We start from the raw sequence: 72089 nt of genomic DNA on the forward strand, positions 1-72089 counted from the left end.
TGTCTAGTCGTAAGCACGTGGGTGCAAATGTCATTGGCTTGAGCGTTGTGTTTCAGCCTTGGGGTTGTTTTCGTTACATGTTGTTTGGGGTACTCGGAGACGTACTCCGTAGTTATCATAGTTTTGCCTTTTGTTTTGTTGGGGCTGGATTTCGGGGATAAAATCCCATTAAGGTGGGAAGGTTGTAATGACCCGGTCATTTTCTTCCCTTTCCCTTTTTTCTCAAATTTTGCGGATAAATTTTTTCCGTTGTCTTTTCTTTTCTGTGGATGATTTTTCGCACTTAGTGTCATCTCGAGTGCTCAGAATTGATTTCTGAGACTCTTTCATGTGAATTGACAACTTCCTTTGAGGACCGAGTCATTTTCGCATTTTTCGTTTTTGGACACTATGCGTTATTTCGTCTTTTCCCTATTCTGTCATTTTCCCTATTTCGTCTTATCTCCATTTGTCAGTTTTTGGCACAACCTCACTTCTTGTGCTCGGAGTTGGTTTTTGACTTCACGTATCCTTATCGTGAGTGTTTGCCACGAAATACGTATCTTTACTTTTGCAAGAAAGTACTCTGGTTGCTCCTAGTGCCCACAGGGGCATGGATGCATAAATCTTTGGAATTAATTTCTTTTCTTGGGGTGTTTTTCGTAAATATCTTTTGAAGATATTTTATTTCAAGGGTATCTAAGAAAATATTTTTTTGGAAGATATTTTCATTCTGGGGCAGTCCGTAGTTAACCCGTTTTGTAGGGGCCATTGTGCAATTTACAAAAGTTATTACAAAATGTCTCGTCTGGAGCCTGGATCCTCGTACGGGATTCATTTTCACTTTTTGTTGACTCGTAAATTCATAGAATTCCGTTATGGTCGTTTTTCTCCAGTTTCAGAGTTTCTGGACCCGGTTGCCGCCGAACTTGTTTGGGGCATAACTTTCTGCTCGGAACTCGGTTTTTGATGTCGTTTCTTCCGTTATTTATATTTTCTTATTGTGAATCTTTTTAGCTCATGGAGTTTTGCCGTTTGAGCGCGTTTGCTCAAATTTTACTTTTCCGGACCCGGCGGGGCCCGTTCGGGGCACTTTTTGGATTTTTCTATAAAAGAGAAGTGAGATATTTCATTTTTGGCCATCTCCTTCCTTGATGCACGAACAGCAGCTCCCATAGCTTCCAAAAAGGGGCTGCCACCCTTCTTCTTCCATTTAAACCCTCTTCCCTTTGTTAAAAAGTTGAAGTGCCTTTGCGTTTTGTGTTCGTGTTGATTACGCGCTTCTTTTACCCTTATTAGAACCCATTTCCGACCAAATTTTGAGTTTGGTTTTGAGTTCAAGTAGTGATTTTCATGGGGCTTCTTTGGGATTCTTGTTCACGGCGTTGTCCCCGACAAAAGCCCGAAGTATTGTTGGATTCGGAGCCGTTTCATTTTGATGGCTTTTGAGATTTTCATCTCAAATTAAGGTAGGGGGTGTCTTAGGATTATATTTATGTTGTATTGATTGTTATATGAGCATATACAATTTGTGAGCATGTTTTGTTTAAGATTTAGAAATTAATTTAATTAATTGCTATATTTGAGATTTAATTCATATGGCTTTGTGTATAACATGGAATTAAATTGTGACATGCTAGGAAATTAAGTTTTAGTATGTTGATTAACATATATTAAATTTGGGGCATTTTGATAAGAATTACAAAAATTATTTAATATTTATCTTTTGTGAAAGTTTAATTCACATGGTGATTGCAAGCATGAAATCATGTTGTAATGTGACATTTGGATAGGCCTTGGCATGTTCTTTGACATAGATTAAATTGAGGGCATTTGAAATTATTTAAAAATCTAGAGGAAATAAATTAATTAGCTTGATTAATTTTGTTTTAAGTGTTTTAATCACTTAACTTGTCATTTGATGTTATATATGTGATGACCATGACATGTCCTTCAATATATATTAAATTGAGGTTAATTGGGATTAACTTGGAATTTAGAGAATTTAACTATTTATGTTTAATTAAATTCTACTTTATTACTCCATGGATTTAATTGCATTTTGGAAGTTGTTTCTATATTTAAATCATGGATTTGAATTCGGTGTATGTTCACTTGATTACTTTTGAGCATTGGATAACATAGTTGTTATTTTTATATTCATGAGAATATGTTTTCCTTGTTGGATATATTGTTGCTATGTGTAAGGAATTGCGCATCTTGTATTTGACATCTTTTATGCCATAGTAGTTGTAGACTTTGAACATGTATTGTATATGTTTCCAAAATTAGATTGTGCTTGGTAAATAGTTGATATCTTGTATATACATATTGATATATATACGTTGTTGCACAATTTGTTGATTTTGGAAACTTGGGGATGTCGTTGTTTGACTACGGCTAGGACTTGGTTCTAGTACGGGGGATTGTCCCTCTATATAGTCTAGTGCGCACATAGGGAGGTTACCCATGGGCTAGTAACCCTAAAGTAACTATGTTGTCGGTTTGATCCGGCGTGACGTCCGAGTATCCACTTTGTTTGATTTCGTATTTCATTTCAAGTTGATAGCTAGATGATATCGTAACTTGTTGTTCTTTGTTTGATTTCCCATTTTAAGTTGCAAGATGTTAACTTTGAGAAATCATGCTTTAAGCATTGTACTAGAAGTTCCAATGTTAGTTAAATTGCATCGATATCATAATTTGTGTTTTGATGTTCAAATGTAGTTTAGGAATGATCCTATAGATTCAGTTTGAACATAGACGTTAGGTGGTATGACCCACTCTTGTTGTTTTCGTATCTTGGATTTCAATTTGAAGACTTTGAGAATCTATATCTTGTTGTTTTGTATAACATGTTTCCATGTTGTTTGAATTGCATGAACAATGTGACTATGCTAGAAATGTTTTAAGGTAGCTTAGGATGCTTCCTGAGTCTCATTTTGACATAGACGTTAGGTGGCATGAACCCCTTTGATATGTTTCACCTTAAGGTGATAAAATTGTAAAATGCTAGGTCGATGCATGCTCATCTCGTACGAGTAGCTTTATGTTACTCACCCCTACGATACTGGAGCATATTTCAGGTACAAGACTCAAGACTTGAAGATTTCATTGCCTTGGATCGTTTGGTAGGTTTATGTATCAAACTTGTATTCTTTGATTCTACGTAAGTAAAGTGTACATAAGTACACTCCTTTTAATGAATTTTACATGTATGACATGAGGCCAAGGGCCATTAACTTGAAAGGTTACACGTATGTTTCCTCTAAAACTCAAGTATTGCCATTGTAGCTTATTTGTGAGAAATGGAGGCTTTGTATGCTAAAACTTGTTAATGGAATGTAAAGAGGCTTTAGGCCATGTTGGTACATCTATTTTATCATATTGCATGCACTTGCATACTTACTTTGGCAAATAACACTATCCTTGATGAAACAAAAACTCTAAGTAGCATTTTTAGGGAGTTTTACCCTATTATATTCCAGGGGCATTTTGGGTATTTCACAATGCTTTTTTTTCATTTTTCCACATGAGTGACGTAGAAAACTCAATTTTGAGGAGGGTTTCTTCTTTTTTGTTTTTCCAGAAAATGCCATCTTGGCCCTCAAAAATCCATATTTGTCTGAAAAATCCTTGCTGCCAGGTTTTGTAGATTTTTAGTGCAAATGTACTTGGTACTATTCATCGACTTTTTTCCAGGGGTCTTGTGGGTGTATTTTAAGATTACATTTTCAATTTAGGCAATTTAAAAACCTCCCGAAGCCCTATTTTCTTTCTTTGGGCAGCAGCTCAGAGAAATTTTTACCCCTTTGACCAGATTTTCTTAAGGGCATTCTGGGCATTTTACAATGCATTTTTTTTGTTTCCATCCGCGATCGGGGTAGAAACTTGATTTTAGGGGGGGTTTCTTCTTTGAGTCTTTCCAGAAAAGTCCGTTTAGATGCCCGTTTTTACTCTCAGTTGCAGCAGTAGTGGGTTGATGGCACTGTAGCTGTCAAGGCCTTCGTCGGGCAGCCGCGACGTCGATTTTGTTTTTTACCTTTCTCCCTCTTCCAGACTCCAAATCAAGTGAATTTTTTTTTTGAAATTGATTAATTTTTCATTGGCTATCCAACGGTGTGCTCGGTTGCACCCATATATTTATGGATAATTACCAGTTTACTCCTTTTTGCTTTATTGCTCATTTTTCTTTGTTTTGTCGTTCTTTCTTCCTCCGGAATCTGAATAATGAAATTCTTGAGTCCATCATGATTAGTTTTTCATTGTCTTCCTAGTGGTGTGCTCGATAGCACTTGAATCCACTTTTTTGCAAAATGACCATTTTGCCCCTAGGTTCCTTTTTGTCAATTTTTTAAACGACACTTCCGCATTTGTTTTCCTTTGGGTTTGGGTTCCATGACCTCATTGAGGGTCACATTGGTGTCTTAGAGACGCATTGTATCTCTAGAGACCGTTGTTTCACCTTTCGCTTTCGCATTTCGGATCCGTTATCGGGTCTTCTGTTGGTCATCACTGACGCACCGGGTTTACAAAACTTGGGCCGTCACAGCCTTCTCCAGTTTTTTTTAGAGAAGGCTCTGTGGTTTTGTGGATTACAGTAGCTTTAATTATGCCTTGTTTGGTTAACTAGGTTATTTTTCCACTATGGTTGGGTTATTGTGATGGTTTTAAATATTAATTCAAGGAGTATTAAAGCCCTAGGATGCATTAATTTATTTATATGCTAATGTTTTAAACCGTAGGAAAATCTAAAGCGAGTCGCAGGCTGTTTACGAATTTAATGGACCAGAAGGATTTAATTGTGGAAACTGCGTCTAGAAATTAAAAAGGGTTGGAATGTGGATTCTAAATAATATTATCATGCTATGTTAGAGCCACACATAATAAATTAAGGTCTTAGTACCCATGGATTTAACCGTAGGAAAGTTCAACGGTGTAGGCTGTTAACGAAAGGAATGGGTTTAATTGCCCAGTTTAATTTCAGCAGTTTAATAGAGTATATATATCTTTATAAATTTTATTATGGTAGCATGCTAAGATCATTTATATATCATGTTTGATCTATGCATACCTTGGATATTAATTGATGAAATACAAATTCTGTTCTGCGATATATAGATTTAAGCTTGGATAGTAATTGCTGTGATATTAAGCACTATTCTACAATTACTTGGGTTATAGTTTAGACTTAAATTTCTGAACTAATATTTAGGTTCTGTTAATTTAATTGGATGTTGGCCTAGAATTAATTGAAGAAATAACTATATATATTTTCTGTCAATTGCATAGATGGATGGTGGATTTTAACTTGGTGAACTATTAAACCTTGTCTCGTTAGTTACGTGGATGGATTATGGATTGGTAGTTGATGAACTGTTTAAATTCTGTATATCGACTATTTGGATTACGTGGATATGATTTGATGAACTGCTTAAAATGTTGCATCATTCAAGGATCATTTGCATTATATATACCGGTATGGGACGGTGACATATCAGGGATGGATTAGATGAAAAAGCTAAGTCCTACCCCTTCATATATATGGAATGGATTAACTAAAACAGTTAAATCCTACATGGATGCATGTCCTGTCAACTAAAACAGTTGAACGACATAATGGATATTTGATTTATCTTTCTACACTAGGAAGGAATTTATATATATACTTATGGTACCATGATACGAGCTTGAGTCTCCTGATCACAGTTAGGGTGCGTATATCGCAAAGGTTGGGTAACTAGATATAGCTGATGTTCCCTGGTAGGTGTAGGTATTTGGCCGCTGGAAAGCGTGTTTTTATGTCACTTTCTACCTAGGCTGAACTATGTTATAGGTTAGTGAGCATCCTATACTGTGTACGGATTGCCGAGCTATCTAGGATGTATTTGCCTATCCGGTTTATGTACGGATTGTAGTAGGATGGAACTTGCATGTGGGCCTGACCCACCTTTATTTTTTAGGTATTCGTGAGTACCAGGCTTAGGGCTTGATTGTGGTGATGCAGATATAGTCACTCACTCTTCCGACTACATAGGATTTTCTTTCTTATTTTGGTTTTGGATTTTAATTCTGTAAATGTTTTACCAGTTCGAATTATTAGGGGTCCACTAGATGGATTCCCGAGTTGTACAGATTTGAAGTATTTAAATGACATTAATTTATTATTTAAAGTTTGAGGATTCTTATTTTAGATCTCTTTCAGCGTATTATTAATGTATTCTTAATTTAGTTTTTTTTTATTCCTGCTTGTTTACATATTGACAGTTGGTATCCCTCGGATCTGTGCTCGGACTTGATCACCCGTGGCTCTAGAATACGAGGGGTATCACATGTTTGGCATTACTTTTGGTTCCTATTTTGAACTTATAACTGCAATTCCTTTTGCTATTTGCATAACTTCTCAGTTTTTAATGAAATAAAATTGTAGTTGTTTATTTTTATCTCTATCTGGATTTATTTGATGCTTGTTGTGCATAGATGTGTTTTGATAGGTTTTTAGAATCAAGTTTGTGGGCATGCTTTTGGAATTCACATGGTGGCATATTTTTACACCGCCACTGAATTTCCTTCTCCACTTAGTAGTATTGTTCTTGTTACCCTCTCTATTTTTTATTAATCATTCTTTGTCTTCTCACATTGAGGACAACGTGACATTCAATTTTGGGGGTATATTTTTGGTATGCATTTTTGCTTTTTATATGCATTTTTGTTTGCATGTGCTATTTGTTCATATAAAGTAATAAAATTATTTTTTGGAAAACAATGATTCTGTAATATGGAACTTGTTAGAGATTGAAGTATATGTTTAATACTTTGTGTATAGAGGCAAATGATTATTTTGAAAATAAAGAAAAATCTAAAATGATCATGTTGATTCAAACTGGTTTGTATAAATGCTTCAATTAGATTTTCGTCGGATTTCATACTCTTCCATACTTCACACTTCACAGATGCACCTCGAAAACTTAATTGTGATTTATGTAACCTGATTTACCTTGACCATGACTCAGTTGATTTGAATTGATGACCCTAATGAATGGATATCTTTGGCATTGATTTAAAAAAAAAAAAAATGAATAATGATAATGACTAGTTTAAGTTCGTAACCTTGTTAACTCAAGTTATTAAGCCCTTGGAGTATCCTTACACTTAGCGCCCTAAAGCCCGGTTTGGGAGTTGCTGGCCTAACACTTGCTATATGGGTTAGTTAGAAAGCTTAAGGGACTTAGGCATTGCACGGTCATTTACGAAATAAAAATAAATAAATATAGTTCGTTGGAGTTCATAGCCTTGCCAACTCGATTTATTAAGCCCTTGGAGTTTCTTTACACTAAGCACCATAAAGCCATCCGGTTTGGGAGTTGCTGGCCTAATATTTGCTACATGGGTTAGTTAGAAAGCTTAAGGGACTTCGGCATTGCACGACCATAATATGTATGTGTATTTTGAATAAATCATGCCTTAGCGACCTCATTTAAAAAGGGAAATTCAATGATTTGAAGACTTGTGTTTTGAAATTGGAAGAAGAAGGTAAAAGCCGCATATTGGGAATCCAGTTCACTTTCATTGAAGTTAGAGTTGATTTCTATTAAAGAGATGACAATTGAAGTATTTATATGGACTATAATGTTGATGTATGAGAATTGAAATATGTTTAACTATTGTGTTATATTAAGGCTTCATATACACAAGGTAGTCTATAAAATGATTCTGTCTCCAATATTCTGTTTGTTCCAAGTTGCAAATGAGTTGTGTGTATATTTTCTTGCACCATAGTTGATGTATGTTGATAGCATTACAAATGTTGTCATTTTTGTTAAGATTTTCATTTTTTGGTTTTGCTATGGGACTAGCAAAATGTAAGTTTGGGGGTGTGATAAACGCCGAATATTGCATATTCAAGTGCCCTTATTTGCATTAGTTAAGTCCATCAGTTGATCATATTGTATATATTAGCTTCATTTGCATGTTTTTGTTTACTTTCAGGTTGGTTCCCCAAAGATAGTTAAAAGTGAGGCTTTGTTGAGTTCTTGAAAAATCAAAGCATGCCGTTGCCGGGAACCTTCATTTTGCCCAAGCCAGTGACCCATTGAACTCATGGTTATCCCTGCAACAAGCACTAAGGAGGATGATCGCGTCATCGGGCCGAACAAAGATCAAATCATGAAGCAAAGTGGTGCAAGGTTGTAGCATTGCGGGCGCCCGCCAAATAAGGCAGAAAGATTGCAAAAATGCGGTGCCCTGCCATGATCTGTGGGCCCCCGCTGTGTGCCGCTACCAAGTAGGCATGACACCATGCAGGCGCCCACCCTGCGCTGTGGGAGCCCGCCATTTTGCAGACAGCAGGCCACCAACTGTTTTGTTTCACCCAGTGCTGTCCCGTTGACCCAATGTGTAATGGTTGTGATTTATATAAATACATATATATATATATATATATATATATATATATATATATATTTACATTTAAAGGAAAAGATTTTTAGTGGCGTGGGACCCACCACTATACCTTATCAATTAAAATGACCACAAGGTCATTAACTGACCTAAACCTCTTTCTTCTCAGTTCGTCATTCTCTCTCAGCCTTGTATCAGTTTATTTTATTTTATTTTTTTCCCTCTATTTAAGCCTAGAATCAAGCTTTATCTTTGAGAATTTGATTATGCCACTTAAAGCAAAGTTGATGAGCATGTTGAGACCTTTGTTTTGATCGGAGCAATTCTAGTTTGGAACACTTTTGAAAATGTGAGCTTGGTTATTTAAGTTAATTGCTACACTTGTTATGATGACATGATTGTTAAATTGAGAAATTGATGTAGAGTATTAAATTATTTTTGAAAGCATGCAAGCATGATGTATATGAAATGGATTTACGCTTTATATGTTTGGTATGCAAAATAATAATAATAATAATAATAATAATAATAATAAATGTTGAAGGGAAGCATGAATTACCTATTTTAGAGATTTAATTTGCAAAGCATGTGTGAAATTCTATCGTTGAATTCATGATTAGGAGCATGAAGCATTCATGCATCCATTGGGAAAGGAAAAATGGGAAAAATGTTTTAAAAGCAAATAAAATGATTTTGGGAAAATATTTTTGAAAAGTGTTGCGAAATCCCGGGCGCCTAGGAGGCGCCTAGTGGTCCGTGGTGTTAGTGTGTTCTAAAGGGGGTTAGAGAGAGACTCTAGTGTGGTTAAGCTACCTAGACGATGCCATGGAGGTGCCATGTAGTCGGGGAAGACTAGTTAACCCCTCCCTCGTGACGCTTTAGAGGTGCCTTGGGTCGGATTACACTAACAGTTTGGAAGTTGAAACAGAAATGTTTCGGAAATGGGGAGCGACATGAGTATGGCATTGCACTTCATTGGCATACATGGTGTATTTGTGACTTGGATGACATTTGTGTTTATATCGGATGTTGAGGTTATAGTTTACATCCCCGGTATAGTATGTTCCTGTTCTCTTATTTTCTATTCTATACGTGGATTCACGGGGTCATAAGAGATGTGTCTTAGACACTTCCCACTGAACTTATGGTCACCCCTTTATTATTAACAATTTTCAGGACACGGAAGGGAAGTGGCGGACGACGCTCCTCCACAGGGTTCGATGGGTTAGTAGATCGATTTGATATACTTTGTAGCTATGATTTCATTTTATTACTATTATTTATTTATTTATTATTATTATTATTATTATTATTATTTTATAAAACCTAGGATGACACCAATATTATGTAATGATATAGGAAAGGACGGTTGTGCCCTTGGTTGACCTCGGGTTCGGATAAGGACTCAGTTAGCGATTCGAACCCTCGGGTTCGGGTCGTTACAAATTTAGTATCAGAGCGATGGTTCGAAAACCATTAGGACGACGAGTAGAGGCCTACCTAGGGTTATGTGGAAGATGGATTGAATTGTTTATATGCTTATGTGTTAAAGTGTTTGTTATTTGAGAAGCCTACTTATTTGATTAAGTGCTTGTGTGTTTACAGTTTTAAAAGGCATGCTTATTTGCTAAGTATTCATATGTTTATGTGTTTAATTGCTAAAATGTGTGTTATATGGCCATGACGATGAAATGTATAAATAGTTGAAAATATATTAATTATGATATAATGACAAGTGTGCTTTAGGTGGTAACGACAAATGGTAGGCACAGTATGTGCAATTTTATTTTAAATGTTAATGTGACAAGTAGTAAGCACGGTAGGTGCAAGCATGTCTTGTATGTATTGTGACGGTTATTTAGGCATGGTTAAACAAGTATAAAATAATAATAATAATAATAAATAAATAAATAAACAAAAGACGGGGTGTTTAAAATTTTTTGTATGATGGGACACAATTATATCTTGGTATGGGGTACGGTTATTATGTATGTGTGTTCACATGTGTACATTCGGTTGGATATGGGATGGTTGCTAGTACGGTAGAGTACTTGTTGCGACATTGATGGTTGTGTAAGTTTTGACCTGAGTAGGCAAGGAGCTCGGTTGCTTAAGGGTTGTTGGGTGTCGATTTTTATCGAACTAATGACGTAGGTCTTTAGCTCATGGATCGAGCTATTTGGTGCATGGTTGCTTCATTTTTCTTCTTATTTTTGGGGTGTAGTACTTGGGGCATAGCACAGTACGATGTCTGAGGTGAGACGTACAAGTTTCAAGTGTCAGTGTAGGGGTTTTTGTGACTGTGGAGATCAGGTGTGCACTGTGAGGGAGAGGTATGACCTTAGGGGGTTAGTATTTGTGACTTGGGTCATGGTTTGGTACTGAGGTTCTCTTCGAGTCGGTTTGTGGTGAGTGTGATAGAGGTTACTTGAGTCATGAGTGTAGTCTATGGATTGTAAATGTGTATTTCGAGTATTTTGGAACGGCTTAAGGAAGTGTGTTGGTTTTGACTGTCGTGGGAACTTGTTAGATTTTGTAGGTCTATGGTAATTTAGGACCGGTTGCCGGATGTAGATCATTTCATGGTCTTGTAGGAGTCTGTTTTAGAGACTAGTTTGTCGAGGAGTGATTCTTATTTCGAAGAGTTATAGGAGTGTGTTTTGGGTAATCGACTCTCGGTGAGTCAGTTGCATGGCTCGGTTGATGAACGGGGTTCTAGGTTGGCACGGCTGTCTAGAGAGTCTTGAGGTGGTGTATAGTGGTTAGTTTTAGCTGTGTAGTGTAGGATTACACAATAAGGCAGGTAGTATGGGGTCATTAGAGTGTTTGGTTATTTGCAGATGAAGTGATAGATGGTGAGTATTGTGTTATCAAATGAATTGTGTTTTAGAATTTGAAAGCTGTGGATTAGGGTTGTATTTCAGATTGCGTCTAGAGTATTAGGAGATAGTGCTTGTTATTTGAGGATTCGAAGAGACAGACAAATGATTGGAGTGATCGGGGCGAGGCTGATCTTGTAGGTTAATTGGTAGCCCCATTTGATTTTTATCGGGGCCAAGGATGTTTTAAGGAACAGGAATGAGGAAAAGTAACGATGTTGAACTTAGGGTGTGTAATTTTCTTATTTGGATGCGTAGATCGCTCAGAAAGAGTGGTTTGATGTTGTCGGTTAAACGTTAATGATTGATGGCATTATTGATGGTATTGAGGTGACAATTGGGTGTTGAGCATTTTGAGATTTGTGCTCATTTTGTTTTGAAGGTTTGTCGGTATGGCATTGCCATATGGAGGTTCTTTTCTAATGGTAACAAGTGATCGTTATGGGAAGTATTGAAAGTAATGTTTATTTTCTTGTTACGATGGTGTTGTCTTAAGGATGTTTGAGGAAGAACAACTTGGTAGTGGCTTGATTGTCTGGTGAGATGAGAGGTACGAGTTATCCTTCGCAAAAAATGGTAATAGAGGTGTTATAGTGAGATGTTTAATGTTGATGAGCAGGACGGTTTAAGGTATGACCAGAATGTGGTTTAGGGATTATGAATTGTTTGTTGTATGTTGTCAAGTAGGTGATGGGGTTGTGCACCAGTTGAGGCGATTGTGGTTAGCTTAGTCTTTAGAGTTATTAATGACGATGTTGCCATATAGACACCTTTTTCGTGTGGTGAGTAGTGGGTCGTTGTGACTAAGGTCACGGGTCTTGTATGCACGGTGTTCGAGGTAGTGTCGTCTTAAAAGGTGAAAGTGGAATGGGTGGTAAAGTGTCATTTTACGGCTTAGAGGTTATCATTTGGGAGTGACGGTTTCCAGATGGAACGGGACGCAGTGTCCAAAGGGCTATGTTTGTTTCTAGTGTTTGTGTGTCGTGAGCATTGGTACTCTTGTCTGGTTGGTTTTGGTTAGTAGGGTTATTGCGGTGTATCGTATATGAGGTTTCCGTGTTGATAGTGTATGATGAACCGTTAGTGGCAAGGTCACCTAGAATTGAGTTCGTAGTTCCGTACGGGTATCTATTTGGTTCTTCTCTTTGTGTGTAAGGAGTTTAGTTCATCTTAGGTGAGATTGGGTGTCCATGGTTAGACAATTGGTGTGTAGCGTGTGACAAGGCGTTAGGTGCATTTAGGTGCAAGACGTCAGTCTCTTGTGAAAGTGGGGTTTGTTACCCTTTCCATTTTTTTCGTTTGTTCTAGTCCTAGCAAGGACGTCATTGTCGTGACCCTTGTTCTCCATTTAAGGAGTTGTGTGCATCCGTGGGTGGATCGACCTATGTGTGGTTTGTTTTATTATTTGATTTCATCGATAAAGGTTTGGTTGGTTTAGTCGACTCACTCCCACGAAAGGAGATAAAGTCATTGGTTCTTAGTGGTGCTTGTTTTGAGAGTGGTTTGACGGCACGAGTTACCGAATAGGGGTGGTGTTTTCGGTGTCAGGTTCTATCGATGATGGCTAAGGGTGTGTTGTGAACTGTAAGTTCGAGGAGGTAATGTGATGTGAGTCATATACTCGGATGTTTTTATAGGCGTTTGATTCGAGCAGTGTCTTGAGGATAATTGTTGGCGTTGTCTTAGAATTACATGATTAGAGAAGGTGAATGTGTGATTCTATTGAGGAAGAATAGGAATGATTGGCTTTGGTTTTGAGGTTTCTGGTATAAGACGGTCGTATTGTGTGTTTTGAAGAGGTATGAATTGAACCGAATGATGACATGGAGTTGTTTACTTGGTATGGGTGTTTAAAGAAAATTAAAGATCTTATATACTGGTTGATGATTGTGACATTTGGTGCCGTATTGTTTTTAGCTTATGACGGGTTGTATGATTGAGGCATAATTGGGACTTTTAGAGTAGGTATGCGACTGTATAGCTATTAAGGATTACGTAACACGATAGATTGATAGTGAATGAATCTCATTGTTGTTTTGTGGACTGTGTGAGATTGTATTTGAGATTTAGACCTGAAGACAGGAACGACGTCTGTGCTAAGATCGGATTGAGGATGAGAATAGCCTGGCCAACCATTTCTCCTGAATTAGTCCCTCTTTAGCATGATATTGGGTAAAAGTTTACTGATTGTTCAATTTATCAGGAACAGTGAGAGTACAGTATTGCGCGATGTGTCGGTGTGACAGGGTGGATCAAATGGTTAGTCTCAGGTGACGAGGTGTGCCAGGTAGGACTAAGTGTCCGATAATGGGACCAGGTGACATGGTACAATCATTGATTATTGAGGATCTTGTTTTGAGGATTTGTGTCCAGGTTACAGGATAGTACATTTTATTATTCTGGTGACTCATGATTATGTAGTCGTTGGGAAATCTATTATTTTGTCTTCTTGAAGTTGTCTAGTGTAATGATTGTCGAATAGTGCGGTTGGTGGTTGCTTGTACTGATATGTGGTGGTGTAGCTTTGTGTTAAGTGGCAAGTGTTGGTTTGATAGAGATGTGTAGATCTGAGTTGAGCTTAATTGTGAGATGGACGGGGTTCCTCGCTTGGAGTCTTATGTGTTCTTTAGAGGATGAGTTGGGCTTAGACGTTGTCATGGTTGGTGGTCGGGCGACCATTCTTCTTTCGTACTTTGGAGCCTTTTATGGCAGTGTTGAGTGGACCGATGTCCATTTTGAGTTGAGTATTGTGTAGAGCGTATCAGTTGGTTTTGTGTTGCAAAGTTGTGAGAAATGAGTACCCTCATAGGGTGATGAGCATTGGGTTTCAGTGGCAGTGGTTTTTGATTGCCTGGTGACGTCTGGTGTCAAAGGCAATAATGTTGGTGAGTTCATGGTCCTGTGGTTTGGTGAGGTGTTTCTTAGGAAGGTTTATGGCTATGGGCCACCTTCTTTAAGGAGGGTAGATTTCGAGGACGAAATCTTTTAAGAAGGGTAGATTGTAATGGTTGTGATTTATATATATATATATATATATATATATATATATTTACATTTAAAGGAAAAGATTTTTAGTGGTGTGGGACCCACCACTATACCTTATCAATTAAAATGACCACAAGGTCATTAAATGACCTCAACCTCTTTCTTCTCAGTTCGTCATTCTCTTTCAGCCTTGTATCAGTTTATTATTATTATTATTTTTTACCAATTAATGGCACCACATCTTTCTCCTTCTTTATCTCAAAATTCAGCAAATGCGGTGTATGCATCATGCACTAGCCCATTCCGTCTTTCAAAAGATTGCCCCATACCGGAGCAACTTTCTAGTTACAATCAAGAGCAGGCAAATGCCTTGTTTTCCAAGCTTGGAAATAATCCTTACTCCAATACCTACAATCCGGGATGGAGAGATCATCCGAATTTTTCCTGGAGGTAACCAGCCCCACATAATTTGATATTTCAAAATTAAAGGCAGGAAAATCAGCCTTCTTCTCAATTTCAAAATTGGCAATTTCAGGCCTCTTCAAGCTACCATCCTCCCTATAATTGAAATGTTTCTACTCAACCTCCTGTGTTTCCAACTAATGAGATTCTTGCTGCAAATAAGTAAATGATGGAATCCTTTAACAAGCAAATGTTAGAATCCAATAAGCAACTCTTGACATCATTGCAGCCTACTCTCCAAATGGTTCATTCATATACTCAGTCAATAACTAAACTTGAGAATCAAGTGAGACAAGTAGCTACTTCAATGAACTAACTTCTTCAAAAGGATACGAAAAAATTTCTCGCTCAACCATTTGTGAATCCTAGAGGGATCCATGTGATTGACGAAGTCCCTCCCACGAGTGGACCTACTCATGAACATATTCAAGCAATCACCATACTTCAGGGTGGTTGAATTGTGGACAATAAGGTTGATGGAGGAAAAGATGAAAAAGTTCTTCCTCCCAAAAATCTAAATCTCATATCATCTAATCCAAATTTCACTCTTGAAAATCTAAAGTCCAACACTGAAAATTCCAAGCTTGTGACCCCAAATGTGGAGACCTCTTATAAGCCTAAGGCTCCTTTTCCTCAATATCTCCAAGAGTCGACACATTTTGGGAACAAAGGCTGTAAAATTCAGGACATGTGGGAGGTCTTTAAGCAAGTAAAGATCAACCTACCTCTTTTGGATGCTATCAAGCAAATTCATCTCTATGCCAAATTTCTCAAGGATTTGTGTACTAAAAAATGCACTTCTAAAAGTCATTTACCGAAGAAGGTAAGACTAACTGAACAAGTGAGTGCGATAATTCAGCACAACACTCCTCCAAAGTATAAGGATCTGGGTGCCCCGACAATCTCGTGTGTCATTGGTGACAATGAGATAGAAAGGGCCCTCCTTGACTTAGGAGCGAGTGTGAACTTGATTCCTTATTCAATTTACTTACAACTTGGGTTGGGAGACCTTAAACCAACTAACATGGTCTTGTAACTTGTCGACAGATCGGTCAAGCACCAACAAGGCATTTTTGAAGATGTGATTATCAAAGTGGACAAATTCTACTTCCCGATAGGCTTTGTGGTTCTTGACATGGAACCGGTCCATGATCCAAAGAAACATATTCCCATAATCCTCGATAGGCCTTTCTTAGCTACGGCTAATGTTTCAATAAATTGCCGAACTAGGGTGATGGATATCGCCTTTGGAAATATGCAAGTCAAACTCCACATCTTCCATGTAACTTAACATCCTCCTAATGAGGATGATTGTTTTCTCATTGATATATTAGATGAAGTGGTCGAAGAATCTCTCCCTTTCATTCTAAGCAAGGATCCTCTTAAGACTTGCATATCTCATTTTGACTTCAGAAACTTTGATATCAACCAATCCATCCAAAAAGTAAATTCTATGCGCGAAGTTGGTGCTATTATGGACTTTCCCTCTTGAAAAGTGCCAAGAGAACCACTTTCTCAACTTTCCAACACTCCTCCGGTACCTTCATTGAAATCTCCACCACAACTTGAGTTAAAGCCACTCCCGGTCCACCTCAAGTATGTATTTCTTGGTGCAAATAACACTCTTCCGGTTATTATTGCATTGGTCCTTTTAAAGGACCAAGAAGACAGCCTTTTAGTGGTGCTACAAGAGCACAAAGAAGCTATTTGCTGGGAGTGGCTGATTTAAGAGAATCGACCCCTCTATTTGTATGCACCGCATTCATATAGAAGACGACGCCAAACCTTCTAGAGAGGTGCAGCACCGGTTGAATCCAAACATAAATGAGGTGGACATGAAAGAAGTGATCAAGCTCCTAGATGCGGGAATCATCTACCCCATCTCGGATAGCGAGTGGGTAAGCCCCACTCAAGTTATTCCCAAGAAATTCGGCCTCACCGTTGTTGAAAATTTAGCAGGAGAAATCGTACCACAACGCACCACCACCGGGTGGCGTGTGTGCATTAATTACCGAAAACTCAACTCTACCACTAGGAAGGATCATTTTCTACTCCCATTTATTAATCAAATCCTAGAGAGGCTAGCCAGCCAAAGCTACTACTGTTTTCTTGATGGTTATTAGGACTATAACCAAGTGGCAATTTATCCTCAAGATCAAGAGAAGACCACATTCACATGTCCCTTTGGAATTTTTGCCTATAGACGCATGCCCTTCGGGCTATGCAATACACCGGTAACTTTCCAAAGGTGCATGATGTCCATATTTTCTGATATGGTCGAAAAAAATTTAGAAGTATTCATGGATGATTTTTCTGTCTTTGGATCTTCCTTTGACTCATGTCTCCATAATCTATCCCTTGAACTTCAAAGATGTAAGGAGATAAATATGATTCTAAGTTGGGAAGGAGTCACTTCATGGTCCAAGAAGGCATTATCTTGGGGCACGTTATTTCTAAAAGGGGAATTGAGGTTGACAAAACAAAAGTTGAGTTGATCTCTAACCTTCATCCTCTAAATTCTATTTGACAAATCCATTCCTTTCTTGGTCATGCTGGCTTCTATCGCCGCTTCATCAAAGACTTTAGAAAAATATCCCGACCCTTGTGTAATCTTCTTGCCAAGGATATTCACTTCAATTTTGATGAAGCATGTTTTGAAGCTTTCAAGAAGTGTCGTACTTTTCTCTCTTTAGCCCTAATCATGAAACCGCATAATTGGTTTCTTCTATTTGAAATCATATATGATGCATCCGATTATGCATTAGGTGCAGTTTTAGGCCAGCGTGTGGACAAGCTACCATATGCTACCTACTGTGCTAGTAAAACTCTTTCTGATGCTCAATCGAATTAGACCACTACTGAAAAAGAGTTGCTAGCTGTGGTGTATGCCTTGGACAAATTTCACTCTTACCTTCTCGGGTCCAAGGTCATTATTTTTTCGGACCATGCCGCTTTAAGGCATTTGCTAGCAAAGAAAGAAATCAAACCCCGGCTAATTCAATGGATACTCTTACTCCAAGAGTTTGATATTGAAATTCAGGATAAAAAAGGGACCGATAATGTTGTAGCTGACCATCTCTCTCGTCTACTCATTGAGAAATCTTCTGAGTTTTCTACAGTTCATGATTCCTTCCCGGATGAGCAACAGTTTTAGATTTCTCATACAAATCTTCCTTGGTTTACGGATATTGTCAACTATCTTACGATAGAAAAAATTTTGTCCAAATGGTCCAAACAAGAGAAAGACCGGTTCTTTTCCCAAGTCAAAATTTTCTTTTGGGAAGATCCAGAATTATTCAAGTATTGCCCGGACCAAATCATCTGGCAATGCATTCCTGAAACTAAATTCCAATGTGTCCTAAATTTCTGCCACACTTTTGCATGTGGAGGACACTTCAGTGCCAAGAATACTTTTGACAAAGTCCTTCAAAGCGGATTTTATTGGCCCTCTCTGTTTCTGGATGCTTACAATTTTTACAAGTCTTGTGAGCACTGCTAAAAACTCGGAGCCATGTCTAGAAGAGACATGATGCCCCTGACCCCCATCTTAATCATAGAAATTTTTGATGTGTAGGGAATTGATTTCATGGGACCGTTTCCATCTTCTTATGGCTATGAGTATGTTCTCGTAGCGGTGGATTACGTGTCTAAATCGGTTGAGGCAAAGGCTACCAAAACCAATGATCATAAAGTTATGTTCAAGTTCGTTCAATCGAACATCTTTAGCCGATTTGGTACGCTTAGAGCCCTCATTAGTGACGGAGGTTCTCATTTTTGTAACCGTTATCTCTAATCCGTCCTTCTCAAGTACTCCGTCACTCACAAGGTTGCCACACCTTACCACCCTCAAACTAATGGTCGAATGAAAGTATCTAATCGTGAGATCAAGCATATTCTAGAAAAAACGGTTCGATCGGACCGCAAAGATTGCTCATTAAGACTAAACGTTGCGCTTTGGGCCTACCAGACAGATTATAAGATGCCCATTGACATTTCACCATATCAACTTATCTTTGGTAAAGCTTGTCATCTCCCGGTTGAGTTAGAGTACCGTGTTTTTTGGGCCATAAAAAGGTTCAACTTTGATCTAAAGCAAGCCGTCTCTACTCGTAAATTGCAACTCAATAAGCTTGAGGAAATTCAAAATGATGTGTATGAAAGTGCCAAAATCTACAAGGCAAAGACTAAAGCATTCCATGACAAACACATTATCAATAAGTCTTTTGCCCCCAGACAGAAAGTTTGGCTTTTCAACTCTCGGTTGCGACTTTTTCCCAGTAAACTCCGTTCACGGTGGGATGGTCCATATGTTATTTCATCTGTCTTTCCTCATGGTGCCATTGAACTTCATGATCCCACAGATGGATCTTTCTTTAAGGTTAATGGCCAAAGTCTCAAACCTTATGTCGATGGCATAGTCTCGACTTGAAAAGTGGAGAAAGTCCTATTGACGGACCCAATTTACGAGGACTAATGCAAAATCATGTTCGTCTAGCTATCGACGTAAAATTTAGTATTCATGGGAAGAACTGTGTTTTTAAGTCTGTAATCTTTTATTCCTTGTCTTATCAAACCTTGTGCGTTTAGTTTGATTTCGGTTTACGTTCCCGAGCTATAATGGTGTCCCATTTCTTCAATATTTTCTTTCCAAGGCAGGGACGAACGCTCGTCCCTTCATCAGATAAGTGCTCGTAATTACATAATTCCTCACTGCCTCATTTTTGAGCACTCATCCAGCCCTATGAGCGCTCATTCGTCTAGCCACTGCATCCTTACAGCCCAACCCTATGTCATACGAGCGCTCGTCCAGCTCAACGAGTGCTCGTAATTAGCAATTTGCTCACTACCTCGTTTTCGAGTGCTCGTCCAGACCAACGAGCGCTGGTAATTAGAAAAATCTCATTGCCTCATTTTTGAGCGCTCGTCCCACCAAACGAACGCTTGTCCCATGTCATACAAGCACTCGTCTAGACCCACGAGCGCTCGTCCTATTCGGCTCCCCCTTTTTAAACCGTTTCCTCTCCCTCTCTTTTCACTTACCCATTATTCCTTTCATTTCCACATTCACCGCCCCATGCATGCACCACCCTATTACTCCATCATCTCTTCCTCTTCCTTATTCATGCATCCCATTCCTTTAAATACCTCCATTCCCCCCTACATTCTTAGCATTTGCAAGTTTGCCTAGACTTCTTCTTGCTCCTTTCTTCCGGGTAAGCTCTCTCTTTTTATTTCATTCTTTCCAATTTTCTTTATCTTCATCTTGAGGAGTATGGGAAATTAATTAATGGAGGTTGTTGATATGTTATTGAGGTTTGTGCATTGCTAGGGTCCTTTCTTGGACTAAAGTTTTGGGTTTTCTCCATTATTAGTGACCTTTGTCCTCTTCTTTTTTCTTTGTGCACACCAGGTGTTCACTGAAATTCCTCATCCAATTCTCCATCTCCAAATGGCTCGTGGGGAATCATCTAGGCATCTTAGAGCATCTAAGGCTGCCCCTGCTATGGTTCGAGAGGTCCCGAAGGCTGCTTGGCTTGCCAAAAAGCTTAATTATGAGCACCACTTCCCTCTCACGGATGTCTTTGCTGACCACCCAATGTCCTATTAGGCAGTCACCGAACTGAAAAATTGGCGTCTACAAAGCATATGCAAACTGGTTGCGAAAGTTGCTTACCCGCGAGTGGTAAGGCTGTCTTATCAAAACCTCCATTGCCCGGACGAGCCGGCCAACACTCTTGTCACTTCCATTAAGGGATAGCAACGGGGGCGGGTTTGGGCGGGTGTACCCTCCCCCGCCCCGTAACCGTTTAAAAACCTTGCCCCCGTCCTCGCTCAAGATCGCCAAAAAGGGGGACTTTCCACCCCATCCCCGTAACCGTTTAACATTTTTACCTCCGCGGGTACCCGCCCCGCCCCATTTAAGACCATAATTTATTTATTGTTGAAATAGATTTGCTCCTTTTTTTTTTTCCCTCTTATCTTCAGTTTTTCACCATTGCAACTTTCCTTCTAATTAAATTCATTTGTTACTTTAATATTGTTATATAGGGTACTTAATATATATACTGGGAAATATATATACTAATGAAATAAGGGTATTTAAGTAATTTGTCTATCTAAACGGGGCGGGGTGACCTCCCCCTGCCCCTGCACCAAACCCACATGGGTTTTTATTACATCAAACCATCCCCGCCTAAATAAGCTAAACAGTCCCCCAAAACCGTCAAAAACAGGGTGGGGCCGGGCGGATAACCACGGGGGCAGGTCAAATTGCCATCCCTACTTCCAACTATGGCACTATCTATTCATTCAACCTCGACGACATGGTGGCTATTTCGGGCTGTCCTCTTCAGTGCCCTGATGATATTTTGGATGTTAGGGGTCATCCGGTATTTGAGGAAGTTGATGATTTAACCATAGAGCAAATTGTTGCAGCAATTTGCAATGTGGCTGATCCTCATAAGCCTCGTAGTTTCACTCTCAAGTCCACTCTGCCCGAGTGTGTTTGGTTCCTTGATTCGGTTTTTTAGCATAATGTGTGCCCTTTAGTACATAGCACCGAGCATCGCGGTTTGATGCTAGATGTTTTGTTTGCTCTGGACCAAGGCTTTTGGATTTCTATTCCAAATTTAATTTGGAACCAATTCATGAAGTTTTGGGAAGAATGCATTAACTTGAAGCATCAAAAGGCCCAAACTTGGGCTTTGCCATTGTAATTCTTCATTACCAAGCTTCTTAAGCACAAAGGTTTTGTCATTCCAGCCAATGAAGAGAAGGGCAAAAAGATCCAGGCATTTTCCATACAGAGATGGAACAATGTTCTTGGCCACCTTAGGCCAAATCAGCCAGCTGTTGTGCCTCCACCACGGGCACCATCTCCTTCCATCCATGAGGATGATCCTATGGCAGAATATTACATCACTTGGGAGGATCCGCCTATTTTACCTCAGAATGAGCATGCCTTTCTTAGGGATAGCATTGATGGTCTCCATGGTCGGATGGACACTTTTGAGAGCACCCTAGCCGACTATTATAGGGCTGTGCGCGAAGACTACCTTGCTGCAATAGAAGACCGCCTTGCTACAGCGGAAGACCATCGTGTTGCTGAAAAGGATAAAAAGTTTCACATATTAGTTTTTGAGATTCTCTGTTTTGCATAATAGTTTTAGATTAAAACTTTTAAGTATCTTGATTTTAAAATGCACTACTGTGACATGACAGGTCAGTACTATGTAAGTATTTTCTAAGTGTTAAAGAGTTAGCACACTACTAGTTCCTGACTCAGCAACATGGCTCCAACGTTTATTGTTGTTTGTATTAATTTTGAGGAAGTGGCTATTATACACAACAGTTGATAATCATCTAGGTAATGAATAATATTGTTGGGATAGGACGAAAAAACAGTAGAATGGGTGATCAGAGTGTCAAACATTATTATTATTATTATTATTATTATTATTATTATTATTATTATTATTATCATTATTCTGTATTTTGTATGTATTCCTTTAGGTCCAATGGGAAATTAATTTTTTTACTATGTTGGTTGAAGCGTCTACATTGATAGGGAGTCATGTTCACGTATACGACGATTGTGAGTCTTGTTCATGTATCCCACATAATTGTTTGTTTTGACTTTACAGTCAGTTTGTATGCAACACGATACTAGCTTAACTATTTGTATCAGGCATGCATGTTATGTGATAGGTTAGCTATTTATATCAGACGTGCTTGTTATGTGATGGGTTAATTTAAAATGAGCTACCATGACATGACACTTCAACAGGCAGGTCAGTACTATGTGGATATTTTCTAAGTGTTAAAAAGCTAGCACACTACTAGCTCCTAAATCAGTAACATGGCTCCAACGCTTATGGTTGTTTATACTAAGTTTGAGAAAGTGGCTATAATACACAACAGTTGATAATCATCTGGGTAATGAATAATGTTGTTGGGACGGAATGAAAAAATGGTAGAATGGGTGATTTTTCGGACATTATTATTATTATTATTATTATTATTACTACTACTCCGTATTTTGCATGTATTCCATAGGTCCAATGAAAATTGTTTTTCTTACTATGTTTGGTTAAAGCGTCTGCATTGATTGAGAGTCATGTTCACGTATCCGACAATTGGGAGTCTTGTTCACGTATCCCACATAATTGTTTGTTTTGACTTGTACTATTAGCTTGTATGCAACGCGATATTAGCTTAGCTGTTTGTATCAGGCTTGCATGTTATGTGATAGGTTAATTTATTTTAGCTGTTAGTATGAGGCTTGAATGTTATGTGATAGGTTAATTTATTTTACCAATTTTTATGAGCCTTATATGTTATATAATAGGTTAGTTTATTTTAGTTGTTTTTATCTTTATCTGTTCCTATTTGGAAGCCCCTTTTATAACCATCTGTGTACACTTTCTCTTCTGTAACTACTATTGTATAATTTCTTCTTACAAATTAATGTTTTCAGAAACTTTCCCTATATTGTGAGCCTTGTATAAGTCTATTGTTAATACTTATTCATTTTACAATTTCATGTGCACTTGGGTTAGTTTGATTATTATATTTTGTTTACTCACGTGCATGATACGTGCAAGTAAACGTACACACGGCTCAGACAGAAAACTTTCCCATTTCATCAAAACCAGCGACGCTGGTTTCTTTCTTCACGCCGAACAGAGGCGACACTACTTTCTTTCTTGGTTTCTTAATTTCCTCACGCCGAATAGTGACGACGCTGTTTTCTTCCTTCACGCCGGCCGATTTCTTTCTTCCTCCAAAGCCTTTTTTCCAAACTCTGACCCTAATTTCTCTCCCTGACCCTTTTTCTCTCCAAGACACCGAAGCCTTTTTCTCTCTGATTTGAAACAATGTTTGTGTAACAGATCGAGATAATTTATCCAAGCCCTAACCATTCCTCTCTCATTCGAAATCCCTATTATCCAAGCCCTAACCCCCTACCTCCCATTCGAAGGAAAGGTTTACGTCAAACTGAAGTCCTAATTTATCGTGTCGGCATCGATAAATTTTGAGGTTCTATCTTCATCCTCCGTAAATTGTTATCTTCATCCTCCGAGGCAATATTTTTTGTGAGTTGTACGCAGCAGAATGTATAAAGGAAAGTTTTAGGTTTTATAAAACAGATCTGTGTCGTTACCAACTTTACTTATTTTAGCAGTTAAACAGTTAACCATATGCAGATAAAATAAAGCAAAGTATAAAGTTAGAGATGACACCAGAATTTTAGCGAGGAAACCCCAGTTGATAAAATACGTCAACTGTTATGGGAAAAACCTCGTGAACTTGTGCAGTCCAAAGTAAACCAATCCACTATGCTTGAAACAAAGTATACCGAACTTTGACTCTGGCTTACACCCTATCGTTCTACACTACACCAACCGCTGACGATCCTCTGGCTTTATGATTCCCCGTCCAACAGCAACTTGACCTCAGGCTTACACTTGATATTTATAGAAGAATAGCAGGTAGATCAGATAGAACTCCACGAATGCTCCAACCCTTCCAAAGTGTGATTGCGTTTACTTCTATTCTTCAAACGTCTAAATGATGTAGAAATAGATCTGCTTTGTCTGATCAATGTTAATACGACTGTATGATCGCGATCAGGATTCGAACTCCACAACTCTAACCTAACTAGGTGAATATGTGTATGTTCTGGGAAGACAACAGAAAAATCAACTTGATTTTCTAAGAGGGATAAACTTCCTAAGGCTTTTAAAAATAATGAAACTGTATAACAAAAGCGGTAAATAAACCAATGTCTATGACATGGTTTATATAGAGTATAGAATGACCTAATCCCTCTAAATGTAAGGTAAAATTCGTGTATAAGGTTTGGTACAATTCTGAGACCAACTGGGAAACAATTCAGAATAAGGAAACTGAAATTGTATTGCAAACATGACATCTTGAACCGGTTCAAGGTAGCTGAACCGGTTCAAGTTTGGTAGTGACTCAAACTTAAACATCTTGAACCGGTTTAAGGAAGCTGAACCAGTTTAAGGTTGGCAGACCTGAATATTCAAATTCTTTCAGCCTTGTTGCATTCTACAGGTATTTTAGACCAATAGTGGTGTTACCCTTTTCTTCACAAACTCTTCAAGTATGGTAAGTTTGAACTCTTTCCCAGTTCTGTAGTCCCTGTCGAACTTGATGACTTGTAGAACAAGTAATTTAAATTACAACTTAACTTGGACTTGTTATGTCTACGATAATTGCCAAAATAAATTAATATCTCATATTTTTTAATACATTATCAAAATTAGAGGTTTCTATTCATCGCTACTATATTGTCCATGCCATACGATTTGGATGGAAAGACAAAGTTATTGAGTTTTTGGTGATTTGCTGCAAAGAGACCAGGAATGGAATTCATGGTTTGGTATCTGGGGGTTGATAAGAGCATTTCCAATGCAAAAAGCTATTTTTGCATGCCAAAGCTATGTTCTGAGAGGTGCTGCAGTGTCAAAATGCCATTTTTTAGCAATTCTGCTCCAATTGTGCATTTTATCCAAAGTGTTATTTTTTGACACAACCACCATTTTTTTTTCAACTACCATTCCCAGCTATCATTCTATTATTATTATTATTATTTTTATTTTTATAAGTAATATTATTATAAAAATTGCTTAGTATGTGCCTAAGTGGTCCTTGTCACAATTATAGCAAATACAAAGGTAAAGCATAAAATTAAATATTTAAAAAAAAAAAAAAAAAAAAGAAAAAAAGAAAAACATTCTCATAATGGATGCTACTGAAAAGTTATTAAAACAAGCAGAGAAAAAACTAACTACATTACATTGTTACAGAAAGAATTTACCTAAGGTATCTGAAAGGAACTTTAGCAGTGATATTAAACAAGTGTGAATATTCAACAAGTTACATTGATGTGAATGACATAATTGTTTCCTAATTTTTCTATGCAATTCACAACAAATTAAACCATCAAAATTATAAAATTCTTCTATTCCATGTCTTTATAATTCCTAATGAACTAAAATCTAAGTATATAGGTCTTTTGGGATATACCGCATAATTAAACAGAAAACATACTACTTTCTTGACATTGATCAATATGATTTGATATTTAATTTTTTGGTAAGCAAGTGCGATGAAAACAATATGCTCAAAATTTCATCCCCCTAAAAAAAGGTGCAAGATAACAAGAGATAAAACATCAACTAATATTATATTGTCCCCAAACATCTAAATTGTTGAAAATTACCTGCTTTAGATATTCTTCAACGCTTGCTGCCTCGGCATGGAAGACATCCTCGAATGTCGTCTACAAGAAGCAAACAAAAAATGAGGACAAATAGTAAACATTAATGCATATAGGACAAATTAAAAAGGGAAAAAGAAAAGCAAACAAAAAGAATTTGTTCCTAGCATAAAAGCTTAACTTCTTCGTAATACTTTACTTTGTGATGATATTGATAGTATATGAGTCAGTAAAAACAATTGAATATCCTGAATTTATATTCTCATCAACAGTATAACTAAAAAATTCTTATTGTATATGATGCAAATTCAAAGACCCAATTCACCCAAATTTTCCTTCACGTATATTGCGATCATTTAAAAAAATAATAATATTTATGAATCAATTTTTCCATATATGTAAGCATTAATTGAGAAACTGAGTAACACAGAATCACTCCCACACAAAAAAGAAAGAGTACCTGAAAGAGAGCAAGTTTGGTGTGACACACATATACAGGATGCCCATTTCCTTTTCTTTCTGTCGCACATAAAAATCAGATTCAGCTCCACATCTCTCTCTACACACACATATAGGGAAAGAGAAAATACAGGACACCCTTTTTTTTCTCGTTCTGTTGCTGATTGCCGGTCTCTTCCCTTTCTGTTGCTGTCGTTCTCTTCTCTCTTTGTTGCCCTAGAGAAATAGGAGCGAAATAGAAGCTGGTCTCTTCTATTTCTGTAACCCTAGATAAATAGCAATTACTATTTCTTGTGCTACAATTGGCATCAGTTTTGGTAAAGTTAAAAAATGGTAGCCTAATTGACATTGCATCAGAGAGCCCATTTTTAAACCCACTTGCTATATTTTAAAAATGGCAGCCCATATAGCATTGCATTGGAGATGGTCTAAGATGTAGCTGAGTTGATTGAGAGCAAAATTTAGTTCTATAAAGGGTTTGATAGGTAAGCAAAGCCTAATTTCTCTATGTTCAATATTATTTCCTCTTAATTCTTTTTTTCACAGAAACTCACACACACTGAAACACTCACATTCGCACACACACACACACACATGTATATTTATGTGGGTAAATATATTAAATTGAAAGGTTCGTCTCTCTGTTTCATTGAAGGGACAATGTTGTTGGTGTTTGCTGGTCCAATTAGTGAGAATCTCACGACATATTTCTGAAAAATATCAGGTTTGAATGTTATGTGATAGGTTAATTTATTTTAGCTGTTTGTATGAGGCTTGCATGTTATGTGATAGGGTAATTTATTTTACATGTTTGTACGAGGCTTGCATGTTATCTGATAGGTTAGTTTATTATAGCTATTTTTATCTTTATCTGTTACTATATAGAAGCACCTTTTATAACTATATGTGTATACTTTCTCTTCTGTAACTACTGTTGTACAATTTTTTCTTATAAATTAATGTTTTCAGTAAATCTCCCTATGTTGTAAGTCTTGTATAAGTCTTTTGTTAGTACTTATTCATTTTACAATTTCATGTGCACCTGGGTTAGTTTGTATGTTATATTTTGTTTACTCACGTGTATGACACGTGCGAGTAAACATATACACAGCTCAGACAGAAAACTTTCCATTTTTATCAAAACCAATGATGCTGCTTTCTTTCTTCACGCAGAATGGTGATGACGCTGCTTTCTTTCTTCACACCGGCCACTTTCTTTCTTCCTCCAAAGTCCATTTCTCTAGCTCTAACCCTAATTTCTCTATCCAATCCTTAACTGTCTTCCTCTAATTCGAAGGAAAGTTTTGCGTCAACTGAAGCCCTAATTTATCGTGTCTGCATCGATAAATTTTGAGGTTTCTATCTTCATCCTCCGTAAATTGTTATCTTCATCCTCTGAGACAATATTTTTTGATACATTATCAAAATTAGAGCTTTATATTCTTTGCTACTATATTGTCCATGCCATACGATTTGGAGGAAAGACAAAGTTATCGAGTTTTTGGTGATTGGTTGCAAAGAGACCAGGAATGGAATTCGTGGTTTGTTCTCTGGGGATTAATGAGATGTAGCTGTGTTAATTGAGAGCAAAATTTAGTTCTATAAAGGGTCTGATAGGTAAATAAAGCCTAATTTCTCTCTATTTAATATTCTTTCCTTTTGATTCCTTTTTCACACACACTGACACACACACATTCGCACACACATATATGTATATTTATGCGGATAAATATATTGAACTGAAAGTTTAGTCTCTCTGTTTCATTGAAGGGAAAGTGGTGTTGGTGTTTGCTGGTCCAATTAGTGAGAATTTCACGACATTTTTCTGAAAGATATTAGGCTTGTATGTTATGTGATAGATTAATTTATTTTAACTGTTTGTATGAGGCTTGCATGTTATGTGATAGGTTAATTTATTTTACCTGTTTGTATGAGATTTGCATGTTATCTGATAGGTTAATTTATTTTACCTGTTTGTATGAGACTTGCATGTTATCTAATATGTTAGTTTATTTTTGTTGTTTTTTATCTGTATCTATTCCTATCTGAAAGCTCCTTTTATAACTATCTGTGTACACTTTTTCTTTTGTAACTATTGTTATGCAATTTTTTTCTTACAAATTAATACTTTCGGTAACTCTCCATATATTGTGAGCCTTGTATAAGTCTATTGTTAGTACTTACTCATTTTACAATTTTACATGCATATGGGTAAGTTTGAATATTATATTTTGTTTACTCACGTGGATAACATGTGCGAGTAAACGTATTCACGACCCAGACATTAAACTTTTCCTTTCCATCAAAACCAGCGATGCTACTTTCTTTTTTCACACCAAACGGTGACGACATTGCTTTCTTTTTTTCACGCCGACCGCTTTCTTTCTTCTTTCAAAGCCTCTTTCTCTAGCCCTGACCCTAATTTCTTTCTCTGACCCTCTTTCTCTCCAAACCAACGAAGCCCATTTCTTTCTAATTTGAAATAATGTTTGTGTAACAAATCAAGATCATTTATCCAAGCCCTAACCAACACTTTCTCATTCGAAACCCCTATTATCCAAGCCCCAACCTTTTTCCTCCAATTCGAAGGAAAGTTTTGCGATAAACCGAAGACCTAATTTATCGTGTCAGCATCGATAAATTTTGAGATTTTTATCTTCATCCTCCGTAAATTGTTATCTTCATCCTTTGAGGTGGTATTTTTTGGTACATTATCAAAATTGGAGGTTTCTATTATTCTTCGCTAATATATTGTCCATGCCATACAATTTGGAAGGAAAGACAAAAGTTAATTAGATTTTGGTGACTTACTGCAAAGAGACTAGGAATGGAATTCATTCTTTGTTCTCTAAGGGTTAATGAGATGTAGCTGTGTTGATTGAGAACAAAATTTAGTTCTATAAGGGGTCTGATAGATAAGTAAAGTTTAATTTCTCTCTGTTCAATATTCTTTCCTCTTGATTCCTTTATCATAGACACTCGCACACACTGACACATAGACTGACACACACACATATATGTATATTTATGCGGGTAAATATATTGAACTGAAAGGTTCGTCTCTCTGTTTTGTCGAAGGAAAAGTGTTGTTGGCGTTTGCTGGCCAATTGTGAGAATCTCACGACATTTTTTTTAAAGATATTAGGCTTACATGTTATGTGATAGATTAAATTATTTTCGCTGTTTGTATGTGAGACGGCCCAAGTTTTTCAACCCGGTGCGTTAGTGATGAACCAAAAGTTGATCCGATAATGGATCTGAAATGTGGAAGCAAAAGATAAAACCAAAGTCTCTAGGGATATAAATCATCCCTAAGACACAAGAGTGGCCTTCTATGAAGTCACAGAACTCAAAGAAATAACTGTGCGCACTAGGGGTGGTATTACCAGCGGGTTAGTCCCCGTAATAACCGTTGAGGTCTCGGCAGAATTCCGAGCTTAGATGTCCAAGAGTTCCACTAATTGATTTCGGACTTTTAGATTTCTAGTTGATAGCCTAGAGAATCTATGTCTTGATGTGTGGTATTAGATATTCTAATTATACTAAATTGTTATATTTAGTTGATTTCGTACTTTTAGATTTTAGGTTGATAACTTTGAGAATCTATATCTTATTGCTTGGTATAGCATGCTTCTATGTTGTTAAATTTTATAAATATTGTGATTGTGTTTTGTTGTTCAAATGTTGTTTAGGAGTGATCCTATAGATTCATTTGGAATATAGACGTTAGGTGGCATGACCCACTTTGGTTGTCTTCGTACTTTAGATTTCAAGTTGGTAACTTTGAGAATCTATATCATGTTGCTTTGTATAACATGCTCCTATGTGGTTTGAATTGCATGGATGATGTGATTGATGCTAGAAATGATCTAGGGTAGCTTAGGATGCTCCCTGAGTCTCATCTTGACATAGACGTTAGGTGGCATAAGCCCCTTTAGCATGTTTCACCTTAAGGTGATAAAATTGTAAAACATTAGGTCGATGTATGCTCATTTTCTACGAGTAGCTTTATGTTGCTCACCCTAAGGTTACTGGGGAATATTTTAGGTACAGGATACAAGATTGGAGATTTGCACTTGCTTTGGTGATTTGCAGAATTGAAGTTTCTTTAAAAGCATTCTTGTTTGCATGCAAGTGTTAGCATGTTTAAGTTTTGCCTATGAAATGTAATTTTTTTAACTTGGAGGTTTGACATTTCAAATGTTGTAAATGAATTATAATAAGGCCATAGGCCATTTCAGCATGTTTGGAATACCATTTTACACTTGTGTGTATGTTCACATCATCACGCACTTGCATTTAATGCAAATTGATCATGCCTTGGGGGATTCAAATGAGACTTAAAGTCTCTTTTTCAGTTTTGGTACATAGCAGGTGCATTTTCACATTTTTTACCTGTTTCGGTCGACCGATGCACTTTTGGGTTTTAATTGCACAGTAAAAACTCAATTCCAGTAGCCATTTTCAGTCTCAAGCCACAAACCAGTCGACCGGTTTGTCATTTCGGTCGACCGAAATAAAGGGTCATTTCCTTTCTTCTCTTGGCTCACTTCGGTCGACCGAAGCTCCATTTCGGCTGACCGAAACGGGGCTGTCTTGTGGGCTTTGTTTGGTTTGTTGCTTAGGCTTGTTAACTCCGCTTGTTTGTTCCCACAGGACCATGCTCATTTCATTTAATCTATTTAATGGTGTACGTAGTCTAGTTTGAAGTAGATCTTATTCCTTTGGCCGTCATTGGTGCCATAGGGTACCTTTGACCCTTTTTGTTTTAACAGCGGGGAGAACTCATACCTCCCGCACTAGAGCCAAACTCTAGCCATGTCATAGTAACCATGTCCCAAGTGACTCCAAAATAAATAAGTTAACAACATATATATGTATAAAATGGTACACAAGACTACCTTCATGCACAAATAGGTTGAAACCACACAATACATGCTCTAAATTCACAACAACTATAGGATGAAAAATGTCGAATCTTCAGAGCGCAATTCGTTACGCGCTATAATAATATAATTCAATATTGAAAGCATAACTTATAAATCCATTACAAGTCTAAAATCATGCTTCAGACATACTACCAATGTTATATACATGATTAGATCTTCAACGCAATAGAGACGAAAATTAATTACATAACCTAATTAATTTCTGTAAGTTTCAAGTCTCAATTTAATGATCCCTAATTAACATATGTTATACAACATAACATGGTCATTACATATACCACATGAAAAACTTAATTAGGTCATTAAAACAATATGATAGAATTTAATTAAAACATGATAATTAAATTCCTAGATTCTAAAACAACATCGAATGGTCCCAATTTAACATATGTTAGTGTACAAGTCCTAGTCATCACAAATGTAAGTTAAAAACTTAATTAAGCCAACGAAACCTTTAAATATATTTTAATTAATCATTTTAATTAAAATCTTTAGATTTTCACACTCAACCAAATGCTCTCAAATTAAAGTATATTAAACAACATGCCAAGACTTAATTTAAAAGCATGCTACAAGTTAATTTGATGCAAGGTACATCCATGATAATTAAACTTTCACAAAAGATAATTATTAAATAAAAAGTGCAATTCTTATTCAAATAATTTCAATTTAATATATGTTAACAAACATATCAAAACTTAATTTTCTAGCATGTCACAATTTAATTGTAAGTCATATAACATCATGAGAATTAAATCTTAACCATAGAAATTAATTAAATTAAATTCTAGATTTTAAACAAAAGCATGCATACAAGTTGTATAATCATGGGAAACACTTAATAAAACACATAAACAATCCTAAAACATCCCCTACCTCAATTTGAGATGAAAATCTCAAAAGCCCACCGAAAAAAAAGTGTTCCGTATCCGACGATACCGAAGGGTTTTGTCGAGGACAACACGATCTACATGAACCCCCAAGAAGCCCCATCAAAATCACAACTTGACTTCAAACCCAAACTCAAAATTTGGTTAGAAATGGGTTCTAATAAGGGTGAAAGATGCGTATCACCAAGATGAGCAATAAACACAAAGGTCCTACTATGTTTTAACAAAGGAATCAAACTCAAAAGAGGAAAGAGAAGGTGGAAGCCTCCCTTGGGCTACCATAGGAGCTACTGGTCGTGCAAGGAGAGTGGGGAAGATAAAAAATGAAATATTTCATCCCCCTTTTATAGAAATCTCAAAAAGTGCCCCGAACGGGCCCCGCCAGGTCCGAAAAAGTGAAATTTGAGCAAACGCGCTCAAATGGCAAAACTCTGTGAACGAAAAAGATTCAACTGAGAAAAGATAAACAACGGAATAAACGGCGTCAAAAACTAAATCCCGAGCAGAAAATTATGCCCAAACAAGTTCGGCGGCAACCGGGGCCAGAAACCCTGATATTGGAAAACAATAACCAGGAGGAAATTCTATTAGTACACGACTCGATGAAAAGTGAAAATGAATCCCTACGAGGATCCAGGCTCAAAACAAGGCATTTAGTAATAACTTTTATTAATTGCACAATGGCCCATCTAAAAAGTGAAAACTGCACTAATGGCCAGAATGAAAATATCTTCCAAAAATATTTTCTTAAAAACCCCTGAAATAAAATATCTTCAAAAGATATTTACGAAAAACACTCCAAAAAAAGAAAAAGATTCTGAAAAACTATGTATCCATACCCCTATGGACACCGGGAGCAACCAGAGCACTTTCTTACAAAAGTAAAAATACGTATTTTGTGGAAACCACTTAGAATGAAGATACATGAAGTCAAAAACCAACTCCGAGCACAAGAAGTGAGGTTATGACAACAAAGTGACAAACGGGGAAAAGACAAAATAGGGAAAATGACGAAATAGGGAAAAAGACGAAAAGTGAATAATGTCTGAAAAATGAAAATATGGAAATGACTCGGTCTTCAAAGGAAGTTGTCAATCCAAGAAAAGAGTCTCAGAAATCACTCCAGAGTACTCGAGACGACACTAAGCGATGAGGAACTAAACTCAGAAGGGAAAAGATCAATAGAAAAAAAATATCTGTGAAAATCTGAGAAAAAGGAAAAGGAATGAAAATGACCGGGTCATTACAACCTTCCCACCTTAAAAGGATCTCGTCCCCGAAATCCAGCCCCAAGAAAACAAAAAGGCGAAACAAGGATAACTACGGAGTACATCTCCGAGTATCCCACACAACATGCTACAAAAGCTATCCCCAAAACTGAAAGACAACGTATAAGCAAATGTCATTCGCACTCACGTGCTTATGACAGGACAACGTCTTAAAAGAAAAGTGACCACGCGGCCACACAACAGGTCAAGACTCACACATAGAATCCAAGGTCAGACTAGGGAACGGAAGACAATCACCATAAGCATCCCTCATGACGAACCATCATACCGATCCAAAAACAACCACCAAAGGAACTCCAAAATATCCACGTATCAAATCACGGTACAGAACAAGGACAACGTGGCAGTACGAATAGTGACCAGAACCCTCCCACGGCGTACTCAAACGTGTGGTAGCAATGACAGTACTTAGTGCCCGCCCACACTTACTCGTCAGTAAAGTAGCATCGACGGCAACTAACACTCGCCCACAACACACAACTTTGTACGGTAGCATGATAGTATAAGGCACTAGTTCATAACCTGCCCCCACTAAGGCTACCCATGAACCTCTCGATATAAATGACATCAATGTCACAAACGATCATAGCCAAAAGCAATGTGGAAACCAAGCATCTACGAGAGTTGAAATATGGTACAAGGACGTTCTAGACCATCCTGGCCAATCCCAAACTTTGACAACGATGTCGTAGGCACTATTATGCTTAAGGCCTCAAATCATCAATGCAACAAAACCAACAACTCCAATGTCTCAAAATACTCCTATTAACAACATCAGATAAGAATCCAAAGCCCGATAAGCAAATCAACGCCTACAAAAATCAAAACGAACCTCACAACAAGACATTTCATCGAAAGTCCTTCATTTCGCCCTAAAACAGATCAACAACAAGACCAATCACCATGATCAAACATTAGATCCACATCCCTATCATGAATAACTAAATCCTAAAAGTACAAGTCCACCAAGTGGCACACACATCAAAATGCCAACAACCAAGGTCACAAAATGAATCTTTCAAAACCGTGCTTGGCAATACCAAGCTAAATCAAAATCCCTCAATTTCAATCCAAGAACAATCACTAGAACTACGATTTCTCAAGACCACGCCTAGTCATAACTAGGACAAGAAAACTTCACAAATAAGCCATATCCAACAGCGATCCACTAAAACTTCTCCTAAGAGTCAACCACATCTAGATCTCCAAAACCAAAGCAAGTCTCCAAAAGACATGCTTAAAAGAGTATCGAGCTCACCTCACGAATCAAAAAATTCTTAATAATATGGACATCAGTCCCCGTAAAAATGATCTCACACCAATCAACTCATTTTGAGCACCATAGCTCCGTCAACAACAACGACAAAACTCCCCAAGGGATGACACGAAGGAAAGGAACCACCACTCCTAAGAAAGACAACACCATGACATCATCTTTAAAATGAAAGACAACAAGGTCAAAGACTTCACCCCCTACATGGAAGTAAGTCAACCAAAATCCCTCAAATCCTCACCAAGGACTCAAGACAACGATAGTGGTCCTTACGGACCAGCCAACCCCAAAGCTGTGCACAACGCAAAGAAAAGAAGAGACTCACTCCTTGTGAAGTCCCTTACTTGAACCAAGAAAAGAGAAGAAATCCTATCTTCCCACAAGTGTCGATATGACAAACACGAAAACGGAGCATCCTTCCCACCTTAGGGAAGTGGATAGCCCAAGACAAAACAAAGGTGACAACTTCTCTATGAGGAATTTCACAATGAAACCATCGTGGAAACCCGCATGCATATTTCATGCAACCGAAGGAAACAAAAGGGAAAACTAAACCTGGAAATCATGCATGTGACAGGAAATGCAACTACCAAGAAGGTAAATCTACTTACATAGACAAAATCAAGGATACATGCAGCACGTCTCCACGTAAGCACAAAATCATGTCACTAAAATACAGTAACAACATGGCATCTCTAAGCATATAAATAAGGCATGCTAATGCACTACAAGAAGGCAAATGCGGATAAACTTCCACCTACTCACGCATCACAATATCATATATGAAACTACTAACATGGTAGTAAACGAAACTACAGAAAATAAAAATGATGCAACAATGAACCCTATGAACATCGTGTCCTAAAGTGTCTAGGTGAAAGGAAGGACCAGTCCTAGCCATAAACTAACTCCAAAAACCAACATGACTACAACTTGTCTCAAAACAAATGTGAGCCCTTACCACAATGGTAAGACTCTAACAATCCACCTCCGAATCTAAGGGTGACACTACAAGTGACACTAACAGTGCAATGCTCTCTCTACCCAAAGCATCAATCAATCGACTTGATTCCAAAAGCTTCATCACGCAAAGAGAACTCAAAGGAATGGCAACTATAACCATATCAACAACAACCAAATCAATCATTACGACTAACCCCCAAAACAACCATCATCATCATCGATCATAAGGACAACGCCTATCAAAACAAAACCAACACTGATTCCATCCGAACTGCACTTGTAGCTAGCCAGTACGGTAGCATGACAGTGCCATGCACCCGCCTATTGAAATTGCAATCCCAGAGGAATCATCCCGAACAATCAAGGATCCTAAGAGGCCCATAACCTTATCATGGCTTAAAACCAACAAATCCAGCACTATGGCAACGCCAAATGACTCACCTCACGAGAGCCTAAACAAACCCAAACACGTCAACCATCGTACTAAGTGAAAACTCACCAAATGACTCAATCTCAACTCAAACATCCCATGACTAATCCCAAGTCCTGCCCAATATGCAAAACAATCATGCATATACAAATCAGATCTGGCATACATCATATGTCATGCTTTTTACATATAATTTAAATCATGTTTAACGAACGGCATACCACATGTAGCACATAAGCACATAAACATATTATCAGACCAAAACATGTTATCATGAAGCATATAAATACATTAAGCATGGCAATACAAAACCTAGATGAGTCCAATCTCTCACTACGAGGAAAGGAACCATCCCCCAAACCAAGATGCCAATGAGTTCGGTGGGAACTCTGCAGGATTCTACCAGAACCCTAACACGATGCCCCAAAAAGGAAACAAGATCAATAATAACACGAGTTATTATGATCGAATGCAACTCACACAATGAATGCACGAAACAAGAAGCAAGGCAATGTATACAACATACAGTAATGCTAAAGCAGATAAACATGTACAACATGCTAAAACGATTCAAGTTAGCTTCAAAACAATTTGTCAATTAAGCATGTAGACAGGTTATCAAAGCATGTTATCAAAAAGCACATAAACATGTTATAATACTGAAACATGTTAACAAATAGCATATGTACACGTATAACATAGCAACAAAAACGTAATATGCACCCAAAACCCGTCGTCCAAGGTATTCAAACCTAGGAGCTCTGATACCAGCTGAAGTTTTTCAACTCGGTGCGTTAGTGATGAACCAAAAGTTGACCCGATAACGGATCCGAAATACGGAAGCAAAAGATAAAACCAAAGTCTCTAGGGATATAAATCATCCCTAAGACACAAGAGTGGCCTTCCATGAAGTCACGGAACTCAAAGAAATAACCGAAAACGAGAGTTAAAACAAAAAGGGTCAAAGGTACCCTATGGCACCAATGAAGGCCAAAGAAACAAGATCTAGTTCAAACTAGACTACGTACACCATTAAATAGCTTAAATGAAATGAACAAGGTCCTGTGGGAACAAACAAGTGGAGTTAACAAGCCTAAGCAACAAACCAAACAAAGCCCACAAGACAGCCCCATTTCGGTCAGCCGAAATGGGTCTTCGGTCAACCGAAGTGAGCCAAGAGAAGAAGGGAAATGACCCTTTATTTCAGTTAACCGAAATGACAAACCGGTCTACTAGTTTGTGGTTCGAGATTGAAAATGGCTACTGGAATTGAGTTTTTACTGTGCAATTAAAACCCAAAAGAGCATCGGTCGACCGAAACAAACCATCGGATGACCGAAACAGGTAAAAAATGTGAAAATGCACCTGTTATGCACCAAAACTGAAAAAGAGACTGTAAGTCTCATTTGAATCCCCCAAGGCATGATCAATTTGCATTAAATGCAAGTGTGTGATGATGTGAACATACACGCAAGTGTAAAATGGTATTCTAAACATGCTGAAATGGCCTATGGCCTTGTTATAATTCGTTTACAACATTTGACATGTCAGACCTCCAAGTTAGAAAAATTACATTTCATAGGCAAAACTTAAACATGCTAACACTTGCATGCGAACAAGAATGCTTCTAAAGAAACTTCAATTCTGCAAATCACCAAAGCAAGTGCAAATCTCCAATCTTGTATCATGTACCTGAAATATACCCCAGTAACCTTAGGATGAGCAACATAAAGCTACTCGTAGGAAATGAGCATACATCGACCTAACGTTTTACAATTTTATCACCTTAAGGTGAAACATGCTAAAGGGGCTCATGCCACCTAACGTCTATGTCAAGATGAGACTCAGGGAGCATCCTAAGCTACCCTAAATCATTTCTAGCATCAATCACATCATCCGTGCAATTCAAACCACATAGGAGCATGCAATACAAAGCAACATGATATAGATTCTCAAAGTTACCAACTTGGAATCTAAAGTGCGAAAATAACCAAAGTGGGTCATGCCACCTAACGTCTATGTTCCAAATGAATTTATAGGATCACTCCTAAGCTACATTTGAATAACAAAACACAATCACAATATCTATATAATTTAACCAACATAGAAGCATGCTATACCAAGCAATACGATATAGATTTTCAAAGTTATCAACTTGAAATCTAAAAGTGCGAAATCAACTAAATATAGCAATTTAGTATAATTGGAATATCTAATACCACACATCAAGACATAGATTCTCTAGGTTATCAACTAGAAATCTAAAAGTGCGAAATCAATTAGTGGAACACTTGGATATCTAAGCTTGGAATTCTGCCGAGACCTCAATGGCTATTACAGGGACTAACCCGCTGGTAATACCATCCCTAGTGCGCACTATCTCGATGGAAAGAACTCATACCTTTCGCACTAGAGCCAAACTCTAGACATGTCATAGTAACCATGTCCCAAGTGACTCCAAAAGAAATAAGTTAACAACTTATATACGTATAAAATGGTACACAAGACTACATTCATGCACAAGTAGGTTGAAACCATACAATATATGCTTTAAATTCACAACTACTATAGGATGACAAATGTCGAATCTTCAGAGCGCGATTCGTTACGTGTTATAACAATATAATTCAATATTAAAAGCATAACTTATAAATCCATTATAAGTCTAAAATCATGCTTCAGACATACTACCAATGTTATATACGTGATTAAATCTTCAACGCAATAGAGACGAAAATTAATTACATAACCTAATCTATTTCTGTAAGTTCCAAGTCTCGATTTAATGATCTCTAATTAGCACATGTTATACAACATAGCATGGTCATTATATATACCACATGAAAAACTTAATTAGGTCATTAAAACAATATGATGGAATTTAATTAAAACATAATAATTAAATTTCTAGATTCTAAAACAACATCGAATGGTCCCAATTTAACATATGCTAGTCTACATGTCCTAGTCATCACAAATGTTAAGTTAAAAACTTAATTAAGCTAACGGAACCTTTAAATAGATTTTAATTAATCATTTTAGTTAAAATCTCTAGATTTTCATACTTAACCAAATGCTCTCAAATTAAAGTATGTTAAACAACATGCTAAGACTTAATTTAAAAGCATGCTACAAGTTAATTCCATACAAGATACGTCCATGATAATTAAACTTTCACAAGAGATAATTATTAAATAAAAAGTGCAATTCTTATTCAAATAATTCCAATTTAATATATGCTAACAAACATATCAAAACTTAATTTTCTAGCATGCCACAATTTAATTCTAAGTCATATAACATCATGAGAATTAAATCTTAACCATAAAAATTAATTAAATTAAATTCTAGATTTTAAATAAAAGCATGCATACAAGTTGTACAATCATGGGAAATACTTAATACAACACATAAACAATCTTAAAACATCCCCTACCTCAATTTGAGATGAAAATCTTAAAAGCCGACTGAAAAAAAAGTGTTCTGAATCCGACGGTACCGAAGGGTTTTGTCAGGGACAACACGATCTACATGAACCCCCAAGAAGCCCCATCAAAATCACAACTTGACTTCAAACCCAAACTTGAAATTTGGTCGAAAATGGGTTCTAATAAGGGTGAAAGATACGTATCGCCAAGACGAGTAATAAACACAAAGGCCCTACTATGTTTTGACAAAGGAATCAAACTCAAAAGAGGAAAGAGAAGGTGGAAGCCTCCCTTGGGCTGCCATGGGAGCTACTGGTCGTGCAAGGAGAGTAGAGAAGATGAAAAATGAAATATTTCATTCCCCTTTTATAGAAATCTCAAAAAATGCCCCGAACGGGCCCCACCGGGTTCGAAAAAGTGAATTTTGAGTAGACGCGCTCAAATGGAAAAACTCTATGAATAAAAAGATTTAAAATAAGAAAATATGAACAATAGAAGAAACGACGTCAAAAACTGAGTCCCGAGCAGAAAGTTATACCCCAAACAAGTTCGGCGGCAACTGGGGCCAAAAATCCTGAAACTGGAAAACAACGACCAGGAGGAAATTCTATGAGTACATGACTCAACGAAAAGTGAAAATGAATCCCGTACGAGGATCCAGGCTCAAAACAAGGCATTTAGCAATAACTTTCATTAATTGCACAATGGCCCCTCCAAAAAGTAAAAACTGCACTAATGGCCCAGAATGAAAATATCTTCCAAAAATATTTTTTTAAAAACCCCTAAAATAAAATATCTTCAAAATATATTTATGAAAAACACCACAAGAAAAGAAAAAGATTCTGAAAAACTATGCATCCATGCCCCTATGGACACCGAGAGCAATCAGAGTACTTTCTTACAAAAGTAAAGATACGTATTTTGTGGAAACCACTTAGAATGAAGATACATGAAGTCAAAAACCAACTCCGAACACAAGAAGTGAGGTTATGCCAATAAAGTGACAAACGGGGAAAAGACAAAATAAGAAAAATGACGAAATAGGGAAAAAGACGAAAAGTGAATAGTGACCGAAAAATGAAAATATGGAAATGACTCGGTTCTTAAAGGAAGTTGTCATTTCGAAGAAAAGAGTCTCGGAAATCACTCCAGAGTACTCGAGACGACACTAAGCGATGAGAAACTAAACTCAGAAAGGAAAAGATCAACGGAAAAAAAATATCTGTGAAAATCTGAGAAAAAGGGAAAGGAATAAAAATGACCGGGTCATTACAGTATGTGGCTTGCATGTTATGTGATAGGTTAATTTATTTTACCTATTTGTATAAGGCTTGCATATTATTTGATAGGTTAGTTTATTTTAGCTGTTTTTATCTTTATCTGTTCCTATCTGGAAGCCCCTATTATAACCATCTGTGTACACTTTTTCTTCTGTAACTACTGTTATACAATTTTTTTCTTACAAATTAATGCTGTCAGTAACTCTCCCTATATTGTGAGCCTTATATAAGTTTATTGTTAGTACTTATTCATTTTACAATTTCATGTGCACTTGGGTTAGTTTGAATATTATATTTTGTTTACCCTTGTGCATGACACATGCGTGTAAACGTATACACGGCTCAGATAGAAAATTTTCCCTTTCCATCAAAACCAGCGACGCTGTTTTCTTTCTTCACGCCTGCCGCTTTTTTCCTTCCTCCAAAGCCCATTTCTCTAGCTCTGACACTAATTTCTCTCTGACCCTCTTTCTCTTCAAGCCACCGAAGCCCTTTTCTCTCTAATTTGAAGCAATATTTGTGTAACTGATAGAGATTATTTATCCAAGCCTTAACCCTCCCTCTCTCATTTAAAGCCCTCATTATCCTATCCCTAACTCCCTTCCTCCCATTCGAAGGAAAGTTTTGCGTCAACGCGAATCCCTAATTTATCGTGTTTGCATTGATAAATTTTGTGGTTTATATCTTCATCCTGCATAAATTGTTTTATTCATCCTCCGAGACAGTATTTTCTGATACATTATCAAAATTGGAGGTTTTTATTTTTCACTAATAAATTGTCCATGCCATACGATTTGGAAGGAAAGACAAAGTTATCGAGTTTTTGGTAACTTACTGCAAAGAGACCAAGAATTGAATTCATGGTTTGTTCTCTAGTGGTTGATGAGATGTAGCTGCGTTGAATGAAAGAAAAAAATTAGTTCTATAAAGAGTCTGATAAGTAAGTAAAGCCTAATTTCTCTTTGTTCAATATTATTTCTTCTTTATTCCTTTTTCACAAACACTCGCACACACTGACACACACATATATGTATATTTACGCGGGTAAATATATTGAACTAAAAGTTTTGTCTCTTTATTTCATTGAAACGAAAGTGTTGGTGTTTGTTGATCCAATTAGTGCGAATATCATGACATTTTTCTGAAAGATATCAGGCTTGCATGTAATGTGATAGGTTACTTTATTTTAGCTGTTTGTATGAGACTTGCATGTTATGTGATAGGTTAATTTATTTTATCTATTTGTATGTGACTTGCATGTTATCTGGTAGGTTAGTTTATTTTAACTGTTTTTATCTTTATCTGTTCCTATTTGGAAGCCCCTTTTATAACCATCTGTGTACACTTTCTCTTCTATAACTAATGTTGTATAATTTCTTCTCACAAATTAATGTTTTCATTAACTCTCCCTATATTGTGAGTCTTGTATAAATCTATTGTTAGTACTTATTCATTTTACAATTTTACGTGCACTTAGGTTAGTTTGAATATTACATTTTGCTTACTCACGTGCATGACGTGTGAGTAAACGTATACACGGCTCAGACAGAAAACTTTCCCTTTCAATCAAAACCAGTGACGCTGCTTTCTTTCTTCACGCCAGCCACTTTATTTCTTCTTCCACAGCCCCTTTCTCTAGATCCGACCCTTCTTTCTCTCCTTGACCCTCTCTCTCTCCAAGCCACCGAAGCCTCTTTTTCTCTGATTTGAAGCAATGTTTATGTAACAGATCGAGATCATTTATCCAAATCCTAACCCTCTATCTCTCATTCAAAGCCCCCATTATCCAAGCCCTAACCCCTTCCTCCCAGGAAAGTTTTGCGTCAAACCGAAACCCTAATTTTTTGTGTCTGCATGAATAAATTTTGAGGTTTCTATCTTTATGCTCCGTAAATTCTTATCTTCATTCACCGAGACAGCATTTTTTGATATTTTATTAAAATTGGAGGTTTTTGTTCTTCGCTACTAGATTGCCTATACCATACGATTTGAAAGGAAAGACAAAGTTATAGTATTTTTGGTGACTTGCTGCAAAGAGAGCAGGAATGGAATTCATGGTTTGTTCTCTAGCGGTTGATAAGATGTAACTCTGTTGATTGAGAGCAAATTTTAGTTCTATAAACGGTCTAATAGGTAAGTGAAGCCTAATTTATCTCTTTTCAATATTATTTCCTCTCGATTCTTTTTTTACAGACACTCGCACACATTGACACACACACATTCGCACACAGACATATATGTATATTTATGCGGGTAAATATATTAAACTAAAAGTTTCGTCTCTCTGTTTCATTAAAGGGAAAGTGTTGTTGGTGTTTACAGGTCCAATTAGTGAGAATCTCACGACATTTTTCTGAAAGATATCACGCTGGCATGTCATGTGATAGGTTAATTTATTTTAGTTATTTGTATGAGGCTTACATATTATGTGATATGTTAATTTATTTTACCCGTTTGTATGAGGTTTGCATGTTATCTGATTTGTTAGTTTATTGTAGCGTATTTTTTGATAGATTATCGTAATTGGAGATTTCTATTCTTCACTACTGTATTGTTCATACCATACGATTTGTATTGAGTTTTTGGTGACTTGCTGCAAAGAGACCCGGAATGGAATTCATGGTTTGTTCTCTAGGTTTGATGAGATGTAACTGTATTGATTGAGAGCAAAATTTAGTTCTATAAAGGGTCTGATAGGTAAGCAAAGGCTAATTTTTCTCTGTTCAATATTCTTTCCTCTTGATTCCTTTTTCACAAACACTCGTACACACTGACACACACACATTCGCACACACACATATGTAAATTTATGCGGGTAAATATATTGAACTGAAAGTTTCGTCTCTCTGTTTCATTGAAGGGAAAGTGTTGTTGGTGTTTATTGGTTCAATTAGTGAGAATCTCACGATATTTTTCTGAAAGATATCAGGCTTGCATGTTATGTGATAGGCTAATTTATTTTAGCTGTTTGTATGAGGCTCGCATGTTATAGTGGCTTTCCTTGATGAGGGCCTTCAAGTTGTTGGAGGCACCACACATTAATTAAGCGAGTATTCCAAAGCTTGTGATTCTCCCCTCTTGTCCAAAAGGAGCTCGCTAGGTCTCTCGTTCTTACTGTTGAGAAGGACTTAGAGGAGGCCGCTACAGTTGCCGCTATTTCTCCACTTTTACAAGATCCGGTTGGTGGTGCCTTGGTGCTCTCGGAAGAGGACAAATGTGTACATGGGGCCAACAACTCTTGATCTTTCATAACAGGCCTCTTTCCTCACTAGGAAGAGGTCATTTGGTAGCGAAATACCATTGGATTTTGAATTTTCATTGTAACTGTATTTTTTATCACTCTACAGACGGTCCCTACGCCAGTAGGCATCTCCTGGCTCAAAATCAAGATGCAACTCTACTTGCCAAAGTGAATACATGGCAGGCCAAAGTTTATTTCAAAGTCATTGTACTAGTTGGTGGTTGAAAGGATTTTGCTACAGAGAACATCTTAGAAGAATTTGATGTGTGTGTGAGTGTGTGTTTTAAGCTTGCCAGTGGAACAAACGACACCGTTGTCTTGGATGTTAGCATCTTTTGAGTTGTTGAAGACGTAATTCTACCAACGATATTGACCTCTGCTTCCTCAAGGCATGGAATGCCATCAAAGTACCGCAGCTGAAAATCATAAGCCACGGTCACTAGTGCATGAGTTGCCAATTTCTATGCTTTGCTCTTTAAGTACTTAATTATGAAATATTGTTTACTGGACTTTATTTTGTATGGTTGTATTCTACATTTTGACTAGTGCACATGTTAAAGTAGGGTTTTTTTTTTTTTTTTTTTTTTAAAGTTAAAAAAAAAAAAACACACTCACTTGCTCCAATATGAACTCAACCTTCCACCTTATATTTATGTAAAAGGCAAGAAAATACCATTAGGCGACTGTTAAAGTAGTATGACTAATGTTAGTTTTGTTACGTTTTGTTAAATGTTAACACTTCGCAAAAATGTTTTACACAGTGCAAAATTAACAAATGCCACTCATAAGCTTAGTTTGATGGTTGGATTATAACAATGAAAAAAATTATCAAAATTATATTGGTAAATTCAAATGTTTTGCGTTTGATTCTAAAAAAAATAAACACCGGAACATAACCAATTCAAAGATCACCAAATTGGAACGATTGATGGTTAAAACATGTATATTTTGGAATTATACTTTTTAACCATGTTAATGCAATAACCGGTGCATTCTGTAGGTGTAGTCAAAACTGGTGCCTGGTGGGGGATATCGGAGGCTTGTGATAGCTTGGACTTTCCCATCATTTTTAGAATGAAAATGAGACTATCATACTAGCCAGATTTCCACGTAGTGGAGTTAAAACACTCTCCGGTAACTTTTATTTTGCAATACACCAGAAAAAATTGGGATCAAACCAACAATAGTGCACCTCTATGAATAGTGACACATCTTGAAATTATTTGGAGATGCATATCTTAAATTAAACTAAACGATGTCATTTCGCTTTGTCTCCACTTTTAACCCATTTACTCAAGTTTTAGCCTTTATGTTCATCTCTTTAACCCACTTTGCAAAACACTCAAGCAAGACCTAGTACCCTAAATTCCATCCGAGTTCATGAAAATGAAAATTTTCAAATAATTATAACAGTATTGAATTTTATTGTGTCTGACCATGGTGTCAAAAGAAGTATGTAATTGTCTAATTCTTCTCTGTTTAATTGTGCCTGACCATGGGTTTTATTTATTTATTTTCTTCTTTGTTTCTTTCTTGGTAAAAGAAACATGTTCTCTTTGATTGAATTCTCTCTCTTGAGAGAGAGAAAATAAATATTTTTTTTTTCCTAAAATTTTAATTGTGATGCGTATCAAGAAAAAACTTGTGGCAATTAAACCTAAAAGCACAAAATCAAAATTGTGCCAATCAATCAACTAAAGTGTAATTTAAAGTCAATTGTTTTTTTCAAAATAAATTAAGTAAATGTTCACACACCCATAATACAATTTCTAAAAAAATTATACAATTAATGACTCATCATTTCCAACTATATAATGATTGAAGTGGATATCTAAGTGGACTAGTAAATACAACATTTCAACTCAAACACAAATTTTTATTTTTGGTTTTTCAAAGCCTGTGTACTTAGGAGCTGGTGTTTGGAAGGATTGTTGAAGTCTTCTCTGTTTAATTGTGCCTGACCATGGGTTTTATTTATTTATTCTTTGTAAAAGAAGCATGTGCTCTTATTTACCGAGTAAAAAAAAAGCACGTGCTCTTTGACTGAATTCTCACAAGAGAGAAAAATAAGATTTTTCTTTTTTCTACAATTTTAATTTTGGAACATTGCCCTATTTGAAAGGGCCAATCATTTGTGAAGTGTATGAAGAAAAAACTTGTGCCAAATAAACCTAAAGAGCACAAAATCAAAATTGTGCCAATTATTATATTTCGCTTAGATAATCTATCAACTAAAGTGTAATTTAAAGTTGTTGTTTTTTTCTTTCCTCCTCAACTATACAATTGATAATTTGATTGAACACGTAAATACAATATTTTAACTCAAACACAATTTTATTTTTTATTTTTTATTGTTGTTTTGTTTTTGTTTTTGTTTTTGGTTTCCCTGACAGGTGTTAGAAGGATTGAAATCCAACAATATAATTTAGAACAAAGATTGCACGAAGATTTTCAATATAAAAAATAATAATAAAGAATTGAACATTTAGAGTTCATGAAAATGATGGTAATTGAAATGTCTATTGTTAAGGAAATCTATCTTCATGGCATGCATCATCTGATTTATAATGAAGAAAAACCATTGAAAGATTTGAGGTTTTGTGGCTGATGCCTATTCGTCTTGTAAATTTATTTTAGGGTAAAATGCAAAAATTCCCCTTGAACTATGGGGGTATTGCAATAAATTCCCTGAACTACAAAAAAAAAAAAAAACCCTAGACTATGAATTTGTTGCACTTAGTCATTGGGTAAAGATTCCGGAAAAGCCAAAAGACTGAAGTACCCTTATTTAAACGATGCAGTTTAAGGAAAATCAAAGCTTCAGTTAATGAGGTGGAAAGGGCAATATGAAGGACCAATGAAAAGTGGACAACTCAGCAATTATGATAAGGTATGATATCTATATTCCCTCCACCACACAATTGATGGTAGCCATTCGAGCCAGTTTCTGTCTTCATCAGTATCTACCAGTTGCAGAGGTCTGCAACTTGTTGAAACCATAATCGCCTCTCCTGCTACAAGGTGATGAAAACCCTAAAACCTCTCTTGCTACCAGTCTGGAACCATTGATCAGTAACTCTCTTACCCTAAATAATTGATTAAAACAATTTATGATATCAATTTGTAGATTACTTTACCTGATTTATTTATTGCTTTCAACGATTGTTGTTGTTTTCTTGTTTTGCACAAAGCATACACTGGTTTTCAAAAGATACGAGTCAAATGATGATGTTGATGTAGTTTTTGCAAGCATTTTTCTGCCTTTACGTTGGTTCTTTTCTGCTTTTGTGTTACTTATTTTTTGTGCCTTTTTATGTTGAAAGCTCCAAGGTAAAAAAACTGACATATTGTCGAATGTTGTCGATGTATAAACCCCATATATGGTGTTTTATGTTATATTTTTATTCCTTTTGTCAAATGTTGTCTCCATCAATAAACTTGGTGTGCATCAAACACTGTAAAATTGTTCCTATTATTGGTGGTCCCTCTATGGTAGTCAAATGTTTTTCTATGTTCTTTAGTGGTTGAGTGGTCCTTATGTATATTTTTTGTCTTTCTGTTATTTATTTTCATACACTTTAATGATTGAATGTATTTGTCTATGTATAAACCCTATATATGGTGTTTTTTTTTTTTTTTTGGTCAAATGTTGTCTCCGTCAGTAAACTTCGTGCTCATCAAATACTGTAAAATTATTCCTAACATTGGTGGTCCCTCTATGGTACTCAAATGTATTTCTATGTTCTGTTATTTTTTTTTTCATACACTTTAATGAGTGAATTGATGGTGTTGTGTTGACTTAATTATTGTATTATTTTTTTTACACTTGTTGACTATAATTTACTGAGTCAAAAATTACAATTTATTACTTATAGAATTGATGGTATGTACACTTGTTGATTGAGCCCACTTGTTGTTTATTAATTTCTGTTGTTGTAGATGGTTGGTCTGTACACCATTGAATTGCATCATGGGGGTATTTTTGAGAAATCACCCCCTGTGACATACCTAAGAGGAAATACCTCTAACTTTGATAATGTTGACCCTGACTTGATGTCATTAATTGAGATTCAAGGGATGGCAACTCAGTTGGGATATAGGAAGGTTAGTGAAATGTTCTACAAAGTAGCTTATGAGTGGCAAAGCTATAGAGAAGTTAAGTATGAGTTGGATGTATTTAGAATGTTTTATGACCATGAAGCCCATAGGGAAACCAACATAGTTAAGTTGTACATTGTTGCACCTTTGTTGAATGATGTAGTAAATGAGGAAGGAGTAGGTGGTGATGTAGGTTAGGATGTAGGATGGAATGAATCAGAACCTATTGCTCATGTGTCAAGCCCATATAGTCCTAATGATGAGTTGATAAGCTTGAATAAATCTGATGATGAAGTTCTTAATAGTGGTTCTATGTACCAAGAATACATTCTTTCAAGGGATTTGGGAGAAAAGGAACTAGAACTAGGTATGAAATTTGGCTCTGCAAAAGATTTTAGGTTGGCAATTAGAGAGAAGTCATTGAGGGGTAAATTTGATATAAAGTTCACAAAGAATGATAGCGATAGGGTAAGTGCAGTATGCAAGGCTAAATGTGGTTGGAGAATATATGCAAGCAAACCAGAAGATGAGGATTGCTTGATAGTTAAGACATATGTGCCAGACTATATAAACTGCCTTTGGTTTCGTAGTAATGCACAAGCCTCATCTTCCTTCATTGCAAATAGATACTTAGAACAATTGAGATTGAACCCAAAGATGCCTTTGAATACACTTAAGACCACTATTGCTTCTGATTTGGACATTGATTTGTCCATACACAAAGTGTATAGGGCTAAGAGGAAGGCTTTAGAAATGATTGAAGGAAATGAACAAGAGCAGTATGAAAAAATGAGAGATTACTACAGTTTGATCTTAAGAACTAACCCTGGCAGCATTGTTAAATTACAAACTGAGCCCACTGGTGTTGAGAATGTGAGAAGGTTTCAGAGAGTATTTATTTGTTATGTTGCAATGAAGATGGTTTTAAAAAAGGTAGTAGACCACTTATTGGTGTGGATGGTTGCTTTTTAAAAGGATTATATGGTGGTCACCTTTTGAGTGTAGTGGCCAATGATGGAAATGGGCAAATGTTCTTCGTAGCAATTGCAGTAGTGGAGTCTGAGACAAAAGATTCTTAGGAATGGTTCATGGGAGAATTGATGGATACTGTAGGACCTTATTATGGTATAACCTTCATATCAGATAGACAGAAGGTACAATTTCAACTTAATTTAATTACGTTTCATTGAATATTTGTTTGAATTTAATTATTTAGTCTGTTTTAATCTTATATTTTTACACTGATTTATACTTAATTTGTCTCATATACAGGGTTCAGTAGAAACCTTTGACAACATAATGGAAGGCTCAGACCGCAGATTCTGTGTAAGGCATTTATATGAGAATTTCAAGCTCAAGCTCGAGTTTAAAGGACAACAACTGAAAATAGAGTTATGGGAAGCATCAAGGTCATATACTGCAGCAGATTTTGAACTACATATAAGGAAAATAAGCGAGTTAAATGTGGAAGCTTATAAGTGGTTGAGGAAAGTGCCAGCTGAATTGTGGTCAAGGTTAGCCTTTACAGAAAGGTCAAAAAATGAAGTAGTCATCAACAACATGTGTGAAAGTTGGAATGCAGTTATTCTTGAAGCAAGGGATAAGCTAATAATATACATGCTAGAATGGATTAGGAGGCATCTAATGCTAAGGTTCCAATGCAAAAAAGAGTGGATGCTATCACAACAAAGCTTGCTATGTCCAGAAATACAAAAGAGTCTCAACAAAGTGAAACAACAAGCTAGAATGTGTAAGGTGCATTATGTTGGTCATGAGAAGTATGAGGTTCAATGCTATGGAATAAGTGAGGCAGTTGACCTTGACAAGAAAAGTTACAGCTCTAGGGTATAGAATTTGATTGGAATCCCTTGCAGGCATGCTATAACATGCATATTTACCAAGAGGGACTCTCTTGAGGCATACGTTGACCCATACTATCATATAGAAACCTATCTCAAGTCCTATGCTGGCATAATCCTACTTATACCAATGGGATGGTTGATGAAAACAGACCCCATTGATGGATTACTTCCACCACACTATAGGAAACCCATAGGTTAACCAAAGATAGCTAGGAATAAAAAGAATGATGAACCAAAGGGTACCAAGCGTAGCAGGTCAAAGGAACGTTTGAAGTGTTCAAGGTGTAAGGAGGGTGACCAAAACTTAAGGACCTGCAAAGCACCTGAGCCATTGGTGATTGAGAGGCCTCCTCCAAGAAGGGTAGGTAGACCACCCATTCTTGGAGGGGGAAGAACAAAGGGACCTGAGGGCATGGCAGTCAAAGGAAGAGGAAGAAGGGGTGGAAGAGGGAGAGTAAAAGGAGTTGAAGTTCCAGCTCCAGTACCTTCAAATCAAGAGGTACTTTTAATGTAATGTTTATCATAATTTTCATGTTATGTGTACCTTAAACTAAGCTAACTTGTTGCTACTTATTTTAGATTCTAAACATACCATTTACACAGCTATCACAAACTCAGGCATCATCTTCTTCTAGGTATGATGAAAACAGTCCCCTATGTTTTCTGTATATTTGTATGACTTCTTACAAATCACAACAATTTGGTTGGTTCATTGATAGGTCAATGATGGACAGTGAGTATACTTGCTGGTAGTGAAGATAGCCATTAATTGTAGCATTTGTTGGTTTTTGTTAGAGGATGGCCACTTATATCTATGTTGTTATGCTGTCAATGATGTCAATGTTTTTTGTCACTCCAACTTGCTATCAATGCTTTTTTTCACTCCAAGTACCTGTCAAGGCTTTTTGTCACTCTAAGTTGCTGTCAAGGCTTTTTGTCACTTCAAGTTGTTGTTGGAGGTTGATTTGCTGCTGTTATGGCTTTTTGTCACTCCAAGTTGCTGTCAATGCTTTTTCTCACTCCAAGTTGCTGTCAAGGCTTTTTATCACTCCAAGTTATTGTTGGAGGTTGTTTTGCTACTATTTTGGCTTATGTTTACTTTTGGTGATTGTAAATGTTAACTTGAAAACTACTTGTGTTCATGGGATAGGAAAACTTTGGTTCTATTTCCATGAATTTTATTAAGCATTGTTGATGTTGGTTATGTTCAGAATATTTATGTTAAGTAATATTAAGTGCTATGCTATGGTTATTTAGAATGAGACAGGTCATTATAATTTATGAGTCACAAAGTGCTATGCTATGTTTGAACATGTCATAAGACAGGTCACTAAACAGGTCATGACACAGGTCATGCGACAGACAAAGTGTTAGTGAAAGAGTGCAGTGTAGTTTTATTGAACATGTCATTAAATCGAGTATTGAACAAGTTTGGTTCACTGCAATTGTAGTTTGATGGTGCTCAGTCATTTGGTGTTCAAGCCCCATTGCAGTGTAGTTTGATGGTGCTCACATTTGGTGTTCAGGCCCAATTGCAGTGTAGTTTGATGGTGCTCATTTATTTGGTGTTCAGGCCCCATTGCAGTGTAGTTTGATGGTGTTCAACATACTTCTGTTTTACTACAGGGTATCAATATAAGTCTAATGCAGTGTACCGATGAGTAATGTTTGGTGTCAATTCTTTGTTGCATTCAATTGTCATAACTGCCTTAAACAAAACACGACTTCAAAATCAGAATCCACAACACATTATAATAACAATTTCACTACAATTATGCACTTCATATTTCATTAATCAACAACACTATTACAAAATAGAGCTTGGTTTCATCATCCCACATGCCATACAACCAAAACCTCCATTACATCATACAACCCCCCAAATCTCCATAACAACATACAACAATCCAATTACTCCAAAATTACATTACATTCACTTAAGAATAATAGTAAGAAGTAATATAAAAATAGAGAACCCAAACAAAATCATGCTTCCAACAACCATAGCAGTTGCAAATGACATAATAGAATTGAGTGCTATTGGAGGAGTTTCATTATGTAGAGGGCTAGCTCCATGGTGCCCATGAGGGACAAAAGGAACATCTTGAGGAGCTCAAATTATGTTTGAAGGTGGACTCCCCCATTCAAAAAATTTGCAAACCTTTTTACTACACTTGAAATATAGCCTCCCAGGATTATACACATAATCAGAAATGAATACAAACGCTTTTTGGCCACACCAACACCTTTTTTTCATCATTCTAAACCTACCACTTTCCATTATACAAACCATCCACAAATTATTACCTGAGACAAAAATTAATAAGAGAAATATATGTACAATACCTATAAAATTAGGGTTAAACTCCTCTATGTGTGTGTGTGTGCATATATATATATATATATATATACACACACAAAGAAAACAGATCCAATAGGAGATAGATTATTACCTTTTACGGTTTTATTCCATTAAGAACGACAGTAACAGAGAGGAATAGATCACGACAAATAGAGAGAATGATGAATCAAAACGTGAACCCTATGGCGCGAGAGAGGAGATACCACCACAAACAGGTATTGATAGGGATTGAGAGCTATGATAAATCGATTTAGGGGTTGTCTGAAAATTGGGTTAGGGTTCCAACAGTTGGTATGTATACGGGGTGTATGTATATATAAGGTGCGACTGTATATATAAGGCAGTGTTTCCCTACAACGGTCACAAATAGGGGCAAATTGGTCTTTTAAGGTTCGTAAGGGCAATATTGTCCACCAAAATTAATTTCTATGTCACGTGACACACACATGCTCAACTTACGGTAATTTTGGCCGAATTAATGCCGGAGGGGGCAATCTGCAACAAAATTGACAAGTTCAGGGGGTATCTTGCATATTTTATACTTCAAGGGGTTTATTGCATGTTTGGCAATAGTTCAAGGGTTTTTTACATTTTATCCTTTATTTTATTCTTCTTTGAATGAGAATTGGATTACTGACGGAGTATACAATTTATTGACTTTATTATATCTTTTAAATAAATTTGAAATATAACCATCCTCAATTTTCGCTTGAAGGATCAATGCATTTGGGCTCCGTCTTTGTCCCAACTAACCCGAATTATAGTCTGCACAACCTAGTCCGAATCCAACCTGGCTTTGGGTCAATTTTAACAACCCGAGCATTCCGGGTTGAATGGCCTCCCCTGATTTTTTTTTTTCCCTAACTCAATATTGTGGTCCAGCTATAGCACCCTTTTTTTTTCTTTTTTATGGTAAACAAAATAATAATAATAATAATAATAATAATAATAATAATAATAAAAAGAATAAAATTTTATTCAAACGATTGTGCCTTATTAATTCATCATCCATTATAATAAATTTACAAAGAAAAAAAATTTAAAAACAAAAATATGAGAAGAAAGAGTGTGAACCACATCATAATTTCGGGTTAATTTGGCAACCTTAATCTGAACACTTGCTGGTCGTCCGTTGATCCATTTTGTTTTCTAGAAAAACCAAAAAATAATCAAAAAAAATAAATTAATCCTCGAGAACAACTACTTGATCGATCCTTCCCAAAACCTGGCATGCCGGATTGAATTCTCATTGTCATTCCCAATGAAAGGGTTGTCACATGAAGGTTTATCCTTTCACTATGAGGGAATCGAGAAAAACTGAAACCTCTTGGCTCAGAACCACTTTATCAACTCAATAATACTTAATATCAACCGTTCCATTCCTCCATCTAACGTTTGTCAATAATCCTAGAGTAGATCCCCTCTCCTCTATGTGGTAAACCCTTGCTGGGCAGTAGCTCTTCCTCCTCTCTCTCTTAAACAAGAAAAAGACTTGAGACCTTTACAAATATATCCGAGCTTCAATCGCATTTAGCAAAAGTTTTGGGTTTCAAATACACAATTTCAAACACATTGACACTCGAACCAAAAAAACCACCCACACAACGATGATAAATGATGGCAATAGGTTGGTGGCGATAGCGAAAAATCTCTTCGTAACTATCCTTTTTGGTTTTGAGATGTATATATATATAGCACTGGCATCTCTCTCATTCAATAGATTTCTTTTTTGATTATATATAGTTTCCATCTTATTTTTGAGATTTTTGTAATAACTTCTTGTGAAGATGAAAGTTTCACATATTAGTTTTTAAGATTCTCTGTTTTCCATTTTAATAGATTTAGATTAAAAGTTTTAATCGTCTTGATTTTAAAATGAGTGACATGAAATGTCAGTAATATGTAGGTATTTTCCAAATGTTAATTAAAGAGCTAGCACACTACTAGCTCCTGATTCAGCAACATGGCTCCAACGCTTATGGTTGTGTAACGACCCGAACCCGTGAGTCCGAACCGTTAACTAGGTCCATACCCGAACCCAATGTCCGTCCATAACCATCAAACGAGTCAATCCATTGTCCAAAATACTCTAAGACAGAACCTTACAAAGAAGGTCAAATGTGCAAGTCAGTGAGGAAGGGTCGGCCGGTTGATAGCTCTTGGTCGGCCGGCTGACAGGGCAGGATTGGTCGGCCGGTTGAAACGATTGTCAAAAATGAATGCTCTCGGGACTTTACTACAGTAAGAGCATCGGTCGGCTGAACGTGGGATTTCGGTCGGCTGATGGTGAGGTTCAGCCAGCCGAAACAAGGCCATTCACCATGGAACTCTCTGGAATGACCCCGGATGGCTCTGTCCGTCGACTAATTCTCCTTGTTAGCCAGTCGATAGGCCCTGGATAGTTGCTATATGCAGCTTGAAACCACCACAACTTGGCTCTTTGCGAGCTGAACCTGATAAACAACTTGATTTGCAGCAAAACCCAAATTCACGGCAGTAAAACATGACATTTAGACATCCATAAAAGCTCAAAATATAACCCTATTTCCCATTCGTTACAACATGTATACATAATTCTAAATATACAACAAGTGTTACTATGAGGTTCTAGTTACATTGCAAAATGAATACATCCATAGGTTACAGCTTTACAAAAGAATGGGCACAAGTATACAAAAGGTATCAAAATGAACTTCAAGTCCTCAAATTAAATTTGTAGTGGTCCGTCATCCGCCACTTCTTTCCCGAGCCTTGAAAAATGTTAATAATAAAGGGATGAGCACAATGGCTCAGTAGGAGATGCCTAATACACACCTCTTGAAACCCCGTGAATCCAACAATGAATAGGGGTGAGAGAACGGGATCATGCCAATTTCGGGAGAAATACAACAGCAATAACAATATCAATAATTTGAATCACGAATGAAGCATGCCACACTATAGAATGCAATGTCATGTAATGTCTCTCCCCTATTCCTAAAGCAAATCCATTTCATCGTTCCAAAACCGTTAATGTAACCCGACCCATAACACCTCTATGGCATCACGAGAAGAGGGTTGGCTAGCAATCTCCGACCACATGGCACCTCCATGGAGTTATCTGGGCCTAGGTAGCTCAACCTTCCTCTAGATTACATTAACACCACGGACCACTAGGCGCCTCCTAGGCATCCGAGTTTTTCGCAGACTTTTCATAAAACTTTTTCCCAAAAATTTTAAATTTTTATATAAATTAAATTCTCCCATTTCTTGCCCAATGATATGCATGGACGTCTCGTGCTTTCCAATGCCATGTCAATAGAGAATTCTATAACTCACAAATCAACATGCTCCATATTTCCAATTCTAGCAATTTGAACATAATAGGTATGGAAAAATTACCACATAAGCATGCTTTCTCAAATAAATCATTTAATACACATAGGTACATGGTTCATCTACAACAATTAAGCCAACTTAAATAAATTTAACATAATTTAAGCATGTTAGACATCAATTCATGGAAGATTGACTCACAAAATGTTTAAGAAGTCATAGATTATGAGCCCCTACCTCAATTTGATGAAAAGCCCCAAATTTTTCCCAAATCTAAGCCCTACAATTCAAAATCCTAAGGTGCACCAAACGGAGCTTGGCTCGTATCAAATCGTAGATCTTGTCATGCTCTTCAATTTGCCGCAAACGGCATCAAAAACCTCTCAACGGTTTGAGAGAGATCAAGATTCAAAGCTTTTGTAAAGAAAGAAAAAGAAAAAGGGAGAATGAGAAAGAGAGAGACCCGCAGAGAGAGAGAGAGAGAGAGAGAGAATGTGAAGACATGAGGCCAAAAATTGGCCTTTTACCCTTTTTTTAAAATAAAATGGTGGGTCCCACCTTTTAACAAAATTTTCTTTTCTTTTTCTTTTTAATTTCAACCACAATTACATATATATATACATAATAAATTACAACCACGTATTACACATTAAAGAAAACGTATGTGATGCAAATGAATCTAACCATAAATCCTGTACACGACAATTTCGGTAGCGGGTCCCACTCGGGACTTTTCGGCCCGAAAAACGAAAAAATGCAAAAATAAGAAATCTTGCATTTCAAAAAGTTTTAAACTCAATGAAACGCCCCTACCAGCTCACGAACACACTCGGCACACCTCACGGTGTTCAGCATGAAAAACAAGAAAAAACGGAAATGCCCTTACACAAATTGAAAATTCCAGAAAATTGGAAAATAATAAAATTCAAGAACATTACAAGTTGTTTGTATAATTAATTTTGAAAAAGTGGCTATTATACACAATAGTTGATAATCATCGGGTAATGAATAATATTGTTGGAATGGGATGAAAAAACGGTAGAATGGGTGATTGGAGTGTCAAACATTATTATTATTATTATTATTATTATTATTATTATTATTTTGCATGTATTCCCATATGCCCAATGGAAATTGTTTTTTTACTACGTTGGTTGAAGCGTCTGCATTGATTGGGAGTCATGTTTACGTATCCGACGATTGAGAGTTTTGTTCATGTATCCCACATAATTGTTTGTTTTGACTTGTATTGTTAGTTTGTATGCAATGCGATACTAGCTTAGCTGTTTGTATCAAGCGCGCATGTTATGTGATAGGTTAGCTATTTGTATCAGGCTTGCATGTTATGTGATAGGTTAACTGTTAGCTACTTGTATCACGCGCGTGCATGTTATGTGATAGGGTATTTATTTTACCTGTTTGTATCAGGCTTGCATGTTATGTGATAGATTAGTTTATTTTAGCTGTTTTATCTTTTATCTGTTCCTATTTAGAAATCCCTTTTATAACCATCCGCGTACACTAACTACTGTTGTATAATTTCTTCTTACAAATTCAATTTTAAACTCTCCCTATACTGTGAGCCTTGTATATGTCTATTGTTAGTACGTACCTATTCATTTTACAATTTCACTTGGATTCAAATTAGGTTATTTTTTCATTCACTTTTTTTTCTTTTATTTTTATTTTTTATTATGTTATAATTTTATATATATGTTGTGGTTGATGAGTGCCGAGAGCCAATTAACTTAGTTAAGATGGGAAAAGGATGCAAAAAGCTGGAAGACAACACCTATTGGACCTATTTTGCATGTGTGCATTTCTTTCAATTTTTTTACGGGGATTTCCATCACCAACTTGTAAGTTAATTCTCAACCTATGTTTTGTGTTTCACTATTTTGTCATGTATTTTGCAAAACATCGCCTAAATATATGCGGATGTGACTCAAACTATACAATCATCTAAACCTATCTTTGTAATTTACTATATGTTTTGCTACCTATATCATATAACCCTTCCTACCAAAATATATCATGTATTACTATTTGAGAATGGATCATACGAGGATTGACCGTTCAAAATTTCACATTAAAATTAATTTATAATTATTTATGTGTTCATGACATTTTTTATAATTATTTTCTGTCCTAACCAAACTGAGTAGAGCTATCATACTTCACCAGCACTTCTGATCTCTTTTTTATATATTCTGATCTAATTTTTTTCTGGAGGAACCATTTTAATATCAACAACATAATAATATGAGTCTGGACTAATTTTTGTGGTCAAAGTGTGTTTATCTAAAAGATGTAATGGCATGACTTAAGAGGTTAATTCCCTAATAAACTCTGTTTTGCTGTTGTGCATAGGCAGGCTGCTTACCCATTTAATTAAGACTGCTATAGTTTATGTTAAATAATACTTACTACTCCGAATGTGAGAGGTCTTATAAAGGGCAACCACCAAAGGGAGAGTGGCTGGCCCTACCAAGAACACGTGTCTAAAATTTATATAATTATGGGTCAGACCCGTTTTTAACGGGTTAATTGAGTAAAATCCAATGCGAAAATAGGATCTCTCATAGCAAATCTGCCTCCTCACTACACCGCTCCTTTCTTCCCACCACAACCGCTGCGAGATTGAGCATGGTGATGGGTAAATGAAACACCCACCTGATGAACGAATCAACCAATACTTATATGTCAAGTTGTCAAAAGTTTGGTATGTATTACGTTCCCATCACTTGCACAGGCGGGATAGATAATAGCATATGATCTTAGGATGGAAAATGGCATCTGATCTTACTCCTTTTTTTTTTTTTTTTTTTTGGGCTGATAATACTCTTCTATGCTTTAGTTGTTTGGTTTTCTACATGAGTTCTGTTTTGCATGGTGATGGTTCATTCATTTTGATCAATTCAAGTTTGCTCCTTAGCTTCTCTGCAGCACATAGTACAAGCCATGTATGTTCTCCAAAGCTATAATTTGGAGTGTAATTGTGTATCGAATTGCAGGCTATTCCAAAAAAGTTTTCAGACAATTTGAAGGGGAAACTACCGGAAAGAATAAATCTTAAAGGTCCATGTGGTGCAACATGGAATGTAGGATTGGCGTTTGATGGAGATACTTTACTCTTTAAAAATGGCTGGGAAAAAGCGTATGAAATCTATTGCTCGCAAGAAGAACTTGAGAAACAGAGTACCTTCCACTTTTGCCAAGGGAGAAAAAGTCGGTTCTGGTGAGTTCTCTCAAAATTTGATTTCCAAAAATGCTCTGCTTTGTCAAACTATATATAATGCTAAGTTATAATTTGATTTCCGTGTTTCTTGCTCTTCTTAAAATCTAACTTATTAATATTATTTGCATATTCCATTGACATAAAAGATTTCTTTTTTCGGTTTATGGTTGGTGCATTTTAGAAACACCAAAATAATATAAATTTTCTGAGGTTGTGTTTTTTTTGATTTATTAACGATTAAGATGCTAAACAATGACCCATCTGTTAGAAATTAATCACTTTAATTAGTGGCCTTTACATGATCATACATATGATATTATGATATACTAGATAATTCCATAAGCAGGGTTATAAGAAATTAATTGGAAGGTGATCCAATATTAAGTGCACCTAGTGTTTTGAAGACCAAAAGTGTAAAGATTTCCAAAAATGCTCTGCTTTGTCAAACTATATATAATGCTAAGTTATAATTTGATTTCCGTGTTTCTTGCTCTTCTTAAAATCTAACTTATTAATATTATTTGCATATTCCATTGACATAAAAGATTTCTTTTTTCGGTTTATGGTTGGTGCATTTTAGAAACACCAAAATAATATAAATTTTCTGAGGTTGTGTTTTTTTTGATTTATTAACGATTAAGATGCTAAACAATGACCCATCTGTTAGAAATTAATCACTTTAATTAGTGGCCTTTACATGATCATACATATGATATTATGATATACTAGATAATTCCATAAGCAGGGTTATAAGAAATTAATTGGAAAGTGATCCAATATTAAGTGCACCTAGTGTTTTGAAGACCAAAAGTGTAAAGTTTTGTAAACACTTATAATGCCAATTTTTGAGTTACATACACTTCTATAAACTTAAGTGACACTGATGGAATTAAAGTTAATGTTCACTTAATGAAGAGTTAATTGAACATAACATTTGGTAACTCTTTTAATTAGTGTTCACTTAATGAATAGTTAATGAAGAGTTAGGATTTCTTATAACTCTTGGTGTTCTTATGAAAATATAAAAGTCTTTAATGGGAAGACTAACTTTAATGAACTAATGTTATATATAAAGGTCCCAAACCATACTCTCTTATGACGTGAATTGTGATATGAAACACCACAATTAGTACCCATTAACTATAGAGAGAGAAGTGGTTTGAAGATCTTATAATTTTACATTGGTTATTCAGAATAGACGGAACCTAGTTCTTGGCTCAGTTTGAAGTTTAGTCAGCATCAATAACTAAGGTTTAAAATCTCTTACTCATAATGGATCAAGGTAAGATATGTACCAGTTCTAAATTTTATGACTCATTGTGTTTTTGTTCATCAAAGTTGAATCCTAATTGGCTAATTATTGTTAAAGAATATATTATGTCTAACAAGTGGTATCAGAGCCAACGGTTCTCAATTTTGATGCATGAAACTTATATGAATTTCTTGAGTATCTCTATAGATTATTTTGATGATTGATTATGTATAACCCAATTAATACTCAATATTGATGAAATTATTTTTAGTTCACATTATGAAGTGTTCAATTTTGAAGTAGTATTGATAAGCCCAACGGAGGTTCAATACTATGAATATATAGTTGGACATTGTGAAATAATTAAACCATATATAGTTATGATCAGCCCAACGGTGGATCACTATGGTTAAATGAATGTTATGATTAATGTAAAGCATATTGGAATTTTCTGCCCAAAGGTGATATAATTCTATAAGGAATATGATATGCATTACATCTTTGTCAACCTCATTTATGGTGACATAGGTAAGGATGATTTTAGTGTTATATATATATATATATATATATATATATACACACACACACTAATAATAAAATATTGTAGTTCTGCCCAACAAAAGAATTACAATTGCATTATTGGTTTCTTATGCTGATATGGTAAATTTATTGATTTTCTATCTAACTACTTTTGATTTTAGTTAGATTTATTGAAAGTGTGGTGTTAATTTGTCAATTAGATTATTTCTTTGCAGCTATGAATCCTACTGCAATTACTGGTTACTTGTCTGGTATTGAGGCTTTAAGTGGAACAAATTTTAAGAAATGGAAGGAACATATTGGAATTGTTCTTGGTTGTAGGGATTTAGACTATGCATTACGGGAGCCTGCACCTATAAAGCCTACTGTTGAAAGTACTATAGAACAAAAGGCTTTATATGAAAAATGGGAGCGCTCTAATCGCATGAGTCTAATGATTATGAAAAGCTCAATTATGCCTGCAATTAGAGGAGCCATTTCTAACTCCGATAATGCAATGTGCTATATGAAATCAGTTGAAGAACAATTTTTAGGTACTTCCAAATCTGTTGGTAGTACTCTAATGATGAAAATGATGACAATGAAATATAATGGTCAAAGTGGTGTTCGTGAGCATATCATGAAGATGAATGATATGGCCTCTCAATTGAAAGGAATGGACATGGAAATCTCTGAAGGATTTCTCGTTCACTTCATGATGACTTCTCTTCCTGCCCAATTTGGTTCATTTAAAATTAATTATAATACGCAGAAAGAGAAGTGGAAGATGAGCGAGTTGATTGCCATGTGTGTTCAAGAAGAAGAGAGGCTTAAAGCTGAAAAACCCGATATGGCTCACCTCACCATTGGGGTCCAAGTAGAAAGAAGTTCGAGAAAGGTAAATGTAAGAAAACTACACATGCTAATGTTGATGCTCACCAAGTCCAAAAGGAAGATAATAAGATGCGTTGCAATTTCTGTCATAAAAAAGGTCATATGAGAAAAGATTTTCAGGGTTTTAAATCCTGATTGGAAAAGAAAGGTAAAACCCAATGCTTTGTGTCTTATGAATCATACCTTGTTGATGTTCCACCAAACACTTGGTGGATTGATACTGGTGCAAGTATTCACATAACAAATTCTATGCAGGGATACCTTGCAAGTAAGAGACTAAATAAAGGACAGCGGGCCATTACATTGGGAAATAGAACGGAAGTAGATGTTGAGGCCAGTGGGACTCTACGTCTAATTTTGAACACTGGTTTCATTATGGATTTAGTAGATACACTTTACGTTCCTATATTTACTAGAAACCTTATTTCAGTTCCGAAACTTGATTCTTATGGTTATGAATTAAAGTTTGGAAATAAAAGAGTTTCTTTATTCCATAATTCTCATTTGGTTGGCTCTGGTATCCTATAGGGTAATCTTTATTCATTGAATTTAGATTCAAATTATGCGCAATCTTTTTTATCCTTTAATGTGAATGATGTTACAAAGAAAAAGAGAAATCGAGTGGGTGAGAATTCATCCATGTTGTGGCATAAACGTTTAGGCCACATATCAAGAGAAAGGATGGCACGTCTTGTTAAAGACAAAATTCTTGATTCACTTGTTTTCTCTGATTTCGGTACTTGTGTGGATTTCATAAAAGGGAAGTACACAAAAATTAAGAAAAATGGTGCTTTAAGGACCACAGAATTATTAGAAACAATTCATACTGATATATGTGGACCTTTTCCAATCTCAACCATTAATGGACATAAATATTTCATTATGTTTATTGATGACTTTTAGAAGTATACTTATTTGTATCTTATTCGTGAAAAATCTGAGTCACTTGATGTTTTCAAAATCTATAAAGCTGAAGTTGAAAATCAACTTGACAGACGGATTAAAAGCGTGAGATCCGATAGAGGCGGTGAATATTATGGTAGATTCACTGAATCGGGTCAAAATCCGAGTCATTTTGCCTTATATTTGAAAGAGAACAGTATTATTGCAAATTATACAATGCCAAGCACACCTGAACAAAATGGTGTTGCTAAGCGTCGAAACCGTACTCTAATGGAAATGGTGAGAAGTATGATATGTAATTCCTTTTTACCTGAATTTTTATGGGGTGAAGCTTTGAGAACTGCTGTACATATTTTAAATCGGGTTCCTAGTAAGGTTGTGTCTAAAACTCCTTATGAGTTATGGGTTGGTAAGAAACCGACTTTAAACTATTTTCATATTTGGGGATCTCCAGCAGAAGCTAAAATATTCAACCCACAATTAAAGAAATTGGACTCTAGAACTATAAGTTGTTATTTTATTGGTTATCCAGAACGATCAAAAGGGTTTAGATTTTATTGTCCTACTCATAGTATTTGAATTGTTGAAACTAGACATGCTGTGTTTTTTAGAAAATGGGGATGTTTGTGGGAGAACTGAGCCTAAAAAAATTTCCTTTGAGGAAGATCGGATTCTTATGCCATTACAGGTGGTCCAAGATAAGGTGATACATACACCTATTATAGAAAATTGTGGTATTAAAGAAACTTCCCACATTAAGGAATCTACTCCAATTGTAGAAGTACCTTTACGCAGATCCCAAAGAGAAAGTAGGCCTGCTATATCGAATGACTATGAAATTTATTTAAATGAGTGTGATTATGATATTGGCTTGGAAAATGATCCTATTTCTCATGCTCAAGCCATAAGTAGTGATAAATCAACTCTATGGCTTAATGCCATAAATGAAGAGTTAAAATCCATGAAGGATGATGAAGTTTGGGATCTTGTAGAATTACCTGAAGGATCCAAAACTGTTGGTTACAAATGGATTTTCAGAACCAAACGTGATTCCAAAGGCAATATTGAAAGATACAAGGCCAGATTAGTTGATAAAGGATACACTCAAAAAGAAGGGATTGATTATAAGGAACCATTTTATCTAGTTTCCAAAAAGGACTCCATTCGAATAGTCATGGTATTAGTAACTCATAATGATCTAGAGTTATATCAGATGGACTTCAAAACAACCTTCTTAAATGGTGACTTGCATGAAGTGGTCTATATGGACCAACCTGAAGGTTTTCAGGATAAAGGCAAGGCCCACAAGGTGTGTAGGCTTAAAAAGTCCATCTATGGTTTAAAATAGGCTTCTCGACAATGGTATCTTAAGTTCCATGAAGTTTTAACCAACATTGGTTTTAAGGAGAATCTAGTGGATTCTTGTATATACCTTAAGATCAGTGGGAGTATTATAGTGTTGTATGTTGATGATATATTGCTTACCAGCAATAATATGGGAATGATACGTGAGACAAAACAATTCTTGTCAAAGAATTTTGATATAAAAGATATGGGTGAAACATCATTTGTTATTGGTATTGAAATTCACCGAGATAGGTCTTGCGGTCTTTTAGGATTATCCCAACGAGCCTATATTAATAAGGTTCTTAAAAGATTCAATATGCAACATTATTCTAATGTTGTTGCCCCTATTGTTAAGGGTGACAAATTTGGTGAATTCCAATGTCCCAAAAATGATATTGAAAGGGAACAAATGAAGGGAATTCCTTATGCTTCTGCAGTTGGGAGTATTATATATGCTCAAGTTTGTACATGTCCTGATCTAGCATATGTGGTAGGTATGCTTGGTCGATACCAAAGTAATCCAGGTATTGATCATTGGAAAGCAGTTAAGAAAGTGTTGCGTTATCTGCAAGGAACCAAAGACTACATGCTTAAATACAAAAAGACAGATAACCTTGAGGTTATTGGTTATTCAAATTCTGACTATGCTGGATGCACGGATACTTGAAAGTCTACTTTTGGATATGTTTTTATGCTAGCAGAGGGGCCTATTTCATGGAAGAGTCAAAAGCAATCACTAGTTGCCTCTTCCATTATGGATGCTGAATTCATAGCAAGTTATGAAGCCACATGTCATGCAATATAGTTAAGAAATTTTATCACAGGATTAAGTGTTGTTGATTCAATTACAAAACCCTTGAAAATTTACTGTGATAATGATGCTGCTATTCGATTCTCTAAAAATAACAAAACTACTGGAGGATTGAGGCATATTGATATCAAGTATCTAGCTGTGAGAGAAAGGGTTTTGAATCAAATTGTCTCAATTTAATATATCAGTACTACACTCATGTTAGCAGACCCATTGACAAAAGGTCTCTCACCTAAGCTCTTTAAGGATCATGTTGTGCGCATGGGCTTGGTGGACAATCTTTTATGTTTGGGTTAAAAGTGTATTGATATTTTTAGTGTGATCACATTATGTTTATGACAATATGATGATTATGATGTATTGCTTTCAACTTTCGTGCACATTTAAATATAAAAGCAATACTAGACCGTTAATGATAAATTAACACTAATCACCATTACTTTGCTAATGTCATCAGTATTAGTTAAATCTCATCAATTCATGTTGATGAAGGTATTAATGCTATAACTATTGAATGGTATTAAATCGATGAGTGATTCAATAACTGCAATGATTTGGCATTAGTAGTTTCATTAAACAGAATCTAATGAAGATGGTGTAACCTCTTTTTTGGAAAAATATGTTGGCCATTTTATGTGAACAATCTAGTAGATGGTATAATCATTCAGGCCAAGTGGGAGATTGTTAGAAATTTATCACTTTAATTAGTGGCCTTTACATGATCATACATATGATATTATGATATACTAGATAATTCCATAAGCAGGGTTATAAGAAATTAATTGGAAGGTGATCCAATATTAAGTGCACCTAGTGTATTGAAGACCAAAAGTGTAAAGTTTTGTAAACACTTATAACGCCAATTTTTGAGTTACATACACTTCTATAAACTTAAGTGACACTAATGGAATTAAAGTTAATGTTCACTTAATGAAGAGTTAAGTGAACATAACATTTGGTAACTCTTTTAATTAGTGTTCACTTAATGAATAGTTAATGAAGAGTTAGAATTTCTTGTAACTCTTGGTATTCTTATGAAAATATAAAAGTCTTTAATGGGAAGACTAACTTTAATGAACTAATGATATATATAAAGGTCCCAAACCATACTCTCTTATGACGTGAATTGTGATATGAAACACCACAATTAGTACCCATTAACTATAGAAAGAGAAGTGGTTTGAAGATCTTATAATTTTACATTGGTTATTCAGAATAGACGGAACCTAGTTCTTGGCTCAATTTGAAGTTTAGTCAGCATCAATAACTAAGGTTCAAAATCTCTTACTCATAATGGATCAAGGTAAGATATGTACCAGTTCTAAATTTTATAAATCATTGTGTTTTTGTTCATCAAAGTTGAATCCTAATGGGCTAATTATTGTTAAAGAATTTATTATGTCTAACACCATCAGTATGAAATTTGGCCATTCCGCGCAACGTGTCAACGAGAATACGTGGAAGACCAAATTTAATACCAGAAAACATGGCGGTGTACTAGCTGGTGGTTGGAAGAATTTTGCGCTTCGAAATGGCTTAGAAGAATTTGATGCGTGTCTGTTTGAGCTTGATAAGGGGACAAATGACAACGTTGTCTTGGAAGTTAGAATCTTTCGAGTTGTTGAAGACATAACTCCACCAACAATATTGAACTCTGTTAGAAGTTTGTCTAAAATTCATTTATGACATGGCAAAAATCTTTTGGCTAAAGAAGTGTGATGGTAAAGCTTCCAAATTAGCTTCCAAATGAAGCTTTGAAATTCTTGGACAACAAGTGCTATTTGGCTTCCAAAGGAAGCTTTGTAATATACTTGGACACCAAGTATATTTTTGGCTATAAATAGCCTTACACTCATTCGATGAAAAGCATCTGAGAGGCATCCAAGAGTAAGATAATATTCAGATCAAGTGAGTATATTGGGTTTGTGTGTGTGAGAAAATCCTTTTGTGTGTACAATCTTCAAGAGAGTGTTGAAGTTGTATTTGGGTGGGTTTTTCTCTTTGTGTAAACCATATACTATTTAGGGTATTTTTTGAGTGTTAAGTGAGTCTTCTTTGTTGGTGAGTGAGTGATGTGAGAAGAGAGATTATTGTGAGGAAGAACCAAAACGTTCTTCAGTTTGTAATCTTCTTCTTTATAGTGATTCGAATCATCATCGCCCATGGACATAATCCTATTTGTGAGGGTGAACCACGTATAAATCCTTATCTCGTTTGTGTGTGCCTAATTTTTTTTTTTTTTTTTTTTTTTTCTTATCATTATTTTTCTCTTGTTCTCATTTATTTTTTTTTTTTGTCATTAATTTTCTCTTTGTTCTCATAAACTCCTATTTGATCCTTTTTTTTTTTTTTTTCATGACAAACTCTCCCTCCTAGAGACATGGAATGCCGTCAAAGTTTCTTAGGGGAAAATTAATCAAGGGCACTGCTGCATGAGTTGATAATATGCTGTGTTTTCACTCATAAATTTGGTTATGAAATATTGGACATGTTACATTTGTTAAAGGGAATTCTGGTAGATGTAGCTCATGTTGTGATAACTAAGTTTGTTAAATATTATCACTTACCCTTTAGAGTTGATTTCCCAGGCAGTGTTGGGATTTTGTATGCCCCGCACAGCAGTTGTTTCAATCCTAATTGACATTTTATCTAAATGAAATATGTGGTTAAATTCTTTATATATATGTGTATGTGCGTGTGTACACGCACGCATTGATTAACTCATGAGATGAACTCTTATTGAGGTGTCTTATGATTTATACGGATTGATTTATATAGATGTATATGATGGGTGTCATATACAGGGCTAAATGAGTTGGGAATGAACCGCATTATCATTTGTTCTAATTCGGTAATAAAAAGATGAACTCTCTATTTGAGAAGAATTGCAATGGGTCAACAATGAGCTAAAAAATTGTAACCGTCGTCATATCAATTTATTCCTCTTCTTTTTTGTGGCATGATGACACACAAGAATTACAGAGCTGTGGACTTTTGCTTTGATAATTCTCTGATTTATTCGCAAGACTCTATGGTTTAAAATCTGGATACATGGGACGGTTGTTAAATTATTGACTTTAGAACATACACTTAAAACTACACTTACGCTGGAATTTAATTTTACTATGATTAACTTAATCACACTAAATTCAAGCGCATCGGTGGGCGTGTGTTGTTTGAGACCTTTGACCTGTTCGAAACCCACTGACATCAGTTCCCTCCCCCTTTAACCTCTTAACTCTCTAATCCCACTAACCATTGACAAGTAATATATATATATATATATATATATATATATATATATATATATATATATATATATATATATATAATAAACGAAATTAATCATTGAGTAAAGTTAATGTATTAATTGTGGATTTCTTCTGGAAAAGCATGGAAAAACTAAAAAAGTTTTTGACATTCTTTTGATTACAGCTACTAGATTCAATATATTTTTGACAACAAAAATTGACTTCCTGAATTTTTTGATTTCCCATGCCAACTGAACCTAAGCCAAATTATTACTTCAATTACCTTCTAGAGTTAACCATAAATGAAATTGAAGCCCTTAAGACAATAATAACTGTGAAGGAAGAAAGAAAGCAATGAAATTGGAGATGCCACTATTACAATATAGGTGTCTAACAAACCAAGGGACATTGTTGGTTTTTTCTTTGATACCACTTTGTTGGCTTTTGCTCTAATATCATTTTGTTGGATATAGTGGACCGGTTAAAGACACACAACACAATAATATGGAAGAGGAATTAAGGAAAGGAAACACTTGGAAATATATTATTTTCTACTCATACTATTTCATCTTATTCTTCTACTCACATATAAAATAGGTCCATTACATGAGTTTATGTAGGATTAGACATATGTAACCAATTACATTTAAATGTTCATAACTCCCATTACTCCCACTAACATAACCATTAGTAACATAACTCACACTAACATGATATTTAGGAGGCTTAATTCCCATACCTCTTAGTCTTACATAACCTTCTCTAACAAGACCATTTACTACCCAACTAATATGAAATGTACACATGCATCATGTATACCAAATACTTGAAAATACTAATCACTACTAAAACTCTAAAATCAAGTTTATTTTCAACACCCCCCTTTAAACTTGATTTTGTAACTTGAAAGTAAGCTTTTTATTCATCTTGGGGGCTCGATCAAAAGTTTGTTACTTTGTCTTGAGTTCTACCTCCTTCAATTGCAACAATCTTTTTGGCCATTTCCATTGATGTATATGGCTTATGAAAAATCTTCAAATGCTTGTTTGATGTCTTCACATAATCATATATCATCCTCTTTATACAAACCCATAATCTATCTTTTTTCTTCTTAAATTTTTTATGACTCTTCAACTTCACATATGCTTCTTCTTTAGAGTCAAAAAATAACTCCATATTCACCCAACCTCTGTCAATTACAAAATTCTCCAAACTATTTTTTAAAAAATAATTTGAGAATTTTTTATCATCTTGAGCTTCAATCGCATACTTCTTTGGAGTAACTTTCTTCAAGAGAAGTTCATTATTCTCCACAACAACACAATTATCATAATATTTGATTTCGTTTTCCAATTGAGATGAATATGAAGAAATCATAATTTTATCAAATAAATCAAATATAACTTCTTTGAAGGTGAATTTTGTAACCATACCTGAAGATGTTAACTCACCAACTTCATCAACTTTTGCCTCTTCTTTAACACTTTATTCTTCTTTAATTTCTCTTTCCACTTCACTCTCCTCCACTTTTTCAATCTCTTCTTCAACACCTTTCTTTACCTCTTCCCCATTCACCATTTCAAATTCTTCTTCAACTTTTGAATCTTCAAAATGGTCAACTTCATTTGCATAACATTCCTCTTCATTCTCCACAAATTTATCTTTAAGAATTTGATAATCATCTTTCGTAAACTCGTCGTCCTCAAAGTATTGTACCCAATACTCTATGGGTAATGATTCACCTCTATGCTTGAAAGTGATGGCCTCGAGTATCTTCCAAACACAACTTGGAGTTTTAGACTCTCCAAAGTACTTCCAAATTTTTTGATGTATTGCCTTTCGCAACACTACCAATGCCTTTTTTTTTTTTTTTTCAAGAAGCTTGTTTGACATGTTATTCTTTGGCTCTTCTCCAACTACATCCCACAAATCACATGCTTTGAGGTATGATGTCATGATGATTCTCATTCTCTTGTAATTAGAGAACATCATCTTCTCACTAAGAAAATACATTTTCTCATCAAGGAGAAACATGTTTTTCTTTCTCAAAATGTTGAACCTTTTAGGATCAATTTCGTTAGACCTTTAGGATCGTCTGGGCTCTGAACATGAAACCTGGCTCTGATACCACTTCGTTGACTTTTACTTTGATACCACTTTTTTGACTTTTGCTCTGATACCACTTTGTTGGAAATAGTGGACTGGTTAGAGACACACACAACACAATAATATGGAAGAGGAATTGAGGAAATGAACCACTTAGAAATATATTATTTTCTACTCATACTATTTCATCTTATTCTTCTACTCACATATAAATAGGTCCATTACATGAGTTTATATAGGATTAGACATATGTAATCAATTACATTTAAATGTTCATAACTCCCATTATTCCCACTAACATAACCATTAGTAACATAACTCCCACTAGCATAGTATTTAGGAGGCTTAATTTCTATACCTCTTAGTCTTAAATAACCTTCTCCATTAAGACCATTTACTACCCAACTAACATGAAATGCACACATGCATCATGTATACCAAATACTTGAAAATACTAATTACTACTAAAATTTTAAAATCAAGTTTATTTTCAACAGTTGCTTGTTGAAGTAGTGAAAGCTTAGAATACTGCCAAGCGTAAGGAGATATTAAATGCGCCAGGCATACCAAGTCATTTGTATGTCGGGCAATAAAAATCAATATAAGAGTTAGTTGAGCAATTTTCAAAATAGGTGAGATCAATTTAATAGAATAATGTATTTGCACGCCGGACCAATAAAAATCAATATAACAATTAGTTGAAGATTTTTCAAAAATAGATGAGATCAATTTCATAGAATGATGTATTTTTATTGATTGAGCATACCAATAACGTGGCATACCTGATGCACTCAATATCTTCTCCTTATGTGAATAACAAAAAAGAGTTGTATTTGGATTGGACATTGAGACTGCATATATGAATTAAAATTATAGAACTTGAAGATAAGTCAGCATATTTATTTCATCAAAGTATATTAATATTATTGATATTTTAATTTAGTGATCTTGCAATTTTCATCGAGTATATTATTGATAAGTCAGCATGTTTGAATTGACAAGTGCAAGGATACAAGTTTAAGTATGAGAGCAGTCACTTCGTGTTATACTTAATTTAGACTTGAGATGTGTTCTACTGCACCGAATTAAAGTCTTGAATTAAAATTGGTGAATTTCACATTTTGTTTACAGTAGTCAAAACCTCAACCTTTCCAAGTAGACGCATGATACCATTATTTATTATTATTACACCCTTTTTGGAAACTTAAACTTTTTAAGAAGTGATTTTTAATATTTAAAAAAAAAAAAAAGATTTTAGTGATAGGAAGATTGTATTCACTCCATTTTATACTATTGCACTCCAATCTTAATAAAAGAAATAACACATTTAGCCTTAACTTTAAAAATTAATAATTATTTTTCTCAAATACCATAATTACCCTTTTTGATTATGGTAAGATCTTTTTGTCACTCCCTTCTTTTCTAATTTACGGTTTTGCTATCTTGCTTTTCTATTAACCTCTATTTTTCTCTTGCTTCCTGCATTTCTAAACTTTTTCTTTATTTTGTATTAATTTTCTTCTCTCTCTCTCTCATACACACATAATTAGAACGATATATTTGACCTTGTTAGCATAAAGAAACATTGAATAACTATTAAAACTTCATGAACCATTAAACTCCTTTGATGATAATAGTAATGGGAATGGTAATTTTTTTTTTTCTTTTTTATTTTATGCTTTGAGTTTATGTTTAGATTTTTTTAATGTGATTTTTAAGAATTAATTTGAATGGTGGTGGGAATGATATTCTTTTTAGAAAAAATTTTCTTTTCTATTTTATACTTTGAGTTTAATTTGATATTTTTTCCCTGGTGTGTTTTTTAAAAATTAATTTAGAATTTATTTGAATATTTAAGTTTACTTTATAATAAAATAAGAAAAGGTGTATTAATAAGTTTAAGAGTCTTCTTGTCATTTTTTTTTAAAGAAAAAGAAAAGTGCATTGCAATTGTATAATAGTGGAGTGCAAATATC

At 35.8% G+C, this 72089-nt stretch overlaps 2 protein-coding genes across 3 annotated transcripts in view; both read left to right on the forward strand.

Annotated features, from left to right (window-relative positions):
- The first annotated feature begins 47102 nt into the window (after nt 1–47102).
- Nucleotides 47103–51419, forward strand: LOC132278917 (uncharacterized). Of its 2 annotated transcripts, XR_009471168.1 has the most exons (3): nt 47103–49407; nt 49526–50614; nt 50695–51418. XR_009471168.1 is itself a non-coding variant. In XM_059780824.1 (2 exons), the coding sequence occupies exons 1-2, from the start codon at nt 49342–49344 to the stop codon at nt 50102–50104; spliced, it is 645 nt and encodes a 214-aa protein (XP_059636807.1). In that variant the 5' UTR covers nt 47103–49341; the 3' UTR covers nt 50105–51419. The 2 variants fall into 2 exon arrangements, 1 of the variants encoding a protein (XP_059636807.1); XM_059780824.1 differs by having other exon boundaries at nt 49526–51419.
- Nucleotides 51420–66172: 14753 nt separating this feature from the next.
- LOC132277776 (B3 domain-containing protein REM16-like) overlaps nt 66173–72089 on the forward strand; it is a 16711-nt gene continuing 10794 nt past the window's right edge. Inside the window, exon 1 of the mRNA XM_059779624.1 lies at nt 66173–66419. Within this exon, the coding sequence (XP_059635607.1) occupies nt 66173–66419 (247 nt within the window). The remainder of the gene's footprint in view (nt 66420–72089) is intronic.

Source organism: Cornus florida, unplaced genomic scaffold (assembly GCF_030987335.1).
Source record: "Cornus florida cultivar Cherokee Brave unplaced genomic scaffold, ASM3098733v1 CherokeeBrave_3.0.0_Hap2_Chr10, whole genome shotgun sequence".
NCBI lineage: Eukaryota > Viridiplantae > Streptophyta > Magnoliopsida > Cornales > Cornaceae > Cornus > Cornus florida.

Bases quoted from the DNA above. Each gene is read 5' to 3' on its own strand.
- LOC132278917 (XM_059780824.1), top strand. From the start codon at position 49,342: ATGGGAGAATTGATGGATACTGTAGGACCTTATTATGGTATAACCTTC. The intron at 49,408-49,525 runs GTACAATTTCAA...TCTCATATACAG, and splicing joins TCATATCAGATAGACAGAAG to GGTTCAGTAGAAACCTTTGA.